This window comes from Helianthus annuus, chromosome 4 (assembly GCF_002127325.2).
Source record: "Helianthus annuus cultivar XRQ/B chromosome 4, HanXRQr2.0-SUNRISE, whole genome shotgun sequence".
NCBI lineage: Eukaryota > Viridiplantae > Streptophyta > Magnoliopsida > Asterales > Asteraceae > Helianthus > Helianthus annuus.
The window spans coordinates 184,202,205-184,263,811 of record NC_035436.2 but is presented as its reverse complement, the minus strand read 5'-3'; the positions used below and the strand labels follow the sequence as shown (position 1 = coordinate 184,263,811).

The window sequence follows — 61,607 nt, the reverse complement described above, 5'->3', positions numbered from 1 at the left end:
TATGTATGATTTTTGTTACATATATAACACTGGAGTTAAGCTAAACATCTATTTTATTTATGGAATATTAAAACTTGTACATTTTTAGTCTTACAGATTTCATCAAATATGCATACTCAGGGTTCTTTTCTTTCTTAAATATATCACATCATGTAGATGGAGGTGAGTGTTGGTTTTGGTTTTTTGGTATTCATGGACGAGAGAGAGAAAGCAGATGGTTGAGTTAATGGTGGATTTTGGTTTTTTGGGTTTTGGTGTGATGAGAGATAGGTGGTGTACGGTGGGTGGTGGTGGTGGTGATGGCAGCAGGTGATGTGAGGTGGATGGTAGTGGTGATGGTAGATGGTGGATGTTTGTGGTAAATTGGAGAGAGAGGTGAGAGATATATCTAAATTTTTATTTTTAATTTTTTAATGGTTAGGTATTTAATTTATTTACATAACTAGTCCCTAAAAAGTGAAATGACAATAATACCCTCATGTGCAAGTCAAATGACCAGATTTAACTAAAAAAATCTAACTGGGTTAGGGATAAAGGACATAATGTGCAAGATTTTAAAACATTAAGTACAAGACTTGTCAATTTGAAAAATAAAGGACACCGCCTAAAATTCACTATAAAGATAAAGGACAAAACTTGAAAATTCACTCCAAACTAAATAAACATTATCCTAAAATCGCATAAAACGTTTAATCCATACAATAACATCCTAAAATTGCATAATACTTAATATATCGATAATAACATCCTAAAATAACATCCGAAAACTACAAGATAGTTGTCATACATCGATAATACTTAATAGTCATCGTCATCCTCATCGTCCTTGTCAAAAATGTCATCATCGTCGTTTGCGGCTTGCTTTCCCTTCGAAGTAAGATAGGAATCGAGTTGATTTAAAAATGTCGGGGTTTGGAACAAACTCGAAACATATTCTTACATTAATACATATCAAAACCTATATTAGCATATTAACATACTACCAACATATATTTACCAAAGTAACATGCGTTTGCCAAAGTAACATGCGCTCATTGATACTTGTATAACTTTTTAAAGTAAAATTGTATAGTTTACCTCAGAAAAGAGTTGTGAAGTTTGAGGTTACGCACCCAACACATTCGAGGCATATTGGTAGAAGGTTTAAGCCCAATCCCCCCATATCCATTGTAAGACCCTTACAAAAAGTGGATATTTTATATCATATATTATGCATTTTAAATTAAAAATGCTGATTTTTAAAACTTTGATGCAACGCGTTAATATAAAGTTCAAACCATTCAAAATCTTTCACTTGTTAAAATATATCGTTATAACGACACACACTTAACTTACAAAACATTCACACAATATTTACAAAAGTTTGATAAAAAACCATAAAGTGTTTAATAACAAAAGTCATAGTTTTGTTGCAGAAGCTTCTTTTGTGTGCGTGTTCGGTTCTCTCAATAGCTTGATCTTCATCCGCATTTTTCTTTAGTTACCTATAGTTCAAAAATACTCCAAATTTGTTAGTTATGCATGTTTATGTAACACCTCGAAATTTTGTGTCCAATAATGTATTGACACGTGTCTTGAGTTTACACGTGGCATTTAATATTAAATAAAGGACTAAAGTTGACAAACCTTGAAAGTATGAAAATTCGAGGGTTATAAATGTCAAACAAGGGTAAGTATACTGTATAGTAACCCTAAACGATGCTCGTACCTTCAAACGAATAAATCATGGATCGTACGGAAACGAAACGCGGAAGAAAGTGAGAGATTACAAGTTGCGGGGGTTAACTGTGTCAACATGTTTTATTATACCTCTGAGTGACCCTTTGACGTACCCGAGGCTTTGTAACAGTAAAATACCCTCACTAGAATATACTGTATAAATTCCGCGAAGTTCCGTTTTAAAACGAGAAAGTTATGATCAAATTCGTACGAGAAGGGTTAAAAGCGTCAACAATAAAAGTTAAGGCTTTCCGAATAATTAACAAGATAACCGGGGACTTAACAGTGCGGGTAAATAACACGAGGCCCTTAGTTGTAACTAATCGAGGGCCAAATCGCAAAGTTACCCCTTCAAACCCGAAAGGTCAGGTTATTAATTACCAAAGATTTCGTTACTAATTACCAGATTTTGTTAATCATTACAAAAAGATTGAAAAAGATTTAAAAACAACCTTTACGGACCGCAAGGGTCCTGCCTTACGGACCGTAAAGGGGTGAATGATTAAGCTTGTCTCCGCCACAGGCTTACAGACCGCAAGGCCCAAGCCATACGGTCCGTAAGCGATGCCCAGCGACAGAAAGTTGGCTGTTGGCTGTTTAAAGCGGTAAAACATTTAAGAATGGGTTTCCCAGAGGTATGGGCGTCCCCTACTCGACCCATAGCACCTTAGGACACCTGCCATTCATCCATACTCATTTGTAGTATGTGTCGTAATGATCTAGAGGCAAGTTGTGTACTATAAATAGGCATTCATAGTTCACTATTAGAACACACCTCAAAACTCAACTTCTGATCATTCTTGGAGCTCTCAAGCTTTACTCTATCATTCTAAGTCGTGCACTAACCCTCTGTAAGTTGTCTAATCTTTTGTGGTTTAGTTTTTGCTTAGTATATAGCTAAAAATCAAACCGTCGTAATTACGGATTGACTTCGAGATTAGTCTACAATGGCTCAGTCATATCTCGAATCAAAAGTAGTTATGTGTTGGTATTTATGTGGGTAATAAACCTCTAAAAGGGTTCCCCCTGATCACCACTCTAACTAGTTCAGATATCGAGTCAAACGTACGCTTAAAAAGTCAACAGAAAGCCGTTTTGCGATTTTGTACATAATCTGTAATGTATATGCTATGAAACCTGTTTTGATGGTCATAAAACATGATAATAAGTATATAAACTCATTTAAGCAGGTTTGATTCGGCCATTTGCCATATTGACCCGGTTCGGAGCCGAATGTCGCAAAAGTTTGACTTTTGCTTTGACTTCAGTTCTGACCCGTTTTAGTGCAATGTAGATATGCCTTAGGACTCTCTTAGGACCAGGTCACGTGATGGTATCACCCTCTGTGACCGGTTCGTTGTTTGTCCGAGTCTTTTACGCATTTCCGTTAATTACTTAAAAGTTGACCGTAACGCCCTTTTTAAAATAAAACGAGTATTTCGGACACGTGAAGGGACCATAACCTTGCTTACTAAATTCTAAGCATGTCCCTAAAGTTTCACGCCAATCCGAGGTCTAGAATGGGAGTTATGCTAAATAGCGCATTTATAAGAAACTTTTGTAATAAACGGCGCAATTAGCATAACGCCTACCTAAACCAAGATTTCGTCACCAAAACTTTTACCCACTGTAGTAAAATAATATTTTGGGATTCTTAAAGATTTTTAATTAATTTTAACCTGCTCATAACCTGCGGTTATGGCTACGGTTCGGTAAATACCGAATATGCCCTTTTCGGCCAAAACTTGAGTTCTACAAGGTCTTTTGACCCGATTCCAGTTGCTACTGATTTTAAATAATAAATAAGATATTTTAGGCTTATTAAACTGATCGGGAAACTCAGGTTTCCTGTAGAACTCAGAAATCCCTTTAAAAGTCTTTAAAATGACCGGAAAACCCCTACGGGGCGTATAATGAACTAAAACTCGTTACGGGCATTATGGAAGGTATCCTACTGATACCACAACCTCTTTAAAGTATATTGACTTAGGAAAACAGTGTAGGACTCCTACGGTTACCCGTTGCGCCTATGGCGCGCACGGTTCGGCTTATGTAACCAGTTTACATAAATTAGCCGATACGGGTCAAACCACATCATTTTGACCCCAAGATTCAGAGTGTGAATACTAAACCGGTATAAAACAAGTCTCCGAACTTGTTGGGTCAGAATCACATTCCATTCTCGGTTTTCGCCTTTCACGCGATTAAACCGTATCTATCCCTCGAAACTAACCGGTCTAGGCTACGGCTAATATAAAGACCCGTTAGGATTCTAATAGGTTATTTTAAAACCTTCGTTCCAGAATAGGAGCCCCAGTAAAAGATATCGGTGATTTAACCGATTAAGGACAATACTTGCAAAGGTAAATACTTTTAACTTATTTTCCCTTATACGGGCTTGGGTTACGGTATATAAAATACCGCTTGATTGAGCATCAAATCTTCCATCGCTTAGGTGGTTAATTGAATAATTTGATCGGCTCATTTAAACAGTCTTGTTACTTAAAAGCCTTTGGGGGGTTAATGGCCATGTCCCGGATTTCCTTGGCATCATTTTACGAAATGGCCACGACCTCGACACCCGGGTGTAGGCGTACACCCGGTATGATGTCTATACTATTAAAAGACGTAGCCGATGGTTTACCCACCTCGGTTTTACGCAATGTGGTGTGTCTATTGATCTTTAACCCGGGATAGATCCGGGCTACTGAACGCAAAGAAGGAACATGTAAATCGTTCACAAGATTATAATTTTAAATAATTCTCCCAAGTTATAAAAGAATTTGTGCCTTGTGCATTCAAATCAATTTTATTAAACATTTTACAAAAGTGTCGGTTGAATGTATTTACCAGTGTAAACTGACATATTTTCCCAAAAGATTAAGTGTAGGTACTACACGTAATCGGCTGGCAATAGCTCCTTAGCATCTTAAGAGGTCTCGCAAGCTTGATGTCTTATCTGTTGAACAACATTTTTATTTATTTTGATCCCTCCTGTGGATACTATTCAACTATATGTGATACACTCGATATTACAATAAATGGTTGGATAATATTTATGTTTATGCTTCCGCTGTGCATTTATATATTGTGGTTTGACTATATTGTTGTCAACTACGTCACGGTAATCCCCCACCGGGCCCACCGGTGATACACGTGAAAATCGGGGTGTGACAGGTTGGTATCAGAGCCAACATTGAGTGAATTAAACACTATCCTAATGTGTTTAATCTCAGTGACACAATTGCACATACTTGAGTCTAGACAAGAACATAGGACAAATTCGAATTGTTATTCCAAGTTGTCTTTTTCTTTTATTATTGTTATTTAAAGTTTTGAAAGCAGGAAATATGCCGCCAGTGATTTTCCGAGGAAGAGGAAGGGGAAGAAGAGGCAGAGGAGAGATCGTTACTCATCACGATCACGAAGCTGGACCTTCAAATACGCGAGCTCCTTCGACCACGAGGAGTGAAGAACCGCAACGGCGAAGAGACCTTTATGAACCTGCGAGGCATTCCACCTCGCACAGCTCGACGCCATCATACCGGCACTCATTCGGGCCAAATTCCGAGAATGATCCCAACAACCCGCAACCCTCCTACATACCTCTACAGCGTGCGGTATCACACCGAAATTTTGACGACCCTACTCCATACTTCAGAGGTCAGTTTAATCCAGCTGACTACATCCAGGAACCTTCAGGCTTTGTTCCGTTAGGACCACAAGATCACTTCTCCGAAGATCATATGGACAAGGATACTGATCCGACAGAACCTGCTCGTGGTACGCCCACGCATCCAATAGAAATCTCTGATGGGTCATCCTTTCATGGTACACCCTATCAGGGACCAGATAGCTTCATGGCATTGTTTAATCAACACGAGTGGTACCACACGCCACAGACATCACAACAGCCGCAACATCCGCGAGATCCCTCCGAGGATCCACGTTTCGTGGCAGTTACGCCACCACCTCCGCCACCGGTACAGCCAGTGATGCCTGATCCGCCAAGGCGTAGGAGGACAAATGCCCGTATGTCCACACGAGGAGGAGGGGATTTCCACTTCAGCACCCCTCGACGCTCTAGTAGTAGCCACTACCCGCCACTACAAGAAGAAGGACCTTCAAGTCCTGTACAGGAGGCGAACTCCGCACCAGCTGCACCAACTTCGCCACCATTTGGGTATGACCACCCAATACCTGCGTACATGGGTCCGACGGCTTATAACCCGTTCGAACCGTCATCACAAGCACATTACAACTACAACTATGAGCGCGACCCATATGTGGTAGCGGCTAGGTATAATGCCCGCTATCCCGACGGAGCTCATGGAAACATGGGAGTACCGGACTACTCAGCTCATGGGTATCCAGCACCTCCCAGACCTCCAGTTCCGCAACAGGCGCCACAACCACGTTTCTCTCCTCCCGAACAAGAAGAAATACTCCACCGTTTGAGCCGTGTGGAAAGAGACTTTGAGGAAGAACGTAAGAGCCACCGAGGATTCCTCAAGGGCTTAGCAAACCTACTGAAGGGCAAGAAGAAGAAACGTGACCATTAGTCCTTATGTATGTTCTAATGTAATGTTTATTTTAAATAAGTCCCTGCGTGGACGTTTATCGTATTACAGTCCCTACGTGGACTTATCTTTTAGTCCCTGCGTGGACACCTATCTTGTATTAGTCCCTGCGTGGACTTGTCTCTTATTTTAACCTCTATGTAGGTATCTACTGTTTAAAAGACCCGTTTAGGGCGGTGTGTAATCGTATTAAAATTTTTGGAATGTTATATTATGAATTTCATGTTGTTATTACTATATATGAAATAAATCAAACCATTCCTTTTAAATTTGATCTGCCTAAATAAAGAATCTTCGGAGTGAAACCTAGCCAGGTGTCTTTTAAGATCCGGCCAAGATGGTAAGACCTAATTAAAAGATTCAGATCCCCTGTTAACCTCTGTAAGCATGTTAACAATCATGGCAGATGTGATTCGTTAAAATTACACACGCCATTCTTATGCAAGAGTCCTCTAAAAGGATTCTAAAGCCCAAATTAATGATATAGTAAATCATGGGTTAAATCATCAATGAAGATAATCACTTGTTAAACATCCATAAGCGATGTAGCGCCTACGGGCCGAACTATCAAACATCCGTTAGTGATGTAATGCCTACGGGCCATACATATTGTCATAATAAGGCAAAAGACAGTGGTGGTTTAGGACTCCCTGTCAAAAGAAGGTAAAAGGACTACGGTTCAAACCTTCATACCTTGATTCTCCGTAATCTCGGTTAAATATTATAATAACGTCCTCGTGACTAGGCTTTTATGCCACTAGCAATATTAATTGTGAGTAGGATAAGTATGTTCAAATCCTAAATAAAAAAAGTGAGTAACAGATTAACCGGATATGGTCTTCGTTACCATGGTTAATGGATTGCCATTAAAGACAATTCAATAATAAACTCCTAAATAGAATTTTCATTATCTTCTGCAGCAGATACAAGCTACTATGGCGAATCCTAGTGGAGGAAGTAGTCATACAAATGAAGATGATTATGATAATGCCCAAATAAATCTAACGGGCGCACAACTCAAGGCTCTTGTCGACAACGCTGTGCAAGCAGCTCTGGATCGACAATATACAGAATCTCGAAGCAGAACAGTTTCCAAACCACCATCAAAGCCAAAGACACAATCAAAATCCCACAGCAAACCACCATCCAAACCCAAGAAGGACGACGATAACCACTCGTCCAAGCCCAAGAAGGACGACGACAATCACTCGTCAAAAGGAAATAGTGTTCGTCGCGAGAGGGAGTATACTGATGCTTCCCGTGCCAGGGGCTGCACATACAAGTACTTTGTGTCTTGTAAACCCCGAGACTTTACGGGGGAGAAGGGTGCCGTCGAATGTATGACATGGTTGGATGAGATGGACACAGTGGTGGACATCAGTGGCTGCGCGGAAAGGGATGTAGTGAAGTTTGTGTCGCAGTCGTTTAAGGGCGAGGCCCTAGCTTGGTGGAGGGCGCTGGTTCAGGCCTCGGGAAAAGCTATGCTTTACAGCATGACGTGGGAGGAATTCGTTTCTCTCATCAAAGAAAATTACTGCCCTCAGCATGAGGTGAAGAAGATAGAGTCCGATTTTGTGTCATTGGTGATGACAAATCTGGACTGCCAGGCCTACTCGACGAGCTTCAATACGATGTCTTGCTTGGTTCCTTATCTAGTCACCCCGGAACCAAGGAGGATTGCTCGTTTTATCGGGGGGTTAGAACCCGTGATAAAGGCTATTGTGAAAGCCTCTCGGCCAACGACCTTCAGGTCTGTGACTGACCTCTCTTTGTCCCTCACAATGGACGCGGTCCAACTGAGATCGCAGAGGAACAAAGAGGCCAAAAAGAGGAAGCGTGAGGATGATACCTCGCGAAGGTCGGGAAAGAAGCACCGTGGGAACGGTGATGGCAAGAGAGGAACAGAATCGAGAAAAGATGGGCAACCAACCGGAGAGAAGCCCAAATGTAAAAACTGCCAAAAATTCCACTTTGGGAAATGCAGGTTTGGGCCGAACTCACAGTCCCAGTCAAAGACGCATACTTGTGGACTGTGCAAGTCCAAAGACCACAAGACTGTGGACTGTAAGAAGATTAAAGACGCGACCTGCTACAACTGTAGTGAGAAGGGGCACATCAGGAGCAACTGCCCCAAGCTCGCCAAGAAGACCGAGGAAACCAAAAAGAATAACGCTAGAGTCTTCAAAATGGATGTGAAGGAAGCCTTGCAGGACGACAACGTAATCACAGGTACTTTTCTCGTGAATAATATATTTGCAAGAGTACTTTTCGATTCAGGCGCTGATAAATCCTTCGTAGACCAAAAATTTTGCAAACTGTTGAACATGCCTATCAAAACCCTAAATGTGAAATACGAAGTAGAGCTAGCAGACGGCACTGTAGAAACCGTCTCCACTATATTAGAGGGATGTATGATATCCATTAAGAACCATTCTTTTCCTCTATCTCTACTTCCCTTTAATCTGGCTGGTTTTGACATCGTTCTGGGTATGGACTGGTTGTCCCACAACCAGGCCCAGATCATTTGCAATAGAAAACAAATTGTGCTAAAGACCCCGAATGGTGAATCGCTCACCCTTCAAGGGGATACACAATATGGGTTGCCCGAGAACGTAGCTATGCTCAAAGCTTCAAGATGCTTAAAAAGAGGCTGTGTCATCTACATGGCACAAGTGATTATCGAAGAGCCCAAACCAAGGATAGAGGACATTCCTGTCATTTCGGAGTATCCAGAAGTTTTCCCCGAAAATCTACCTGGGTTGCCACCAGATAGGCAAGTGGAATTCAGAATAGATATCATCCCTGGAGCAGCTCCTATTGCTAGAGCACCCTACCGGCTAGCACCGACTGAAATGAAGGAACTGAGGACCCAGCTAGATGAACTGTTAGCAAAAGGTTTCATTAAACCGAGTTCATCTCCTTGGGGAGCACCTGTCCTGTTTGTTAAAAAGAAGGACGGATCGATGCGTCTGTGCATCGATTATCGTGAACTTAATAAAGTCACGATAAAGAATAGATACCCATTGCCAAGGATCGACGATTTGTTTGATCAATTGCAAGGGGCTAGCTATTTCTCGAAGATCGACTTAAGGTCGGGCTACCATCAGCTGAAGGTCCGAGAAGACGTACACAAAACAGCATTTAGGACTCGCTACGGTCACTACGAGTTCCTAGTGATGCCTTTTGGGCTCACAAATGCACCGGCTGCGTTCATGGATCTCATGAATCGCGTCTGTAAGCCGTACTTGGACAAATTTGTCATCGTATTCATCGACGACATTCTTATCTATTCAAGGAACAAAGCTGACCATGAGAAACATCTACGATGTATTCTTAAATTGCTGCATCATGAGAAACTCTATGCCAAATTCTCTAAATGTGAATTCTGGCTACGAGAAGTCCAGTTTCTTGGACATGTCGTAAGTAAGCGTGGCATCCAGGTGGATCCCGCTAAGGTAGAGGCGGTCATGAACTGGCAAGAGCCAAAGACGCCCACGGAGATCCGTAGTTTCCTGGGGTTGGCAGGATACTACCGAAGATTCATTGAGAATTTCTCAAGGATTGCTGCGCCCTTAACTTCTCTAACCAAGAAGAAGGAAAAGTTTATTTGGGGCCCTAAGCAACAAGAATCCTTTGATATTTTAAAACAAAGGCTGAGCAACGCTCCTGTGTTGACGCTACCGGAAGGTACAGAAGAGTTCGTAGTTTACTGCGACGCGTCACACACTGGCATGGGGTGTGTGCTCATGCAGAAAGGCAAGGTGATTGCCTATGCTTCACGACAGTTAAAGGTGCACGAAAAGAATTACACCACCCATGACTTGGAGTTGGGTACCGTTGTATTCGCACTAAAACTGTGGAGGCATTATCTATACGGAATCAAGTTTGTGATCTATTCAGATCACAAAAGCCTTCAACATTTGTTCAATCAGAAGGAGCTAAACATGAGGCAACGCCGTTGGATGGAGACCTTGAACGATTATGATTGTGAGATCAAGTACCATCCCGGCAAGGCGAATGTAGTCGCAGATGCCCTGAGCCGGAAAGAAAGGATGAAACCCATCCGCATCAATGCCAAGAGCATTGAAGTCAAGAATAACTTGATTGAAAAGATATTAGCTGCACAACGAGAGGCTGTGTTGGAAGCTAATTATCCTAAGGAGAAGCTGGGAGTAACTGAGGAGCAGTTAACTCTTCACAAGGATGGACTTTTGAGATTGAATGGACGGATATGGGTTCCTATTTATGGAGGACTACGAGATGTTATCCTCCAGGAAGCCCATAGTTCCAAATATTCTGTCCATCCTGGAGCAGACAAAATGTATCAGGATTTAAAGGCAAATTATTGGTGGATAGGCTTGAAAAAGTCTGTAGCCGCCTATGTAGCCAAATGCTTAACTTGTGCGCAAGTCAAGGCTGAGCATCAAAAGCCATCTGGCTTGTTACAACAGCCTGAACTTCCTGAATGGAAATGGGAGTGTGTAACTATGGATTTTATCACCAAGTTACCAAAAACGAGCAAAGGAAACGACACAATATGGGTTATAGTCGATCGACTGACTAAGTCAGCTCATTTCTTACCCATCAAGGAGACTTATAGCTCCGATACATTGGCCCAGTTATATGTTGATAAGATTGTCACCTTACATGGCATACCTGTGTCTATTATCTCTGATCGAGATACTAGATACACGTCTCATTTCTGGAAGAGTTTCCAACAATCTTTGGGCACACGTTTGAACTTTAGTACGGCTTACCATCCTCAGACAGACGGTCAGAGTGAGCGTACTATTCAAACGTTAGAAGACATGCTGCGAGCATGTGCTATCGATTTAGGTGGTAGTTGGGATAAGAACCTACCCCTAATCGAATTCTCCTACAACAATAGCTACCATACCAGCATAAAGGTTGCGCCTTTCGAGGCATTATACGGTAGGAAGTGTAGATCGCCTGTTTGTTGGGCGGAAGTAGGAGAGGTCCAATTATCAGGACCAGAGATAGTTTTCGAAACAACGGACAAGATTGTCCAGATTCGGGAACGTCTCAAGGCTGCCCGTGATAGGCAGAAAAGCTACGCTGATCCAAAGCGCAAGGATTTTCACTTCGAGGTAGGTGAAAAAGTGCTACTAAAAGTATCACCCTGGAAGGGGGTGATGCGTTTCGGTAAGAAGGGTAAACTGAGCCCGACGTACATAGGACCTTTTGAGGTTATCGAACGTGTCGGTTCAGTTGCCTATAAGTTGAACTTACCAGAAGAGCTCAATGGAATTCATAATGTGTTCCACATCTGCAATCTAAAGAAGTGCTTCGCTGATGAATCATTAGTGATCCCACACACAGATGTGCATATAGATGAGAGCTTGAAGTTTATGGAGAAGCCTTTGTCGATTGAAGACCGACAGGTGAAAAAGCTCCGAAGAAAACATGTGCCGATAGTTAAGGTTAAATGGGATGCCCGGAGAGGTCCCGAATTCACATGGGAAGTGGAATCCACGATGAAAGAGAAATATCCCTATTTGTTTGAGTAAATCTCGGGTCGAGATTTATTTTAAGGGGGTGAGGATGTAACACCTCGAAATTTTGTGTCCAATAATGTATTGACACGTGTCTTGAGTTTACACGTGGCATTTAATATTAAATAAAGGACTAAAGTTGACAAACCTTGAAAGTATGAAAATTCGAGGGTTATAAATGTCAAACAAGGGTAAGTATACTGTATAGTAACCCTAAACGATGCTCGTACCTTCAAACGAATAAATCATGGATCGTACGGAAACGAAACGCGGAAGAAAGTGAGAGATTACAAGTTGCGGGGGTTAACTGTGTCAACATGTTTTATTATACCTCTGAGTGACCCTTTGACGTACCCGAGGCTTTGTAACAGTAAAATACCCTCACTAGAATATACTGTATAAATTCCGCGAAGTTCCGTTTTAAAACGAGAAAGTTATGATCAAATTCGTACGAGAAGGGTTAAAAGCGTCAACAATAAAAGTTAAGGCTTTCCGAATAATTAACAAGATAACCGGGGACTTAACAGTGCGGGTAAATAACACGAGGCCCTTAGTTGTAACTAATCGAGGGCCAAATCGCAAAGTTACCCCTTCAAACCCGAAAGGTCAGGTTATTAATTACCAAAGATTTCGTTACTAATTACCAGATTTTGTTAATCATTACAAAAAGATTGAAAAAGATTTAAAAACAACCTTTACGGACCGCAAGGGTCCTGCCTTACGGACCGTAAAGGGGTGAATGATTAAGCTTGTCTCCGCCACAGGCTTACGGACCGCAAGGCCCAAGCCATACGGTCCGTAAGCGCTGCCCAGCGACAGAAAGTTGGCTGTTGGCTGTTTAAAGCGGTAAAACATTTAAGAATGGGTTTCCCAGAGGTATGGGCGTCCCCTACTCGACCCATAGCACCTTAGGACACCTGCCATTCATCCATTCTCATTTGTAGTATGTGTCGTAATGATCTAGAGGCAAGTTGTGTACTATAAATAGGCATTCATAGTTCACTATTAGAACACACCTCAAAACTCAACTTCTGATCATTCTTGGAGCTCTCAAGCTTTACTCTATCATTCTAAGTCGTGCACTAACCCTCTGTAAGTTGTCTAATCTTTTGTGGTTTAGTTTTTGCTTAGTAAATAGCTAAAAATCAAATCGTCGTAATTACGGTTTGACTTCGAGATTAGTCTACAATGGCTCAGTCATATCTCGAATCAAAAGTATTAATGTGTTGGTATTTATGTAGGTAATAAACCTCTAAAAGGGTTCCCCCTGATCACCACTCTAACTAGTTCAGATATCGAGTCAAACGTACGCTTAAAAAGTCAACAGAAAGCCGTTTTGCGATTTTGTACATAATCTGTAATGTATATGCTATGAAACCTGTTTTGATGGTCATAAAGCATGATAATAAGTATATAAACTCGTTTAAGCAGGTTTGATTCGGCCATTTGCCATATTGACCCGGTTCGGAGCCGAATGTCGCAAAAGTTTGACTTTTGCTTTGACTTCAGTTCTGACCCGTTTTAGTGCAATGTAGATATGCCTTAGGACTCTCTTAGGACCAGGTCACGTGATGGTATCACCCTCTGTGACCGGTTCGTTGTTTGTCCGAGTCTTTTACGCATTTCCGTTAATTACTTAAAAGTTGACCGTAACGCCCTTTTTAAAATAAAACGAGTATTTCGGACACGTGAAGGGACCATAACCTTGCTTTCTAAATTCTAAGCATGTCCCTAAAGTTTCACGCCAATCCGAGGCCTAGAATGGGAGTTATGCTAAATAGCGCATTTATAAGAAACTTTTGTAATAAACGGCGCAATTAGCATAACGCCTACCTAAACCAAGATTTCGTCACCAAAACTTTTACCCATTGTAGTAAAATAATATTTTGGGATTTTTAAATATTTTTAATTAATTTTAACCTGCTCATAACCTGCGGTTATGGCTACGGTTCGGTAAATACCGAATACGCCCTTTTCGGCCAAAACTTGAGTTCTACAAGGTCTTTTGACCCGATTCCAGTTGCTACTGATTTTAAATAATAAATAAGATATTTTAGACTTATTAAACTGATCGGGAAACTCAGGTTTCCTGTAGAACTCAGAAATCCCTTTAAAAGTCTTTAAAATGACCGGAAAACCCCTACGGGGCGTATAATGAACTAAAACTCGTTACGGGCATTATGGAAGGTATCCTAATGATACCACAACCTCTTTAAAGTATATTGACTTAGGAAAACAGTGTAGGACTCCTACGGTTACCCGTTGCGCCTATTGCGCGCACGGTTCGGCTTATGTAACTAGTTTACATAAATTAGCCGATACGGGTCAAACCACATCATTTTGACCCCAAGATTCAGAGTGTGAATACTAAACTCGTATAAAACAAGTCTCCGAACTTGTTGGGTCAGAATCACATTCCATTCTCGGTTTTCGCCTTTCACGCGATTAAACCGTATATATCCCTCGAAACTAACCGGTCTAGGCTACGGCTAATATAAAGACCCGTTAGGATTCTAATAGGTTATTTTAAAACCTTCGTTCCAGAATAGGAGCCCCAGTAAAAGTTATCTGTGATTTAACCGATTAAGGACAATACTTGCAAAGGTAAATACTTTTAACTTATTTTCCCTTATACGGGGCTTGGGTTACGGTATATAAAATACCGCTTGATTGAGCATCAAATCTTCCATCGCTTAGGTGGTTAATTGAATAATTTGATCGGCTCATTTAAACAGTCTTGTTACTTAAAAGCCTTTGGGGGGTTAATGACCATGTCCCGGATATCCTTGGCATCATTTTACGAAATGGCCACGACCTCGACACCCGGGTGTAGGCGTACACCCGGTATGATGTCTATACTATTAAAAGACGTAGCCGATGGTTTACCCACCTCGGTTTTACGCATTGTGGTGTGTCTATTGATCTTTAACCCGGGATAGATCCGGGCTACTGAACGCAAAGAAGGAACATGTAAATCGTTCACAAGATTATAATTTTAAATAATTCTCCCATGTCACACCCCCAAAATCCACCATGCGGAGTACCACCGCTTGGAGGCGTGACATGACCAGGATCGAGCCACCAATCATATCGAACAACATAATTAAGTAATTAAAACCAAACACAATACGATTGGTGACCAAAAGGAAGTAAACCGATTTTAGTTAAACAGCGGAAGCATAAAACGTAAGTTCAAAACATAGTCCATAGTTCATACGTTTAAAGTCCAAAACGTAGGTTTAATAAGTTCATAAAGTTTATTTATTAAATACGGGACATATCAGTTCGCATCCCACAACGACCACCTCCATATGCAAGCTCCAAGCATTTAACGACCTGTAAGGCATGTAACAACGAGTCAACAACAAAGTTGAGTGAATTCACAGTTGGTTGTTTAGTTATAGCATTTGTTTCGTAAATTATCTGTTCGTTTTGAAAACCATGTATCGTATGAGTTTGTGATGTGGGGTAAAATACACATATTTGTCCCGTGTAAATTGTATAATTATTGTATAGTTATTTATTCTTTTTAGTTAGTTTTTATTATTATATTATATTCTTTTGTGTTTTGGCAGGTCCTGGTGCGAATGGAGCAAAAACGAGTAATATGAAAATGACCAGCCAGTTGGGCAGAGTAGGATGCCAGAGACTGAATTAAAATTGCCGCCATTTTTCGTGATTGGGTCGAGGCCACTTATCTCTATTTTATAAACTCAAGGGACTAAAGTGCAAAATGTTGAAAGCTATTTAAAAATAGGTTACCAAAGATGAGGGGCTATTCTTGCAATATGCTGAAAAGATGAAATTAATTCCAATCATAAAAGAATCCTTGTTGACCGAATCTGAAGAGTTTGACTGCCATCTATTTTATTTCTTTGAATTGGATTTCTACAATAACATGATGCCTGGCCCAACATCAATTTTGTGATCGCAAAAAGAAGCCCAACTTCGTGAAGATGGTCCATTGCGAGACATGAATGGCCCAGCAGAAAAGAATATTTGGGGGACTTTGGTGGACGAATAAAAAGAAGCACAAGACATTAACTGTTGACGACAACTGGAGACGGCAGAAGGAGGGAGAGCCGCACGAGGATCGACTGGACGTTTGTGAGAGTACCTTTTGCAAGAGAACACGGCTGGGGAATAATTCGATCGAAGTGGAAGCATAGAGATCAAGGATTAACGGGTTCTGACTTCCTGGTTTTTCTTGTTATCTATTTTTATTGTTTGACATCGATGAATTCTTGTTCTAGACTTTGTGTAATTGTTTTTAAGACCATGTTTTCTGGCTAAAACTCATAAACTACCTAGGCGATGATTATGGCATGACAAAGATTGGGTTTTTATATGATTATTGATGTGGTTGTGATTTTTCTTGCATTGTAAACACTATGTTAGTTTATCTTGGTGCGTTTGTGTGCTTGTGATTTCTTACTTATTGTTTATTTGTTCCATTCAATTCTTGGTGACGGTCTTTATCACGTAATAGAGTTGAATTAGGGTTTTTGACTTAGGTGAGTGTCTATATCACATAATAGGTCATTAATTCTTTAGGGTGAAAATCTAGTAAGTAACCTTAGGAACAATATTCGGTCATTAATTAAAATCAAGTGTGCTGCTAGACTCGTCGCGGAAAGGCTCGAGGATATTGGTAGGTCTAGGAGTAGTTAAAAGGAATTAACTGCCCATTGTCTATCAAACCAAGATTAAACCCATAGTTGCTTTAGACGTTCGCGCGGCAAAGTAGAGCGTCTTACATAAGCACTTTCAAGAAACTAGAGGACGGACAAGAAATCTAGAAAACCGGTAGTTTAACAACCTCTAGGGAATCTTAGTGTGCTCTTGAGAGGGATTAGGGGTCCTTAGATTTCCCTAGAGGTGAGAATTTCAAGATCCCGGTTTCACACCACATCATTATCATTTAGGAATCCATTCCGAGTTTAGCCTGCGTCTAGCCTAGGTAGTCTTCACTCTCACTGATCAGACCCTTTGCTTGTGTTCGTGTCTAGCTTGCTAGTATTATTTTATTATTTTATTTAGGATTTTTAGAAACCCCCCCCCCCCCAAATTAATAAACAAATTAGTATGTCGTGTCAGTCCGAGTCTAGATAGAGTCGTAGCGTAGTCAATAGAGTCTCGTGGGTTCGATACTCGGACTTACTTTAGCTTTACTACATTCGATCGGTACACTTGCCGATTGTGTGTTTAGGGTTTAGGTCGAGTCTTAGTTTATAAATTTAAAGCTTAGAGAGTCTAGAATTAGGGTATTTTAGTTAGTTTATTTTGACCCACTTTCAGCACATCAAGTTTTTGGCGCCGCTGCCGGGGACTCTTGGCGATTGCGCTGATTACTTTGTTTGGACTTGCTTGACATATCACGTGCTATTTGTTTTCTTTGTTTGAGTCGTAGGTGTCTAAGTGTTTTAGTGTCTTTTTATAGTTAGTCGAGTCGGTTTATAGAGTCTTCTTACTTGTTTGTTTTCGGTTTTTGCAGTGGATGCCCCATACGCGCTCGCAGGGACCGCCGCCGTTGCCGTTTGCACTCAGGTCTTCCTTCTCGTCATCTACGTTTGAGGTACGTGCTTCTAGCTCTACTTCATTTTCTGTGTCCACCCCCGTTTTCGGTTTCACACCCAAGCCATCCCCATCACCATCCCGTTCCCGTTCGCCTAGTCCTCCCGCTATGGCGAATCGTACCGTTTACCAGCAGGCCACCACCGGCTTCGCCGGTGGTAATTCCCCCATCACCCTTCCGGATATCCCGAACGATCGGTCCTGGCAGATTCCATCATACATTATGACCGCCATTGCTAATTCATGCCAGTTCCACGGTCGGGATGACGAGGATGCCCCCGCGCATATCAATCGCATCACTCGTCTCTGCAGCACCTTCTCCATTGAGGGTGTTAGTCTTGATGCTAGATACCTCCAGGTTTTCCCATTCTCACTCGCTGGACGCGCGGCTGCGTGGTTCGATTCCCAGCTGGCTGGCACTTTTACTACTTGGGCACGTCTCCGCGATGCATTCTTAGCCAAGTATTTTCCGCCAGCAAAGGCGTCTCGCCTTCGTGACCAGATTCATTCTTTTCGCATGGAGCCAGATGAGCCATATCATCTAGCTTGGGAGCGTTTTCAGACCCTGCTATCCCGTTGCTCTCAGCACGGGTTATCTGATTGGGCTTTAGTAGAAAAATTTTATAATGGTCTTACTCCTGAGATTAGGGCTCGTTTCGATACCTCGGCAGGAGGTCAGCTTATGGGTAAGAAAACAGTAGCAGAGTGTAACGATTTATTTGAGAGTTTTGCCCACTCCGAGATGGACTACAGCGCTACCAGCAGGACTTCCATTCCTGTTCATACCACCTCGGCCGATCGAGGGGTAAACCAAGTTAGCTTGGATTCATCGGTAGCTGCTGCAGTCGAGAGAGTGAAAGAGAGTTTGAGGCAGGAGTGGAGGCATGAGTTGAGTGAAATACAGAAAAAGGTTAATAGGTGTGAGGTTTGTCGTGGAGGGCATGATACTATAGAGTGTCCCACTCTCACTCTTGAGCAGGTGGAGTACATAGCTGACCAGTCTAGGGGTCCCTTCAATAATTCTAGTGGTTATCGTTCGGCTGGGAATCCTCCTGGATTTCCATCTGGTCAGTATCAGAGTAGAGGGCCGGGTATTTATACTAGTTCTAATTCGGGGCAGTTTAGTGGGTCAGGATCGGGTGGTCAGCCTGCGAGTGGGGGAGCGTCGGAGAGTAGTGTGAGTAGGCTAGAGGAGATGTTCGCCAGGTTTATGACTCAGCAGGAGGCGTTCATGAAAAATCAGGAGCAAATTAACAAAAACAACGAGCTCCAGTTCAAGAATCAGCAAGCCGCCCTCCTCGATCTCCAGAGGTCAGTGGGCGGGCTTGCTAAGCAGTTACAGGAGCACCCACCGGGTCAGTTTTCGGGGAACACTTTCCCGAATCCTGCGAATCATTCGGTAAATGCTGTTACTACCCGTAGTGGGGTGAGTCTAGGAGAGGTTGTGAGAGAGAGTGTTCCTGTTGAGAGTGATGAGGAGGTCGATGAGGAGATTGAGTTGGAGGCCCCAGGCAAGGTGCAACATAGGCTAGACCCAGCAAGTACCGCACACGCCGAGGAGCCTCCCGTAGAGAAGAGAGTAGGAAAGCAGCCGGTTAGGGTTAGGTCACCGCGAGAGGTTGACATTTCTCGTCTTCCATTTCCCGCCCGAGCTAGGCAGCAGTCGTATGTTAGGGAGTATGAGAAGTTTCTTGAGATGTTCACCCAGCTGAAGGTGAACCTCCCGTTCATAGAGGCATTGAGATCGATGCCGAAATACGCCAAGTTCCTTAAGGATTTCCTTAAGCGTAAGGATAGGATAGGTGAGAGTTCTAGTGGCCCATTGAGAGGAGAGTGCTCTTCAGTGACTTTAAATAAACTCCCCGAAAAACTCACCGATCCGGGCGTATTTACGATCCCTTGTTTGTTTGGTAGTGGCGTGGAAAACCACGCATTGGCAGACTTAGGCGCTAGTATAAATTTAATGCCATACTCATTTTACGAAAAACTAGGCCTTGGTGAGTTGAAGCCATCTCGTATGACCCTGTCGTTAGCGGATAAGTCGGTTAAGTATCCTAGGGGGGTCGTAGAAAATTTGTTGGTGAAAGTGGATAGGTTTGTCTTTCCGGCCGATTTCGTAGTGCTAGATATGGAGGCCGATGAGAAGGTTCCACTTATTTTTGGGCGCCCGTTTTTGAATACCGCCAAAGCGCTTATAGATGTTTTCTTAGGTACAATTACACTTAGAGCGGGCGACGAGTCAGTGGTTTTTGAGGTGAATAAGATGAGAGGGTCGGGAGATCGAGTCAATGCGGTATTGGTAGTGGAAGAGAGTGACACAAGTGGGGGTAGTAAGGTTGAGAGTGGTCCGAATTTAGAAAATGTGCTAAAACCCAAGTGTGGGGACCCACCCGATAGGCGATTAGAGTGGATAGAGGAGAGATTGTTTAGGTTGGAATCAAGGTTCGAACCGCCGAGTGGAGAGTCGAGAGTTTGGGGAAGCTACGTGGAAGCTAAGGATATTACGGGTGCTTTTAACGATAGTAGTGCTACGGCCCGTACGAGTCGATTTGGAGGTGAGCTCCGCCTATTTGATCCTCCGTAATTTTGTGGACAGTTGGGGTTAGTTGTAGAGTTTGTATAGTGAGTCGTTGTCCGTGTCGTGTCGCTAGTTTAGGTGTCTTCGCGTCATGTGTCGTTATTTGTGTTTTTGTGTCTGTTTTGTGTTTTGTCTAGTGTTTTGCAGGTTGCATCACCTTTGCGTGGCCGAGAACGACACCCGAGCAGCATCACAGGTTCATTCATTTTCCGCTTTCACCATCATCCATTCCACCAGTACCATTCGGTTCAGGTCGACGTTCAGGTATGTTCCCTGCATATTGTTGTTGTTGTATTTGAGTCGGTTGTTCCGGGTTAATTTCCATCTTAAGTGTGGGGAAACGGGTTGCATATTTTTAAGGCATTAAAATGTGATTTTTCACTAAAGAGTTGACCCGTTTTCCTTTGCATCCACACTTTGGTTAGGTTTGGCACTTAGTTTGTTCGAGGGCGAGCAAAGTGCCAGGGGGAGGTAACATGGAAATTCGGTGGTGTAATTGTGAGTCTTTTATTTTGTACCATGCGTCTAAGTTAGTAGTTTTTGAGTCTTTTTATGTTTCGAGTCGGTATTGCTTTGGTATTTTGCTTGTTTTTGTTGATGCAGATTCGAATACGTACCACCCGTACTCAATCTCCATTCGGGTGAGTTTGGAGCTGTCTATTCAAATTTCGGGCATTTATCGGGCATGCTAGTTAGAGTCGAGCCGATCGCGAACGAAATGCTATACGATCGAGCTGGATTGGACAAGAGTTTTGGAGCTTAGGCGATAATTTACCAGCTAAGTCCTTTCCATTTGTACACTTGTTTATTTATATATATTTTTTTTTTTTTAGGAGTCCGGTTTCCATCCTTGCATTAGGGACAATGCAACATTCAAGTGTGGGGATGGGAACTTATAGTTAGTGAGTCATAAATGGAGAAAAACACAAAAAAATTAAAAAATTGAAAAATCCAAAAAAAAAAAATTGAAAAAAATCAAAAAACGTCTTTTGAAAATAGATGTTTGCAACTAAAAGCGGAAAATGATAGAAAAGTTGAGGTTTTGTTCGGGTTCAAATAATAATAATATGAGATTAAATAATTGAGCTTGTGTCTAGTTTGGGATGTGCGGGTAGGCTTGATTCGGTTTCGGGTTCCTTTGATATTAATTATACCTAATTGTCGGTCTACTAGTGGGTTCTCATCTAGGGAAAGTGGGGAAATTGAAACCGCCAATAATAGTATAAGGGATGCCGTTATAAGCTAAGATCGTTAGAGTTTTTGGTCATTATCTCGTTGAAAAAAAAAATAATAAATAAATAATAAATAAATAAGCGAGCTAGAAACTAAATGAAAGTAGCCATTCTATGTAATCTGTGGTTGGGGATAGCGACTCTACAGCCGGAATACCGCTAGAATGTGTGAAATCGACCTTGCAAAATAAAAAGTACCGAGGCCTATGTAATCTGTGGTTGGGGATAGCGACTCTACAGCCGGAATACCTCTAGGATTAGGGAAAGCAACGTCTACGCTCGTAAATGAAAAAAAAAAGAAAAAAAAAATGAAAAAAAAAATGGAAAAATAGATTTGATTTTAAACTCTCTTGATCTTGGTATAAGGCGGTTAGGAAATAACCCAGTGGTGGTTCCTTTTGTCCTATAAGCTTGAGGGGGGAGTAGGTGGACTTGCAATTCGTAGCGTGAGACCCTAGGTGGATTGACCGAACTTGAACCTAAATTGCATGATAAGGGCTTGAAACCGGGTTGGGTTTAAGAGGATCATTATACTTGCAATCGCGGCTAACACGAGTATCGATTTAATAAAATAATCTAAGCTTTTGTCCCGATCGACTATCTTGACTATGATTCCGTTTGCATTATTCTTTTTCGAGGACGAAAAAAGGTTAAGTGTGGGGATATTTGATGTGGGGTAAAATACACATATTTGTCCCGTGTAAATTGTATAATTATTGTATAGTTATTTATTCTTTTTAGTTAGTTTTTATTATTATATTATATTCTTTTGTGTTTTGGCAGGTCCTGGTGCGAATGGAGCAAAAACGAGTAATATGAAAATGACCAGCCAGTTGGGCAGAGTAGGATGCCAGAGACTGAATTAAAATTGCCGCCATTTTTCGTGATTGGGTCGAGGCCACTTATCTCTATTTTATAAACTCAAGGGACTAAAGTGCAAAATGTTGAAAGCTATTTAAAAATAGGTTACCAAAGATGAGGGGCTATTCTTGCAATATGCTGAAAAGATGAAATTAATTCCAATCATAAAAGAATCCTTGTTGACCGAATCTGAAGAGTTTGACTGCCATCTATTTTATTTCTTTGAATTGGATTTCTACAATAACATGATGCCTGGCCCAACATCAATTTTGTGATCGCAAAAAGAAGCCCAACTTCGTGAAGATGGTCCATTGCGAGACATGAATGGCCCAGCAGAAAAGAATATTTGGGGGACTTTGGTGGACGAATAAAAAGAAGCACAAGACATTAACTGTTGACGACAACTGGAGACGGCAGAAGGAGGGAGAGCCGCACGAGGATCGACTGGACGTTTGTGAGAGTACCTTTTGCAAGAGAACACGGCTGGGGAATAATTCGATCGAAGTGGAAGCATAGAGATCAAGGATTAACGGGTTCTGACTTCCTGGTTTTTCTTGTTATCTATTTTTATTGTTTGACATCGATGAATTCTTGTTCTAGACTTTGTGTAATTGTTTTTAAGACCATGTTTTCTGGCTAAAACTCATAAACTACCTAGGCGATGATTATGGCATGACAAAGATTGGGTTTTTATATGATTATTGATGTGGTTGTGATTTTTCTTGCATTGTAAACACTATGTTAGTTTATCTTGGTGCGTTTGTGTGCTTGTGATTTCTTACTTATTGTTTATTTGTTCCATTCAATTCTTGGTGACGGTCTTTATCACGTAATAGAGTTGAATTAGGGTTTTTGACTTAGGTGAGTGTCTATATCACATAATAGGTCATTAATTCTTTAGGGTGAAAATCTAGTAAGTAACCTTAGGAACAATATTCGGTCATTAATTAAAATCAAGTGTGCTGCTAGACTCGTCGCGGAAAGGCTCGAGGATATTGGTAGGTCTAGGAGTAGTTAAAAGGAATTAACTGCCCATTGTCTATCAAACCAAGATTAAACCCATAGTTGCTTTAGACGTTCGCGCGGCAAAGTAGAGCGTCTTACATAAGCACTTTCAAGAAACTAGAGGACGGACAAGAAATCTAGAAAACCGGTAGTTTAACAACCTCTAGGGAATCTTAGTGTGCTCTTGAGAGGGATTAGGGGTCCTTAGATTTCCCTAGAGGTGAGAATTTCAAGATCCCGGTTTCACACCACATCATTATCATTTAGGAATCCATTCCGAGTTTAGCCTGCGTCTAGCCTAGGTAGTCTTCACTCTCACTGATCAGACCCTTTGCTTGTGTTCGTGTCTAGCTTGCTAGTATTATTTTATTATTTTATTTAGGATTTTTAGAAACCCCCCCCCCCCCCCAAATTAATAAACAAATTAGTATGTCGTGTCAGTCCGAGTCTAGATAGAGTCGTAGCGTAGTCAATAGAGTCTCGTGGGTTCGATACTCGGACTTACTTTAGCTTTACTACATTCGATCGGTACACTTGCCGATTGTGTGTTTAGGGTTTAGGTCGAGTCTTAGTTTATAAATTTAAAGCTTAGAGAGTCTAGAATTAGGGTATTTTAGTTAGTTTATTTTGACCCACTTTCAGCACATCAGTTTGCATCGCGGTCTTTCTGACATGTTTGCGAAGATTAGTGGGGGTTTCCCATGTGTTACTAGACCACGCGTATCGACTGCTACGAAAATATAAGAGGTGCCCTAAGTCAATGTCTATCAGCACTGACCCTTTGCCCATAGTCCATTAGTACACGCCCGTCCGACTGGCACGGTGTGAGGTTTGTTAAACCTAATAGCGCTATTAACTAATGACCCGCTCGCCATAGGCCTCGGCGATTAAGTCGATAAATGAGGGACTTAAAGTGATAGAGTTGATGGTCTTATGATCGTGTACGTAGGTTTTATGTACGTGCCCTTCAATCCGAGGACAGTAAAAAGTTGTTTAACAGTAATGATAGTACAAGTAGTTAATCAATCCCATTCCCAAACCCCTGGGAATCCCATGCCTTAGAAAGAGTGTGAACTCACCTCGGTTTGCTCGGTTAGATTCTCAATATAGCTAACGGTCAAGGTCGGTCAATCACGTCCTAATATAATTTACCAGTTAGTCATTTAGTGGCTCTCAAATAGAACACAAAGTTCCTACACGTATCTATCACACAACATGCATCGTTTTAACGGTTTATGCCCCTCTAAGTTTCCCATCCATTCCCCACTCAAAATCAAACATACGATAATGCACATAACATATATACCATGTTAGATCATTCACGGATAGCATACTCGACATTTAGACACGCAAGTCACAACTTACATCAATTCAGCATTTATATTCAAAACCGGCTGTTTTCGGACATCTTAATAAAATATTTATATTATTCCAAAAATTCCCAAATTTCTACAAGATGTCTTAAATGTTCCATATTTTATTGTGTAAAAATATCTGAGTCCGGTTCACTATCAATATTTTATAAAAAATCATATTCCGGACTGAACTCAGATTTATGTATTTCTGACCACAGTCCACGGAACAATTTATTAAAAATTCATCGAGTGTCCGATTTACGAAATTCCAGTGGGGTAATTACACATGCATCGGTTGTCATCTACTGTATAAATTTCATGGTCCGATTCCTCACAAAACTCAGGTTACGACTGAAAGTATGACAACCATGTATTGCTGGTCAAAATTCAGCTTAAGTTGCTGTTACAAATTAACACTTTAAAAATAGTAAACGGAGTCCAAAAATTACGATTCCGGTGCCATTAGACCGTATTTCCTAATATCACATTTTAGACTCAAAATATCGGTTTTTCGTTAAGTTTATGACCTGTTTACAGCCAACTGAAGTTGGCTGTAAAACTTGGACAGATTCTGATTTTCAGTGTTTAACCTTCTAAATCGTGATCGATCGATACCGTTAACAAGTTTAGTGATCACGACAACATCAAACATTAATATTAACCAGCAATACTTCAGATAATCAACCAATAATCATAATCACACAAGATCTACATGCCTTACACTAATATTCATCCATTAACCACCTTGTTCATCATTTTAGTAGACTTTTAGATTTTGATCTTGTATGTTCATAATTTTTAACCGACAAATCTCTTATTAACCACATCAAACATGAACAAGAAGTTGATTAGGAGCACTTACAACTAGCTCAAGGCTAGGGAAGAAACTAGACGAAAAACGAGTGGTTAAAAGCAACGAGATGAGGTCCTTCGCTTTCCGAATGCACCAAGCCTTCTTATACGGGATCCTTAACACTTGTGTATGCTTGGAAATGGGATGATCAATCTCGAAAATGGATGGATGGGGAGAGGGGGGTTCGGCCGAGAGGTGAAGAGAGGGAAAGAGAGAGTTTAGTGTGGGTGTTGATGTGTGAAAGTTCTATTGTGCCTTATCTTGTTCTTATAGACAAAATGGAACTTATGGACCAAAAGATCTTGTGTCACCTTGATATGGGACACCAAGAAATATAATAATAAGAAATGGTACATGTTCTAGTTACATGGGGACCGAAATCGGTCATGGGGGGGGGGGGGTTTAGTTCATTTCCAAGTGTTAGTTAGGTTATTAGTTAAGTTAACTAAGTTAGTTAAGTAGTTAACTCGGTTAGTTGTGTGTTGAGCTTTATGGCGGGTGTTAGGGTATTCAGGGACCCTAATTGGCTCAGGAAAGAATAAGCAATGTTATTGGCAATATTTTCATGTTCCGGGTAAAGTCCGGTTGTTCGGTTTGATACTGTTTCGTTAAAGTGCTTAATTAATCCGTAAAGTGTCTTTTATGTATATTTTTGTAACACTTTTAATTTCTAACACTTAGGAAGTCATAACAGACTATTTAATGACTTTTATGTACACTATTAGTGTGTCAACATGCACATCTAAATATAACACAGATATCAGAAAGCAGTTACGTAATTCCACACAGTCGTCAAGCACATTAATTATTATTAATAAATTGTACGGAATACATGGGATTTTGAGGGTTGTCACATTCTCCCCCTGTTAAGAGAATTTCGTCCCGAAATTTAGCGCGTGGTTACTGAGGAAGCTAGTTAAGTTGCGTTGGTTTCCTGGTTTTCCTGGGGTGTCACATCATCCCCCCGTTGATTTGGAATTTCGTCCCGAAATTCTGCGGTAGCTTCAGCCTCAGTAGTGGTTGCATTTTTCTTAAACAGCTGGGGATACTTGAGTTTCATTTGGTCTTCTCGTGCCCAGGTATAATCTGGGCCACGACGGGTATTCCAACGAACTCGGACCAGAGGTATTCTGGTGTGCTTGAGAATCTTGACATCTTGATCCGTAATCTCTACTGGTTCCTCAACGAATCGCAGCTTGTCGTCGATTGTGAGCTCTTTGAGAGGAACTATGAGGGTCTCATCTGACAGACACTTCTTCAGATTCGACACATGGAATACGTTGTGAACTCCACTGAGTTCTTCAGGTAGGTTCAGCCTGTAAGCGACTTTGCCAATTCTCTCAATGATCTCGAACGGTCCGACATAACGCGGGTTGAGCTTGCCCCGTTTGCCGAATCGGACTACACCTTTCCAAGGTGAGACTTTGAGTAGCACTCGATCCCCAACCTGGAACTCGAGTGGCTTTCTTCGCTTATCGGCATAGCTTTTCTGACGGTCACGAGCTGCCGCCATTCGCTGTCGTATCTGGGCAATCTTCTCGGTTGTATCTACTACAAGTTCTGGACCAGTGATTTGACTGTCACCAACTTCTGCCCAACAGAGAGGTGATCGGCACTTGCGTCCATACAATGCCTCGAACGGAGCGGCCTGGATGCTGGTGTGGTAGCTGTTGTTATATGAAAACTCTACTAACGGGAGATGCTTTTCCCAGCCGTTACCAAAATCGATTACACATGCCCTAAGCATGTCTTCAAGGGTTTGGATGGTGCGTTCTGATTGCCCATCCGTCTGTGGATGATAAGCGGTGCTCATATCTAATCGTGAGCCAAAAGACTTGTGCATAGCTTGCCATAGTTCAGAGGTGAAACGCGCGTCACGATCAGAAATGATGGAGGTTGGCACTCCGTGCCTTGATACCACTTCTTTTAGGTAGATGTCTGCTAGAGTAGAAAACTTATCCGTTTCTTTGATAGGCAGAAAATGTGCAGACTTGGTCAGTCGATCCACGATCACCCAAATGGTATCATTTCCGCGTTGAGATCTGGGCAGACCAGTAACGAAATCCATGGAAATTTGCTCCCATTTCCATTTAGGTATCTCTGGTTGTTGGAGTGGGCCTGATGGTTTCTGGTATTCGACCTTGACTCTAGCACAAGTCAAGCATTTACTGATGTAGGTTGCTATGCTGGCTTTCATACCAGGCCACCAGTATGTTGTCTTTAGATCGTGGTACATCTTATCCGAACCGGGATGTACTGAATAACGAGACTTATGTGCTTCATCCATCACAAGCTCGCGTAAGTCTCCATACAGCGGAACCCAGATGCGTCCGTTATCATAGTAGGCGTCGTTTCCCTTTTGTTCTAGTCGTTGCCTCGATCCTCGTAGGGACTCAGCCCTGATGTTCTCTGCCCTCAATGCTTCAACCTGAGCATCACGAATCTGAGCTGGAAGGTTGGATTGGATGGTAAGCTGTAACGCACGTACACACCTAGGTATAGTATCCTTTCGACTGAGGGCGTCGGCCACAACATTGGCTTTGCCCGGATGATACTTGATAGCGCATTCGTAATCATTCAAGAGCTCTACCCATCGGCGTTGTCGCATATTCAATTCCTTTTGCTTGAAGATATGCTCAAGACTCCTGTGATCGGTGTAAATGGTGCACTTGGTACCGTACAGGTAATGTCTCCATATCTTAAGCGCGAAAACAACTGCTCCCAATTCCAAGTCGTGCGTAGTGTAGTTCCTTTCGTGAACCTTAAGTTGGCGCGATGCGTAGGCAATGACCTTGTCCCGTTGCATCAACACACAACTAAGTCCTTGGATGGAAGCGTCGCAATAAACCACAAAATCATCTGTGCCTTCAGGCAATCAGAGGATAGGCGCGCTACAAAGTCTATCCTTCAAGTGCTGAAATGCGGACTCCTGTGCATCACCCCAACGATAGGTGACACCCTTCCGAGTCAGTGAAGTGAGAGGTTGCGCAATCTTGGAGAAATCTTTGATAAACCTTCTGTAATATCCTGCCAAACCTAAGAATTGGCGGATCTCTGTTGGTGTGCGGGGTGCAGGCCAATTCTTGATCGATTCAACCTTAGATGGATCCACATGAATTCCATCCTTATTTACCACATGGCCTAGAAAGTGGACTTCGCGAAGCCAGAAGTCACATTTCGAAAACTTGGCATACAACTGCTCTTTTCGAAGAAGTTCCAGCATAAGTCGTAGATGCTGCTCGTGTTCCTCCTGACTCTTAGAATAGATCAAGATATCGTCGATGAACACAATAACGAACTTATCCAGGTAAGGCTTGCACACTCGGTTCATGAGATCCATGAAGACCGCTGGTGCATTCGTCAGCCCGAATGGCATAACCAGAAACTCGTAATGGCCGTAACGAGTTCTGAATGCTGTTTTGGATACATCCTCATCTCGGACTCTTAGCTGATGGTATCCCGATCTCAAATCAATCTTGGAGTAATAGCTCGACCCTTGCAACTGGTCGAACAAGTCGTCAATACGTGGAAGAGGATAACGATTCTTCACGGTCACCTTGTTGAGCTCGCGGTAGTCAATACACATCCTGAAGGTACCGTCTTTCTTCTTTACGAACAACACTGAAGCTCCCCATGGCGAAGAGCTAGGACGTATAAAACCCTTTTCCAGAAGTTCTTGTAGTTGCGTAGACAGTTCTTCGAGTTCTGATGGAGCAAGTCGATAAGGCGCACGAGCTATTGGTGCTGCTCCAGGAGCTAGCTCGATTTGAAACTCGACTTGTCGATGAGGCGGAAGCCCAGGTAATTCCTCAGGAAATACCTCGGGAAAGTTGCGTACAATAGGAATGACTTCAATCTTCTTTTCTTCCGCGGATGCATCAGTAACGAGGGCTAGGATAGCGGTGTGGCCCTTTCGTAAACACTTCTGGGCTTTAAGGAAAGAGATGATGCCTACAACAGCACCACTCTTGTCGCCACGAATCACGAGCGATTCTTTACCAGAACGAGGGATACGGACGATTTTCTCCTTGCAAATAATCTCCGCTTGGTGTCGAGATAACCAATCCATTCCAATGACAACGTCGAAACTACCCAGAACAATAGGAAAAAGATCGATGGAGAAGGTCTGACCAGCTAGGACGAGGTTACAGCCCTTAACTATGTGTGTGGCTTCAAGACTTTTACCGTTTGCTATTTCTACCGTGTGCTTGGTGTTCAAAAGTGTTGGAGTGCGCTTAAGCATTTGGCTAACTTTTAAGGACACGTAGCTAGTATCGGCACACGAATCAAATAAAACAGTAACAAAGAAATCATCCAGAAGAAACTTACCCATCACAACGTTGGGGTCGTTCCTTGTATCACCCACATGCGAAGGAGGAATAATTCACCTAGATCCACAAGCTTAGATGAGTTTTCAATTTATCAAGTCGGTAAGCAATCAAGTTTGGAGGAGTTTCCTTAGGTCGTGTGAATGAATTTAAAAATACGTTCATGTAATCTTGAGGTTCCAAAGAAAGGACGCGAAAACGCGTTCAAGAGAGTATAAACACACCATCACACTCAAGGTTTCAATAAGTGATCACCAATGATAGAAATTCGAGCCTTCCAAACCCTCTAATCTAGAGTGAGTTCGCATTAGTGTCTAGCGTCACTGTGGTAAAGGAATGATGGTTCTGTGTATGTCAATAGTAGAAATTAGGCATTGCATTAAGCATAGGTCGGTACAAAGGCTAGCAAAAGGATTTCACATAATTATGATAAACCATCGTAGGATCAAAGTGCGACTCTTGTAGTGTAAGGGGGAAAAGGGGTGAGGTAAATGTGTAGCTCGTCGTGTCCGTATGTAAGTTGAGTAATCCGTATCGCCGTCCTCGAATGTCCCAAAGACTATCCCATCATTCGGAGGCATCCGCTTGCTAAGTTGGGTATACGAGGGTGTAGATCAAAATAAGATAATTAACTACCCAACAAGGTAATGAGGGGGTAATCTTGTGATTGGTAGAAATCGCGGTGTGGTTGTTAGCGTTTCGTTATATCGGTTGCTGATCGAAGGAACGGGAGGTTGGGCATGTTGACCTGTGGTGCGATAATAAAGGACAAGGTTAAGCACAAGAGTTGGTTCACGAAGGTGGGATCTAAACGTCCTAAGATGGGTTGATATGGCAGGTTATACCTCCTGCAGGAGCAACTGCGAGTGCCTCAGCAACTCGTTCGTTGATCAAAGCCATCAGCTGGGCTTGAGTTAGGTTGATACGTCCTCCGCATCCGTTCATGATCTTCATAACGAAGCAACGTAAGTGAGGAAAGTGTCGCCAAAGTGCGTAAGTGTAGGACGACAATAGAGAGCAAGCACACAAGGTTCAAATAGCAACTACCACATTATCTAATGCACAGTGAGAACTATCTAACCGACAATATAACATAAATCATACCACTTATGGCGTCGAGTCTTGCACGTGGAGCGTAGCGTCGTTGTGGATCGTTGAGCACTGTACTGGTTATAGTCTGGCTTTTATCAAAAATTTTCCCTTTTAAAAACCAAGTTCACTATAACCAATGGCTCTGATACCAATCTGTCACACCCCCAAAATCCACCATGCGGAGTACCACCGCTTGGAGGCGTGACATGACCAGGATCGAGCCACCAATCATATCGAACAACATAATTAAGTAATTAAAACCAAACACAATACGATTGGTGACCAAAAGGAAGTAAACCGATTTTAGTTAAACAGCGGAAGCATAAAACGTAAGTTCAAAACGTAGGTTTAATAAGTTCATAAAGTTTATTTATTAAATACGAGACATATCAGTTCGCATCCCACAACGACCACCTCCATATGCAAGCTCCAAGCATTTAACGACCTGTAAGGCATGTAACAACGAGTCAACAACAAAGTTGAGTGAATTCACAGTTGGTTGTTTAGTTATAGCATTTGTTTCGTAAATTATCTGTTCGTTTTGAAAACCATGTATCGTATGAGTTTGCATCGCGGTCTTTCTGACATGTTTGCGAAGATTAGTGGGGGTTTCCCATGTGTTACTAGACCACGCGTATCGACTGCTATGAAAATATAAGAGGTGCCCTAAGTCAATGTCTATCAGCATTGACCCTTTGCCCATAGTCCATTAGTACACGCCCGTCCGACTGGCACGGTGTGAGGTTTGTTAAACCTAATAGCGCTATTAACTAATGACCCGCTCGCCATAGGCCTCGGCGATTAAGTCGATAAATGAGGGACTTAAAGTGATAGAGTTGATGGTCTTATGATCGTGTACGTAGGTTTACGTACGTGCCCTTCAATCCGAGGACAGTAAAAAGTTGTTTAACAGTAATGATAGTACAAGTAGTTAATCAATCCCATTCCCAAACCCCTGGGAATCCCATGCCTTAGAAAGAGTGTGAACTCACCTCGGTTTGCTCGGTTAGATTCTCAATATAGCTAACGGTCAAGGTCGGTCAATCACGTCCTAATATAATTTACCAGTTAGTCATTTAGTGGCTCTCAAATAGAACACAAAGTTCCTACACGTATCTATCACACAACATGCATCGTTTTAACGGTTTATGCCCCTCTAAGTTTCCCATCCATTCCCCACTCAAAATCAAACATACGATAATGCACATAACATATATACCATGTTAGATCATTCACGGATAGCATACTCGACATTTAGACACGCAAGTCACAACTTACATCAATTCAGCATTTATATTCAAAACCGGCTGTTTTCGGACATCTTAATAAAATATTTATATTATTCCAAAAATTCCCAAATTTCTACAAGATGTCTTAAATGTTCCATATTTTATTGTGTAAAAATATCTGAGTCCGGTTCACTATCAGTATTTTATAAAAAATCATATTCCGGACTGAACTCAGATTTATGTATTTCTGACCACAGTCCACGGAACAATTTATTAAAAATTCATTGAGTGTCCGATTTACGAAATTCCAGTGGGGTAATTACACATGCATCGGTTGTCATCTACTGTATAAATTTCATGGTCCGATTCCTCACAAAACTCAGGTTACGACTGAAAGTATGACAACCATGTATTGCTGGTCAAAATTCAGCTTAAGTTGCTGTTACAAATTAACACTTTAAAAATAGTAAACGGAGTCCAAAAATTACGATTCCGGTGCCATTAGAACCGTATTTCCTAATATCACATTTTAGACTCAAAATATCGGTTTTTCGTTAAGTTTATGACCTGTTTACAGCCAACTGAAGTTGGCTGTAAAACTTGGACAGATTCTGATTTTCAGTGTTTAACCTTCTAAATCGTGATCGATCGATACCGTTAACAAGTTTAGTGATCACGACAACATCAAACATTAATATTAACCAGCAATACTTCAGATAATCAACCAATAATCATAATCACACAAGATCTACATGCCTTACACTAATATTCATCCATTAACCACCTTGTTCATCATTTTAGTAGACTTTTAGATTTTGATCTTGTATGTTCATAATTTTTAACCGACAAATCTCTTATTAACCACATCAAACATGAACAAGAAGTTGATTAGGAGCACTTACAACTAGCTCAAGGCTAGGGAAGAAACTAGACGAAAAACGAGTGGTTAAAAGCAACGAGATGAGGTCCTTCGCTTTCCGAATGCACCAAGCCTTCTTATACGGGATCCTTAACACTTGTGTATGCTTGGAAATGGGATGATCAATCTCGAAAATGGATGGATGGGGAGAGGGGGGTTCGGCCGAGAGGTGAAGAGAGGGAAAGAGAGAGTTTAGTGTGGGTGTTGATGTGTGAAAGTTCTATTGTGCCTTATCTTGTTCTTATAGACAAAATGGAACTTATGGACCAAAAGATCTTGTGTCACCTTGATATGGGACACCAAGAAATATAATAATAAGAAATGGTACATGTTCTAGTTACATGGGGACCGAAATCGGTCATGGGGGGGGGGTTTAGTTCATTTCCAAGTGTTAGTTAGGTTATTAGTTAAGTTAACTAAGTTAGTTAAGTAGTTAACTCGGTTAGTTGTGTGTTGAGCTTTATGGCGGGTGTTAGGGTATTCAGGGACCCTAATTGGCTCAGGAAAGAATAAGCAATGTTATTGGCAATATTTTCATGTTCCGGGTAAAGTCCGGTTGTTCGGTTTGATACTGTTTCGTTAAAGTGCTTAATTAATCCGTAAAGTGTCTTTTATGTATATTTTTGTAACACTTTTAATTTCTAACACTTAGGAAGTCATAACAGACTATTTAATGACTTTTCTGTACACTATTAGTATGTCAACATGCACATGTAAATATAACACAGATATCAGAAAGCAGTTACGTAATTCTACACAGTCGTCAAGCACATTAATTATTATTAATAAATTGTACGGAATACATGGGATTTTGAGGGTTGTCACATCCCAAGTTATAAAAGAATTTGTGCCTCGTGCATTCAAATCAATTTTATTAAACATTTTACAAAAGTGTCGGTTGAATGTATTTACCAGTGTAAACTGACGTATTTTCCCAAAAGATTAAGTGCAGGTACTACACGTAATCGGCTGGCAATAGCTCCTTAGCATCTTAAGAAGTCTCGCAAGCTTGATGTCTTATCTGTTGAACAACATTTTTATTTATTTTGATCCCTCCTGTGGATACTATTCAACTATATGTGATACACTCGATATTACAATAAATGGTTGGATAATATTTATGTTTATGCTTCCGCTGTGCATTTATATATTGTGGTTTGACTATATTGTTGCCAACTACGTCACGGTAATCCCCCACCGGGCCCACCGGGCCCACCGGTGATACACGTGGAAATCGGGGTGTGACAGTTTAAGACAAGTATACATGACTTTATATGGCTCAAACAACTAACAGCAACAAAAAATAAATCTGATGACTCGCCGCGTGCCGCGACCAAGACCACCAAACATGTCGCATAGCGCGACAGGTATTGTGTGCCGCGACCCTGATTACCTCCTCCGTCGCGTGACGCTAGGAGTGCATTTCGACAGAAAGATTTGTTGCAAAACCTGCATTTTCCAGCCAAACTTGATTTTACTAAAACGGACATAACTCGTTCGTTATTGATCCGATTTACGTCACGTTTCTTCCTACGTGATTGTAATTTGATCATCTATAATATGGAATCAAAATCCAATATCTTGATTTACAAATTTCTTAACTTTAAGCTATCGGCGTTATAATTATTTACAAATTATTTGACCCATTCAGAAATTAAGATCAATCAACTTAGTTTATCACTATCAATCTTCTATGAAAATGATACCTATGAACATTTCTATATTTACGGAGCATTGTATGTAAAATTTAAGCGCCGTTGTCTACATGTATATCATTTATTTGACCCGTTCAAATATAAATAGTTAAACGAACATCACACGAATCCCTTATATGGAATTGTGCATCATTTAGTCATACTCAATCCTGAGTTTTGACTAGTGTTCAGTGTTTCCATTTCTCGGTCAACGCTTATAATCAATTTCAACTTATAATCCGAGTATCATTTCGAAGTCATTAATCGTGCAACCTTCCCGGTATACATCAAGACTTCAAATTAACCTGTATGGCTTTCTTAGCGACATCTATCGCTTTTAGATAACCAATGTTTCATTATGTTGATTACTTTGACCCGTTTTGTTTATTTGCGAAATCCATCGCTTTCACTCTACCAAACATTTATCATCCGAGTCATTTTGACCCGTTTGATAGTATAGTGAAATCCATCACTTTTACCTTAGAAGTACTTTTTAACTCTTAATTAATCCGTTCGGTTTATCTATACGGAATCCACCGTTTTTGTATTAACCGAACTTCATAATATTGCAATTATCATTCAACGTAAATATATTTAAAATACTAACGAAATTCTACGAAGCGTATAGCCACGTACCTTTCAAAGCTTTCCCTTTAGACGATTATCCACTCCGCCTTGATTACCTGAGGGTCCACCCAAATTGCCTTGTGATTCCCTATGTATAGAGATCACTAATTTAACTTGGAATTGATCACAATTCAGCTTCTTTCTTTGATTTTTGAGATGATTGTAGTGAATTAGGGTTTTAAGAGCAAGAGCTCTGTTTCGGCTCTTTGTTGGTCAACCAGGATAAAACACACACAAAGTTTAATAAAAATACCTATCATGTTTTAATAAAAAGACTTCCAAGAATTGTCAATTTTAGTCCCTCAAGATTTTAGGATATGTAAAGTGGCTAGGATATGTAGATGGAATATACTAAAAATGGATGTCTTCTAACACTTATCATTATTAACACAAACATGTTCAAAAGAAATGCCAAAACATGCTTAAAAATTTAGCCTTGATGAAAATGGAAAGCATTATCCACCCAATACAAATTTAGAAAAGACCTTGCTTCTCATGAGATAAGTCAAATACACCTTTCTTGAGTTTCAACAAAAAAAATTGAATCCATGCGATCACTACCATTGTATTAATGAGAAGTTTGCAAGGGGCATCAGTATAGTTGTTAGTGATTTGTGGGAGGAGTGATCAATATCTTTTGAGATAAGTGAAACGTAGAAGGTGATCACTATCTTGATCTAATGAGACGTTTGTATAAGGTGATACGACCTTGATCTAGTGAAATGTTTGGTGTACTAGTGATCTCTTGCGTTTATGATAAACTATTAGTGGAGCAATTCTCGATTCAAGAATCGGGGAGAGGACATAGAGTGAACTAGTTAATATCCACCTAAATCCCTATAAATCGGTTTTGTCATTTCTTCCTCTAAACTCTTTACACACATTGCATTATTACTTGATTGTGTTTCAAACAAGTCATATCCATACAGGTTTTATTCTTCCCCCCCCCCCCCAACCTTATGGGGTTCTCATTGACCATCCCATGACAATTTCGAGAGAGTTTTCACGCTGACTTGGCAATGCGAAGCCCAGCCAAGGGCATTGTTCCTTGAACCCTATTGGGGGGGGGGGGGGGTTCCCGACCCCTTGCTAGAGTGGTGCCCCCTTAGAACCCCAACATGGTCATGGTCTAAGGGATCACACCTTACAACCTTAGACATTTTTTAATACTAAAGTCATAATAATGTTAAACGTGCTTGTACCCCACACCTCTAACTTGTATTAATAGTCCCAAGTAAATCCAATTACCCACAATAACTTAATGACACTAAAATCTCTAGCATATATAAGATATGAGATCAAGATTCAATCCCAATAGCTTTGCTTATTGTTAAATGTTCTTGAGTATACGGTCCAAAAATAATAATGTTAAACGTGTGTTTACCCCCCTTGGAACCCCTAAATGGTCCAAAAACAATATGGTCCTTTACCTATCAATGTCATTTTTCAGAGGTCCTTGTGTGAAAGATTATTATAACATGTACCAACGGCAAGTTTACACATTTAAAATTAAATTGTCATCCTAAGGGTTAATTTCCAAATCTGGTTACTAAGAGTTGATTTGTAAGTACCATATTGCACATTCCCTTGGCTTTACCAATTTGTTCGTCTACATAATTCCGGACTTAGGTTGTAGGGTATGAGGCATGATTGTTTGTCACCTTACCATTTTTTTTCCATCAATAGCGGCTCTCTCACATACCATGCTAGCTATTGAGGGCTAGCCAAAGGAATAGCTAGCATTAGCGGATGACATGTGGGTCCCGCTTCAAGTTTAAACCTTTAAAACCAAAAAAGATAAGTAGAGGGACGCTACTGGGAGGCTTTAACCCATATATTGGTTGTTAAGACTATGGGGTATGGGGGCTTGGGTTGGGGCGTGGGTTGGGGGAAAACGCCCAAGCCACCACCCCGGGTGGGCTTGGGTTGGGGCGTGGCCCTTGGGGCTTGGGTTTGAAGCCGGGTGTGGGGCGGGGGAAGCAAGGTGACATGGCGGGCTGTCAATGGCCAAAGCAAACTAGCCGTTGGCCAACGGCTATCTTAAAAAAAAAATTTATTTTTTCACTATAAATATCACACTTCAATTCCTGTTTTTACCACATTCAACCACAATACACTCCACATCTTCTATAATCATCTTCAATTCTCATTCTACAAAACCGAAAATACATCCTCATAATCGTGTTTACGACCCGAACAACCCGTTTGGGTTCCAAGAAAATAATCCTAGCCCACCACCCAATCGTCCAATGTCTCGTCCATTTTTCATACACTCCCCTATGCCCCTTGAAGCGAGTTATGCATCGTATCTCGGGAATCGTGTGTTTACTAACTTCCCACACACCGACGATTCGATACCTACCCCGTTTACACAAACGCCTATCAACCTTTCACCAACCTCCATCGACCTTACACAAACCGAAACCGTCGCCGAAACTCAACCACCCAACGATGGTCCTTCCGCTTCAATAGTTCCTAAAAAGAGAAGTCATAAGAAAAAAAAACCAAGGCGGAGAAAGCACTTGAAACCGTCAAACGAAAACAACAAAAATGAGTCGTTAATGAAGAACTTGCATTGGCGAGGGCTTGGTGTCAACAATCTAAACATCCAAGTTTAGGTATTCTTAAATATTTTGTATCCCTTATTTTATTTAAAGATGCTAGAGATGCCCTGAAACAAAAACGGGATGATTTGAAATTTCTATCACAACCCATTGATCACCTAGAGGGTGACGAGTTGCAACAAGTCTTGGAGATGAGAGAAGAGATAAAGAATAAATATAAGCGTTAGGAATTTTTTATGTAATTTTCTTTATTTAAAAATATTAAAAAATTAAATTTGTTGTTTTAAAAAATATTCAAATAGCCCACGGTTTGGGTCAGCCCAGCGAAGCCCACCAAACCCACGCCCCAAACCCCCGCCCCACCATACCGTCTACAATGTGGGTCAGCCCAGCGAAGCCCCCTAAGCCACGTGTCAACCCATGCCCCAAACCCCCGCCCCATCATACCCCACGGTCTAAAGGAAGAGGGGTTCCATTACTTACGTGACACTGATGTGCTTACATAGAGCTAAAGTATCGTTAACATGGCACAATGAAGCATCTATGCATATCCTACATCCTTACATTGGTTTAGGTGATGATTAACCCATCACTAGTCTTGACCTAGATGCTATGAACCCATTTAAAATAGGGTTGGGAATGCCTAGCTTATAACTTTAGCTAGAGCACATGATTCACACTCTTCATTAATTGTATTTTAGATTGAAACAAATGATTAGTTTTATTTTCTCACCTAGCTACTCGAGGTTGGGGTAACATCTAATGTGGACGGTAAGTTAAAGATATTTTTCATACTCGTCACTCATCATCTTTATTTATTTTCATCTCGGGTTATATGATTTTGAGGTATTTGACACATGGGCTACAACTAAGCAAGAGAAAAGCCAACCTATGTGGAATCTAATTAATTAAAGTAAAAAAAAAAAGTTCTACACATTATTTTTTACGCTAGCAGTATGTAGACTTAAAAAAACAAAAAAGTGAATCGTAAATTCTAAAAGTTAGAACAGGTTAAAATGTGAAGTCAAAAGATAAGTTTTCAATTATGATATGACTGAATTTGCCATATAAATACTAAATATTATAAAAAATATATATTTTTAAAATAATAAGTATTTTTTTAATAACAAAAACACTTATTTATTAATATTAATTAAATGACACGTTTTATAAGGTCCTGGCCCAAATCACGCAAGACCACACAAATCAAGCCTTAATCAATCTCACATTTCGATATTTATAACATGACGTCTATTATATCAATCAATATCGTCTGTTTTCTGACAATAAGCTCATTGATTTGCTTTTTATTGGCTAACGTTGCTTACAAGTTTAACTATGTGGTTCACCACTTATCCATAAATAATACTCGCAAAACGCGTTGTGGTATTTGAAATTAGGCATTTCCTATGGCTTCAAACCCATGATGGTTGTAAATTGTAATTCTCCTTTGTCCAATGTTCGGTCTTCTCCAGAATTACCACCTTTTATTCTGCCGCTAGCGCGTTTATCAAATGGTTAAAAACGTAATTTGAATTCCATGTCGAGGAAAACGATTCAAAAACCAACAACGATACGACCTAAATACACAAGAAAATGACTGCATTTGAATTTCAAAGCGGGTGTCCATGAATGTACATCACATAGTGTACATGTTCCAATTCGAATTGGGGGTGAGATCAAAACATGTTACAAAACTACAACAAAAGGTGCACTTTGCATTGTAAGTTGTTGAAAATGAAGACGTATACACCTTGATCTATGTATGTATATGTGTGTATGTATGTATGTTTCGTGTCAGTTCAGTTCCAACATGTAACAACCTTTGATGCCGGCGGTTACTGAGGAATCTGAACAATAATAGAAGCAACTAGGTATAAACACACGGAAATTGCTGCTCCAGCAACAAAATTACTGAGAAGTTGGCGATCGTTTTTAGTGGGTATAAAAACCGTCTTCAGTGTGTTGGTTAGTTCAAAGATCCGACAGGATATCTGCATAAGGAAATTACAGATGTAACGAATTAGATTTGTTACCTCGTTTAATCATATAATAAACGGTTAAGAATATGTTGCTCACCAAAACATAAATCGCAGTCGTAAGCATGAAATTCAGCAAAGGGTAATCTGGAATAAAAGACAAAAGCCACTTCGGCTGTCCATTGGGGATATCCGATCTGCAACATTCACGATTGTTAACACGAAATTTACAGGTTTGATTTTAACTATTAATGGGCAAAAGAGAAGAGATATTCACCTTAGCCAGATATGGAACTGTGAAATGTATGTTTCCAAAGTGATTTTACCGAGCCACCTATTAGCATATAAAAACGTACACGTGGTCAAACTTGTAGTCAACTAGTTAAGCAGATCCAATATGCACAGAAATGTATGTTCAATTGTTTATAATTTCACGAAAATGGTGTTAGGTAAAGAGAGCTTACGCAAAGAGGGTTAATGAATAATTCCTAAGTTCTTGAGTGAAATTCCGCAAGCATATATACACGCTGAGCAAAAAATGTTATAACATCAGAATATTTGGGTGTTTATGATAAATAGAGAGTATATGTAAGAATAGAGTAAGAAATAAAATACACACGTTATAGGTATCCATGATGTGTAGGGATGATATTTGTTGTATGTAACCTTGTCCAACTTGTATATGTATTCATACCACATATATCCAGCCTGAAAAGAATCTGATATAATAAGCCCACATGACATTATATAGGAAAAGACGGTCGGCTTGTAAAGACATCTTTAAGTGTGGGTCGGGTCACGTTTTTGTACATTTTTAAACCCTTTTATAGATACTTAATGCACAACCTAGATCACAAAAGTACAAATTATTACGATAATAATCTAAATGTTTAAAATAAAACACTTTAGGAGGTTGTTTGCATTTCAAATATACTTTGGGTGATTTTCTTGCCGTTTAACCCACCGGACCCCTTTTACCCGTTTCAGTTTTAGCCAAGTCTTTTTTACTTGAGCTGTTCAGAGTAAGATAAAACACAAAAATGATGAAAAGATTTATACGAACCAAAAGAGATACTGAAACGATGGATGCTTTAACAGAACGTCTCCGTTTACTGTCTGACTCCTCAAGTTTTTCCATCCATTTTTCAACCTGAGATCAATATAACATTATATAATATTATACAAATAACATTCAACTAGTAAGCAGATCTTGAAAGAGAGAACCGACTTTCAAAAGCTTACATTAGGATGAAGATACGCATATATCATTCCAATAATCCATACATATCGATCAAGCCCAGATCTGAAATGCCACTCGTGCAATCGAGGGAGATCTGGTTTGGCGGGATCCGTATACCCTGTGAAAGCAAGATATACGCTATAACAACCTCTGTGTAAATTAAAATTATATTAAATTAAAAAAGAAGGAATAAAAGAAACTAACCTAATAAGAATGTCAATGGGCTCCAAACGAATTCAAAAACTCCGGGAATCTCCCAAACCAAGATAACCACAAGAAAGCATACGAGAAGCTTTGTAATCATCACCGATCTTATCTCATTATACTTGCTGCCAATAACAAGTGCTCCATACACCATAAGAGTAAAAAGCGTGTGCATTGGACAGATGTAGTAAAGCATATAATCATTGTTAAGGACAACACAACAAAACGCCACAAAAAAGTTTAGCCTCCACATCATCTGCAATAAAATAAAAAATTTAGGTGCGTCTGTAACATAAATCAACAGTAAGAGTAAATAATTTTTAGAAAAAATTAACCTGAGCAAAGCGTGCAACGCTGAAATCCTTGCGGATGTAATAGTATGAGAAGTTTCCGAAACCAGTCATCCAGACATATGCAGCGATAAACACACGGATAGCATTATATATCTCCGTAGCAGCAAAGTAATGATACATCAAAAAGAGAACCTGTCAAAATTACAGCAAAAACAATTTCACGATAACATGTTAGCTGGTATAGGTATTATGCAATGTATTGATAATTAATTAATTAGAATACATTTAATATTAGCAAACATTAGTTCAGAGTAACAATATATAGAATTTCTTGCCTGCATCCATCCTTTCCACTCTTCTGTTTGATGTCGATTGAGGTAGAGTATCGATTTTCCAGAGAATGCTGACTTGTCACTATGTTTTTTAAGAGAAGTCATTGCTGAAACTATTATAAGAAGAGCGTATAGGAACAGGAAAAGATCGCGATTGTAGCTCTGCTCAAGAAAAAGTGTGTCAGCTAAAATGCACCAATTAACATCACACTTCAGGCTTACAAGATAATCATGATACCAATGTTATTATTTGAGCATAGAGAAAGTGCAAAATGGTAAATGAGGTAGAACCTTTGTAGATTCAACAATCAAACTGGTGCGATCACATATGTAGAAATAGAACAAAATTCCACCAAATTCTGACCTGCATAAGGTTGTGAAAATCCAATATTACTAACTTGAAGATAAAATGAAGCTTTAATATAAATCTAGCACCAGCAAAGACTAATGGCTTACATTGCTCTCAAGGTTGCTCGATTCTCGAGCAAAAATGAATCCTCCATAGTCACAAATCTACAGTTAAAGACGTACAAACTGTGATGAGTAATAGGGCAAAGAAATATGGAACAAGAAAATATATCCACCAAATTGATTGACTCACCTAATTAAGTTAGCTTTAATGGAAGCGGCAGGTTGTTTCATCGATGGTGATTTTGTGAGGCCTCCTTCCAGTAAAACAGCTCGGTCATCTTCCTCCTTTTTGGTTTCCAGTTCGACCAAATTATTGTCTGAATGACTACTCTCAGCGAAAAAAACATGTGAGTTTTTAAAGAGATAAAAATAATGTATCTACTCAGTTATTGAAATACGAGAAGGGTAGACATAATCCTCAAATATATACATTCTAGTAGCAATGGGTGAATCCTGGCTACTACAACTGTTGTCACTGAATTTACCATTAATTTCTTTGATTAAGTAGAGAAGGTGTGATTATAAGAGGGAATATGTACTTAGATGGTATGATAACAAGAAGCTGGAACGTATGTCACATATTAAAATCATATATTTATTCCTATGGTGAATTTGATGGTGAAATTTGTAGTAGCTATAAATTGCCCTTTAACAGAGAGAAAAAAAACGGATCTAGCATCCAACGCATCATTAAGAAGTCACATGTTGATGTTTTAATTACTGTAGAGTATAAAAATATAAGATAAGATCAGATACTGTGACAATTGTGCATACTGTAAGCAACATATGGCAGGTAAAATGGTCATGTACTAACAAGGTTAAATACTAAAGTGATTCTAACAAAGATCAAGCTGTTGTCCATGATTAGCCTCACTGTGTAACATTCAAATTTCAACTCTTCTAAATGGTCCTAACACATGACGTTTGTAATTTGTGTTTGCTTATTTGGTATGTCATGAAAACAAAAATTTGTGTTTGCATTTGTGAAGTACACAGTATACACAACTAAAAGGAACCACATTTTAACATGCTTCTATCCATTAGCAAGGCAACTTAACGAGCTTAACGCAGAGATCCAAACACCGTTGCATAAGTACACACACACACACACACACATATATACACAGAGTGTGTGTGAGAGAGAGAGAGATGAAGCTGCATAAAATTAAAGAGCTTACACTTTAGATGCCCATGAGGTTCTTTTGTATTCCAACCATTCAGAATATATCCAAGCAACAAAAATAGGGATGACTGCAAGCAAAAAGGACACCTGCAAGATAGCATTAACAATATAATAAAGACCTTATTAGTTATCAAGTGTAAGTCTTGGTCTCTCGGAGCAGTCTAACTACAGATAGTTAAAGATATAAATCAGTAACACAAATGCAAAACATGGAATATTTTACTGGATTGATATGACAACAAAATTGCGTCTACTACATATACCAATTAAATAAAATTACAAATGACACCAGGTATTAAACTTAACATCTTTCTCTGTTTGTTCTTTACACTTCTATTTGTTAATTGTTACTTTTCTCGTTCCCATCCAACACATATTGATACAAAACGGTTTGAGCTTCGGAGACAAGCCCATTCATTCAAGTTCTCCATCAACTAAAGTTACTTACATTTGAAGTGGCACATAGCATGGACAACAAATCTAATCTATGTGAGAGTATGAATTGAACCAATAAACTTACCTTCTACCCAAATTGATTTCACATCTCCAGATTGAAGACTACGCTAATTATCAAAACAGAGCAAACAATCTTAAAGCTGAAAAGGAAACTCTATAATAAGTTACTGCACCAACTAACTACAATGAGCAATTATGCGATAATTGAATATTACACTTAATGAACTCATCAAAGTTCACACTTCACACAGTAATCAACAAATATCTACAGCTCAAGAACAAAAAACTGGAACCTAACAACTACACACCGACAGATGCCAAATCGAACTAATCAACAATAGATTTTCAACATCAGCATTATCATTAGCATTAGCAATAGCAATAGCAGTTAATATGTATACCTGTCCAGGTGTTAACGGTCCAGAAACCACCATTTTCGTTGCAGAAAACCAGATTAAAATTGAGAAATCGGCAATGGCAGAAGCACAGAGCAGTAACAGAGATTCGAATTCAAATCAAATCAAGTGACGATGCATAAGCGCATCGATGATTGGATCGAGCAAGAGGCAGTGGTATAAATCTGAGTAACTGTATTAAAGGAAGTGTAGAGAGAGAGAGAGAAAGAGGATAATGAAACCCTAACTACTGGTGGTAGTAGAGAAGAAGGAGAGATCTGAAGCAACAATAATAATGATAATTAAATTTAGAAATGGTTGGGATTGGGGTTTTGCTTGAAGAAATGAACACAACAACTACACCGTCGGAGGAGGTGTCTCCTTTCATGTACGGTTTTTCTTTTCTTTTTAACCCGACGATCACGGGGTCAGATCTCCCACTTTTATTATTATTATTTATTTTCTTTTTCTTATCATTTAATTTAATTTAATTTAATTTAATTTATAACCACACTTTTATGCCCTTATTTTTATTGTTTTTTTTGGATAAATGACAAAAGAACATGAATCCCGAAAGCCCGAACGCGTACTTGAGTAGTTGAGTATAAAGCTTAAGATTTTCGATCGAGAGTTCGAAAATGTATATATCTAAAAAAAATATAAAACTGGGGGTCGAAAACGTATATACCTAAAAAATTATATACGAAAACTACATACCGGACACTATTGAGCGAAAAGTTCGAGTGGTCGGGCGCCCCCCCCCCCCAGCCCCTACAAAGTTGCGTCCCTGGTCGAGTATGAGATTGAGTATAAAAGGTTCTATGAGTATGAGACGGATATGATATTGCTGTAGTAGGTGATGCATATTTGATTTCTCAAACTCGTTTACCTGCATTTAAACTGAAAATACTAATATGATATATTATTATATAACATTAATATAATAAACAATATGTTAAAATTTGCAGATACTTGAATAGTTGAATTTGTTAGATTAATATTTTGTTTTTCAAGTCAAGTTAAGTTTAAGATCTGAATTCTGGTATGGTGAATTGTAAACTTTAATTACAAAAGACGATAGACAGATACACCCGTGCCCCCAATGAGTCATGTGTGGTGGGTATTGGATGGTATAGAACATGGTTTTATAATCAGGCTTGACATTGACATTATTGCTATTTGGCACCAAACAAATAGCAATGTCAAGTTTTTTTTTAAAAAAAAAAATAGAAAACTTATTAACATATAAGTAGTGTAGATTTTTATAAATTATCTTTCTATACTAATAAACAAAAATCTTTTTGTACACGTGTCATTTTTTGGTGCCTCCTCCCTTTTAATAATAGTATTACATATTAATTTTTATACACAAAATATAATATAATATACATTAGGGGTAACTTTGTAGAATAGTAACGAAGTTTTAAAAGTGTTCCAATTAGGTCACTCAAGTTTCAAAAGTGTTTTAATCAGGTCACTCAACATTCATTTTTCATTAAAATTAAGGGTTTTTTCATCCATTTCATAAGTAACCATGGTGATGTAGATTTTTGTTTCTTTTTTCCCTTTTATTTGATGCTAACTTTGAGTGATGACGTGAATTATAACTTGTTTTTTTAATTTTTAATGTAATTAAAGTGTTTTTTATTTTTAATAAATATAATTTCATATATTAAAATAATCCGACCCCAACATCTTATTCTTCATTTTTTTCTTGACACATAGAAAAAAGGACATGAATTGATTTGAATTTTAAGTTATCTAATTGGGACAAAAACGATACGAGTAGCCTAATTAGAACACTTTTGAAAATTGGTTACTATTCTGTGACATATTCCCTATAAATTAATATAGTTAGAGATAAACGTATAAATTCAAATTTAATTAATAATTATCTATAACAAATATAAATGTATCAAATAATATAATATGTATAATATTATTTAATATAGTTAGAGATCAAACGTATAATTTCAAATTTAATTAATAGTAAATAAATTACTTTTTGAGTCCCTATGTTTTAGTAGTTTTAACCACTTGAATCCAAAATCAAAAAATTTAACGTCCTAAGTCTCTAACCGCTCATTCACACCCCCTGTAAAAAAATTCAAAAAAACCTTTTGTAAGGCCAAGTTCTCTAAGTTCTCACAACTTGTCGAAATTTTCATTTTACCCTAACCATATATATTTGTTAAGATAAAATATATTATTTGGATATAAACAATAATTACTAATAAAGTATCAAATCACATGTACAAGTACTTATAGTATATAACTTAGAAGACTAAAATCACAAGCGGATTATCTAAATAAAGTACCAAATTATCTTTAAAGCGAACACTAAATGGTTTTTAAAAGACATATTTTTTCCCATTAAGTACATAACATTATATTTACTTAAGCCGTGTAAAACGCGTATTCAATATTTTCTTCCAATTTTAAATTTATGTTACTATCAATATGTTTTCATCTTAAAAAATGTTCCAACTTCCTAATTTAGTGTTACTTCTTTTTAAAACATAATAAAATGGATTGTAGTATCTCTACAGAGGAGTGAAAACTTAGAAAATTATTTTGAATAGCGAAAATATAACTATTCTTTTGTTTTACTATTTTATCTAAATAAGTCATTTCATTAATAAGGATTATATACAACTTTATAATTTACATTTTTCGTCATTTAACCCGTGTAATACACGGGGTTATAAGCTAGTTATTTAATATACCGAAATGAAATTTATATATTTGCCATCATGGTAACAAATTTTTTTGGAAGTGGGGACATTGTCAAACAATAAACAAGGTTAAATAAAAAAGGTTAGTTAGGTGGTTATGATGTGCTATTTTTGTGTTATTTAAAGTTTTAGGTGTTATATTGCTTTCTTATATGCTTAGGGTCTACTATAATTCTCCACCAAGAACATTGATTAATTTGTATTATAATATATGCGAATCTTATTAATTAAATAAATGGTTTAAATGTTTCCATAGATAGGCACAGGTTGGATCTCACAAATGAATATTTCTCAAGCATGAGTCAAGTCAAACTCACTTAAAGGAAGAAATTTTGGTTTTGCTTACATGAAAATGATTTAGTGATTGTAAAAGAGTTACATTACATAAGATCAAACTTCATGTATTAGTTTTTGATTTATTACATATGATCAAACTCCAAGTATTAGTTTCTTGATGGTACTCTGTTTTAACAACAAAAATTTGTTAGATAGATGATAAAAGGATTATAACTTAAATTTTATATGTATATTATGGCTTGTAAGTTGCATAGTACTATTTTATGTAAATATCAAATCATGAGTTATATCATATGGCATTATTTTTCCTTAATATAATAATATTGGTGACACAATCATATTGGTTAACTGAATTCAGTTGCAAATTAACGTACAAAAATATTTTGTTAACTTTGAAGAATTAGTAGATTTTAATTATATTTACGTACACATATAAATAAAAAGCATTTTTATGAGAATTGCATTATTTAGAAAATGGCTTTAGTAGCTTCGAATATAAACATAAAATTGACATATTTATTGGTGTTTAACCTTTCTTATAATTTATTTAAAACCCCATATTAACATTTACATCATTTAGATTCCTTCAAAATTAATTTTAACTAAAATTACCACCCGCCACAATACGGTGGAGAATTTATTAGTTATATATGATATTAGATAAAATGCAAATGTTTCTTACATGACCGTGACCTTGTGTGTAAAACATAGAAAAGAATAACTAAGTCGATCTCTGACCCGCGCGTTGCGACAAACCTATCAAACAGGAAAAAACATACGTGTTGCGATGAGCCTGTCAAACGGGAAAAGTAGATGAAAAAAAACATTGAACCCCACAAGCACATTGTGACGTGTTAACTCGGGAAATTTAGAACGAAACGTTAAACGGAAAATATGTGAAAGATGAAAAGTATAAGTGATCAAAATTGAAAGTAAAAAAGTGATGGGGTTAACTTGCAAAAGATGAAAAGCTCTGGGTTAAAAGCAAAATAATCAAAGGGGTTAAATTGCAAAAGAAGAAAACTTTTGAATTATAAGTGAAAAATTAAATTAATCAAACGAGTTAAATTACTAAAGACTGAAACTTTATACTTAAATTGCCAAAGATTGAAACTTTAGTATTAGAAATGAAAATTCCAATTTTTTTTGGAAAACTCCCAAAGCTAAGAATACAACAACCCCATAAACATAAACATGTTGTTATTATAATTTATAGTTTTATAATTTATAATACTACACTAGTCACTAGTAAGTAGCAACTAATAGCAAGCAGCATTAGGATTCAGTGATCACTCCAAGTCAACAAACACCAACCCATTGGATGTTCAGCAATAACTATAACTACCTAAACCACCATTTGACACCCAAATCTTTCAAATTCTCACTGGACTTCAAAAGGCAGTGGTTAGTTAACACAATTCAAAGTAAAACACCATTAAAATTTCATTCGTCAGTGCTTCTCCAGTCCCATACAACATCATATGGCACAACCGCCAAATCTCCGCCCTCCGTAAGCTCAAAACCCCGCTTAAAAACCGCAATCTGCGACGCAAACCCAGGTTCCACACCTTCAGCCCCACCAACCCCACTAAATCCAACACTGTAATTGTGTTTTCCCGCAAGATCAGATGCCCATACTTGGAACTGCTCTCGGGTCCACTCAAATTTGTGGTCAAAGTTGCGAAACTTGCACGGTTTGGCTGAATTTTTGTCTTCGTCGTCTTCTTGGGTTTGAGTGGTTGATTTCTGAAGTATTACGTTGTACTCGTAGTTTGGAGTTGACACGATAAGAATTTTTGGACAAAAGGAGCTTAATACCACATTGCCGAATTGAGTTGCTTGATCTTCAGGCATGTGCTCAATCACCTACCATGAAGTTTTATTAAAATCAGTCGTATATCTAAATGCTATATTAATCAAGAACACGCGATGCAGCTTTATCGCATATAGAAATGCAGAGAATTAACTACCTCTAAACAGGTTCCAATATCACAATCGTACAATCGAGAATCAAATGTTGTGATCGAACCATCCAAAAGAAGAGCAGATTTAAGACGACTACTCTGCACTGGATTGGTGGAATTGGTGCTTAGCTTGGAATGAAGGGTCTGTACAATAAACCGTAGAATAAGTACTAGTCCTATATGTATGTATGTATATATATATATATATGTGTGTATGTATCACCTACCGTGAATTTTTATTAAAATCAGTTACATACATACATACATACATATATATATATATATATAGAGAGAGAGAGAGAGAAAGTGTGTGGGTGTGTGTCTGTAGAATACAATAGTACCTTATCATGCGAAGATACGCGAGCAAAGATTGAGACGTGTGTCATTCCTTATTTTTTTTATAACGTACGTGATTATGTATATAACATGCGTAATAAGGTTTTGAAACAACCCATGCGTAATTGTGAGTTTAACATGTGTAATTTTCATGTTTGGTGACATACGGGTTTTGATTTTTTTTATAACGTGCGTAATTATGCAATATAAGGTGCGTAATTATGCATTATAACGTGCGTAATTATGCGAATAATGTGCGTAATTAGAGTTTAACCCAACCCATGAGTAATTATGCAATAACGTGCATAATCATGTCAACTTAATTACTATTGTGCCAAAGCGCTCAATTGAAGGCCTAGGGTAGGACAGATGTGCAATTGAGATGCTCGCGTACGCTTCGCACGATATGGTGGTCTTGTACATTAACCGGCCTCTATATATATAAAATGTGTGTGTGTGTCACCTTTGCTGCACGAGCCAGGGCTTTTACTGATATGTCAACACCAATAATACTTTCAAGTGATGTTGGATAATCCAATAACGAGTCCAATAAGCTTCCAGAGCCACAACCGAAGTCAACCTGTCACAAAACCAACACTAACCTCAGATCATATGTTAATTTCAAGAGTAAATTACTGTTTTCGTCCCTGTGGTTTGTCAAAAATCACTATTTCAGTCCATTAGTTTAAAAATTGCGATTTCAGTCCTTGTGGTTTCACTTTCGTAACCATTTCAGTCCACCTCGTAACCATTTCAGTCCCTGTACTTACGGAATAGATGGATTGAAATGGTTACGGAAGTGAAATTACAGGGACTGAAATGGTTATGAAAGTGAAACCACAGGGACTGAAATCGCAATTTTTAAACTAATGGACTGAAATAGTGATTTTTGACAAACCACAGGGACGAAAACAGTAATTAACTCTAATTTCAAAAATTTTAAAAGTTCCAAGATTTCGAAAATACCAAGAAAGTAGCACCGGATTCTTTAATGTGTTGCACTGCATAATTAACACGTTGTTTTGATAATGAAGGACTAAACAGAGCTTTTTCCATTCTATCTTCCAAGGGTTCGGTAACCCGCAGCAAAGTTGTTGAATATTCCAGGCTGCACCCGCCTATTTTACATGAAAGTGATAGAACTTAAATGTAAAAAAATTTAAAAAAGAAGCGATAGCGAAAAGTTGTGAAGTTTCAACCTATTTATGTGAAATGGGTCGATTTTGAATTATATTTTTATTGATAACATATCAAACAAGTATTTTCATATTATAATCAGATTTAACATACTATTTATTAATGAGATTTATAAGAAAAAAAGTACATATAATTTCATTTTCAACCCGTTTGACCTGTTTCATTTGTGGAGTTTTTAAATGACCCGTTGTAGATAAGATCTAACCCATTTTCAAGTAAACAGGTGTAAACCAACTATATAATAAACTAATAATCAGTCTCACGTGATGAAAGTAAAGACGAAACCCGTGCAGGATCACCGTTGGCGGCAAAAATCAACTCTAGAGAAGGCAACTTCGCTTTAAAGCGGGCCGATTGACCCACACCCATCTGGCCCACAACTACTTCTAACTCAGGGATAACCGCTTCAGTTCCCAACTCAAATTCAAACTCATCGTTTTTCTCGAGAAGTTCTTTCTCTCCTTCGTTGACCAAAAACGCACTGTAGCATACACACACTATACACCCGTTTGATGCAAAAACTTCGGAGTCCGGACCTTGTATATTATACGATGGTATGTCATCCACACCATTTGATTGCTTTGTGTCGTCATCAATTGCTAATAAGTTTTTACACACCAATGAAAAAAGATTCAACTCTTTGGAGATATGTTCAGGATAAAAGTCAAGATCAAGACCATTTCTACATGGAGTCAAAGTCAAACCCTCTCGAGGCATATTTAGTTTCTTGAAGTAATCATTCAACAACGAAAGAATTCTTGAACAAGCGTTCTGGATCGCATCACTTTGTTTCTTGAACGACTCTCGAGGGTAACAATGTAAAATCAAATTCTGACTCTTTGAGAATATTTTCACTTCACATCTAGAAGTTTCTTCGGGCGCATCCTTAGTAACAATCAAAGAGAAAACCGGTTCGGGTAATCGGTGCTGGCGGCAGAACGTACAGAGGATATCCCGTGGAAATAAACCTCGCCAATTACTACGGGTCCCGAACTTTGGCGGCAATTCAGCTGCGAGTACTGCTTCACGTGATAGCTTATATATACCAGTGGGTACCTTATTCATAAGTAACCTATAATATGTGCGGGGATATACGTCTTCAAGGAAAAGATCACAAGACTTCCACAAGTATCCGATAGTAGCCAAAATCGCATCCCCGTAGACATCCTGACCGGATAAATAACTTGCCCTTGCGTTTAAATACGATTTGTCTTCAAAGTCTTCTTTATTCCACTTGTATGAGTTAGGAGCATGTGAATACAACCTTGTTTCTGAAGAAGATTTTCCAATGCACCTGGATATACAAAAGCAAATAATAAAAACCAAAATGAAAATATTTCTTTAAAACTAACCAAAAAAAACAACAAAATCTGCTGATTTCGAAATGTTTCTTACAATAAACCCTAAAATCTGTATGATTATAGGGGTGCTAAACGGGTCGTGTCCGCGAGTTCAACCTGACCCAAACTCATAAAAGGTTAGACGAACCCGAAAATCGTGTCATACATATGAACCACCACGACCCGAATATTCACGGGTTGACCCGAACACGACCCGTTCAACCCGATGTTTTTGTTTTTTAATGGTTTTTTCCGCAAATTAATTAATTAAAATTAAAATTTACTAAAAAAAGCACAAATGTTTATCCTATAATTACATTTAAATTATAAAAATCTTATGTCAATTTCTCTTTTTAAGATATAATTATGGCATAAAACACACACCCAATTTAATTTATGACATAAAACATATTGTAAAAAATATAATATAATATAATATAAATGGGTTAAACAGGATACAGGTCAACCCGCTAACCCAACCGGATTGACCAAAACCCGACCCGTTTAGCTAAACAGGTTCACGGGTTCAACCTGAAACTGACCAGATCCGGTTTAGACTAAACCCAACCCCGCGAATGTCATGTTAGGTTCATGTCGTGTTTTCGGGTCATGCCAGAAATTTACATCCTAGTATGAATTCAGTCATACAGTCTATTATCACCTAATCTGTACATAGAGCTAATTGATTATGGTAATTATACAGCTGTTACTTTTCCCACATATAATTATAATATAGATAATGTGGTGATAAAATAGCACACACGTGCACACCTGGAGAGTGAAATAAAATGCATATAATAGTTGTTTGCCATACCTGGAGAGCGAAACCATAGAAGCGTCTGCAGCTCCAAGTTCTCTAGCGATGGCATCCATGTAATACGTATTTGCAGAAACATCTAGCGTCAAAGGCTCAACAACCTTTTCAACCAAATACGGTATACGAAGAACATTAACATAAGTCTTTTGATCAAAGTCAACTTCTATAGATTCCAAGACTTCAGGAGGGTACGGAGTTGTTCTTTTCAACGACATAAACTCGTTAGAAACAAGTACAGGTTCAGATAACCTTGTGGAAGCATCCCTAATTATTGACATTACTTCCAAAGGTTTTGAGTCAGTTTCAGGCTTTATGCTCTTACACAGATTAGATATCTTTGAATCGAAAATGGGCATCACTGAAATGGGGACGAAACCGTTAAGGGAGCCCGCTCTCTGCAAAGCGGCTCGAATGTGACCACTCAGTGGATGACATATGGAATAGAACTGTTGACCGGATCAAGAACCAAAAAGACAAAAATAAGGTATTAAGAAGTGTAATGCATAGAAGGTGTAGAATGATGTTTCATTACATTAAAAAACCTACCTCGTTTGAGAATAAATAGGACAGCCGGCTAACCAATTGATCTGATGCATCTTCAACAGGAGGATCACTTAACTGCAAAAAAAAGTAAAGGTATAAGACGATCATCGTTGTCAATAGCGAATAGCGGACAATAGTGACAAGCAACCTGTACGCTATGTATCGATAGCGATGGAATAGCGGGCACTATTTTATATTTAGTAATACACTAGAAGAAAATTTGAGAAATATTTTATACGCATATTATAACCAAATACGGTGTTTCTATACGTATATTTATTATTTAACAAAAAAAAAACCTAAAATCCAGCTATTGTATACGTATATTTGATCGCTATTTATAACTAAACAAAAAAAGTCCAAAAGAAAACCTGAAATCCCGCTATTTACTCGCTATCGAGACGCCAAATCAGATAGAAATGAATGAGCGCTTCGCTACGCTATTCACTACAGCGCTATTAACAACTACGAACACGATATCATAACATAATTCCCCTTTGATATTGACTCGATTTAAATAATTGTAATCACGCTAAACACATATCCTACAAAACTTTAAACCATAAAATGCTCTATTCTGCAGCGCGTCCTTTTTCCATCATTTAAGTTTTGACTTCATGAGAAACATGAAACATGTCTTTTGACACTCTAATAACATCGCCTTTTGAACTTAAGTGTGTTTAAACAAGTTAATTCTGCCAAAAGAGCACAATAAACCCAAAAGAACCAAAAAAAGCATCACACCAATTACACAATTTGAATAACTGCCAAGTGTACAATAAGGCGACACATTTCAATATTGGTTCAAAAAACAGGTCACAGTGTGCTGCTAAAATTATTTATTCACATGATGAACCAGCTATCTAAAAGTAAAACTAAATAACAAATAAACAATTAACATAAAACACTTACCTACTTTCACCTGTCGTGCTTTCATGCATATAACACTTGAGATCATACAACATAAACATCGTTGCTTGAACACATAAACTTAAAAACATACTTTTATATAACACATTGATCAAAGAAAGTATCAAACCTTCTCTAGGGCTTTTTCTGCAGCAGATTGCATTGCATCTTTCTTTCTCTTGAAAACATCCGACACAATACTAAATTCAGGAAGTTCCAAGTTGCAACGGTATAAGCACGGACCTTTTTGCGGAATCACCAGTCCAGGACATCCATTTGATGAATTATCTTGAACTTCTTCTATATTGTAACGCGCCTTATCCCCGAATCTTTGGTGTATAATAGCCTTAGGATTGACAGTTTCCTTCTTCGATGAACCTTCTCCTGCCATTTTACACTTTCCTAATATGAAATAACTCTTCCTCTTGTTTTCCGACGAGATTAATTAGTAGCTGCATGTATCAAACATAGATATTCAAGCCGTGTTACTTTTCTCTTGTACTCTTATTTAATACAGTTAATATTAAACCTATAAACCTATGGGTGAGAAATAACCGAACCGCTAACCGAAACCGAAAACTGACAAAACCAAACCAAAATTAACCGAAGCCGAATTAACAAAAAATCGGTTATCGGTTATTTTTTGTACCATCAGTTAACTAGATTTTCATTAAAAACAGAGACGATTACGGACTAATGGCAGGTAGACGGGCAACAATCTGCGCAACTACCCCCTCAGTTCACCGAAACTAACCGAACTGGACCATCTATATTATCTTATGTATTTCTAGTTTTTATACCTCCATTTCATGTTTTATACTTTCATTTCATGTATTTATACCTCCATTTCATTTATTATACCTCTATTTCATGTATTTATACATCCATTTCATTTATTTATACCTCCATTTCATGTATTTATACATCTATTTCATGTATTTATACCTCCATTACATGTATTTCTAAGCAAAAAAATTACCCCTTGTTTGATTTGGTTATTAACCGAAATTAACCGAACCGAACTGAAAACCGACAAATAACCGAACCGGTTAGATGACTTCGGTTACGGTTTCGATTAATGCTAATAACCGAACCAAACCGTGCACACACCTTTATAAACCTACATAAAATGCAAATAGCAACAAAATTAACCCTAGGGCACTAAAATATTGGGGCTAAATAAACATCTATAGTTCATAAACGATCACAAGTTATATAAACTAATCTACGTTCATTGGCACAAGTAATTCTATATTATTGTCAAACTAAACAAAATTTTCACATGAGATATTAAAAGCTACACGCCGCTGAGACGATCTATCAACTAAAAAAATGAGAACAAATGCAAGATTCTGGAAATAAGCAGCAACAATCGACACAAAACGGTAGAGTGAGTTAAAACATTGAAGAAATAGGGAAGATTAAGTGCAAACTAACACTGATTAAGTAATTAATAACCGAGTGATGAACAATTTCGTTGGAAGATATGAGAATAAGTTTACCAATGCAAAGGAAAATGGGGAAAGATGTACGAATGATTCTGTGGATTTTGAAAAGTCGATGCTGTTGCAGAGAGTGGGGTTCGACTTCCAAAAACAAGAAACGTGTTGTTGGGGTTTTAGAGAGGGAAAAAGCGTACTCGACCCGCCCCATACTCATACGGATACTCCATCTCCTGGCCCGCCACTGCCTCGCTTGTCAGGTTCGGGTGCGTTGTACTCTACCTGAGTACAACTAGGGCCGTCCTTAAGAATTCTTGATCCGAGATAAGTAGAAAAAACAAACACTTGGAACAGATTTTTTTAAAAGAGTAGGGATTAAGTTATTCTACAAATACTCCTAATTGTAAGAAATGTAAGAAAGATTATTGGGTGACAAGTGTCCAATAACCTAAAATTAAACTCACTACATCACCATCCAAAACCTAAAACACCCACCCCACCACCACCCAAAAACGTAAACTCCTCCCCCCCCACCCCACCCCCAAAAACCTAAAAAAACCTAACCCCCCCCAAACCCCAAAAAACCTAAAAAAAAAATCCAAAAGAAACTAAACACCCACCCCCACCCAAAAACCTAAACCCCCACCTCTCAGAAAAAAAAAAAAAATAGGGAGGGGGGGGGGGGGGTTGGGTGATGGGGGAGGGGGTGGGTGTGGGTGAAGGTTTAGGTTTTTGGTGGTGGTGAATGTTTAAGTTTTTTTTTGTGTAGTGAGTTTTTCTAGGAGTCTTTGTACCCTTCTTACAATTAGGATACTTTGTATTTGATCCTAATCCAAAAGAGTATATTAAAAAAAAAAAGTTTATGTTATAGAGCATTTCTTAAAACCGGTGGAATCACACGTGTGTTGTGCCAGCTTTAAACTAATATTTATACGGAAACATAGATGTCAAAACATGTCACGTGAGCGTTTGCATATTAAGACGTAGAAAAAAAACACTTTGTAACAGTGTATCCGAAAAGTTATGAAAAAGTTATGTTGTAATTTTAGAAAATATAAATTTAAGGTCATGTAAAAATAAAACCATCGTAACCTATCTAAAGCTATTATAAAAAAATTTGTTGAAAGAAAAACAAAACAATAATCTTTTTCATAAAATATATTGTAAAACTATTTTTTCTCAAATATTTTATTGAATTAAAGATGTGAGATGTCATTTGCATTTAATAAATACTAGTATTAAGACCCGTGTGCAAATACAGGTCGTTTTTCAAAAACCATGCATAATATATATTTTTTTGAAGGGAATTACTTTCCCGAATGTTCATATTTGTTGGAAATGTGCTTATTAAACTTCGATACAGAAGCTGTAAAACTTTAAATGAATATACTAACAAACTTAAAATCTTTACTTTGAAAAAAATCAATACATAAAATACAACTTGACTTTCAACAAACATTAACAACGATCAAACAGCCTAATAAACTCCTAACATCTGCTATTAGCCTAAGCATTGTTACATTGTAAACCTCTTTTGAGCAGCATCTGTTGAATATCATCTTTTAGTCTTTAACATCTATTGAGCAATAGCAGACCTTTGCTTCTTCAGATTTTGTCTTCATCAGCAGAGTTTCATTTTGGCAGACATTTGGATCAGCAGACTTTAACTTCAAGCAGATGTTCTCTTTTGGCAGACTTTAGCTTTGGCAGACCTTTGGAGTAGCAGATGTTGAGTCTTTGTCATTGGGAGGAGCAGATTCTTCAAAGCACGGTTATACATTAGAAGGTAAAAAAATTAGTTTACATGGCTGCTTCAACTTATGTATCAAACAGACCAAGAGCAGGCAAATCGAAATAAGAATCACCTTTGAAGAAATAGCCGTGTAATCTCTTGTTACTACAACCTTAAATATATATGGTCCAGTGTGGTAAAACACTCATGTCTTATACCAATCCACTGTTTTGGGTTAAAACAGTGTTTGAAACCACTTTTAGGTTAAAACAATGTTTGAAACCACTGTTGGGTTAAAACAATGGTTTCAAACACTGTCTTAACCCAACAGTGGATTCAAACACTGTTTTAACCTAAAAGTGGTTTGAAACACTGTTTTAATTCCAACAGTGGTTTCAAACACTGTTTTAATATTGCGCAAGGGCGTCCTTCTGTGACATTCTTGGATGCTATAATACGTGTGAAACGAAGTAAGATTAAAAAGTATAAATTCCCATAAAGATTAACATGAAAAATTGTTTTAGATAAATGCTAACCAGTTTCTCATCCAAATTAAACTTCTTCAAGAGTTTTTCTTTTTCTTTATCTTCCTTTATAATAATTAATAACTCTTAAGTTGCAAACGGGCCAGTTTGAAAAAGCCCGTAACACTCAAACCAGTTCTTATGTTCATTTCGACCATATGTAACAAAAAGTTTCTAACTTCACCTTAATAAGTAAGAACAGATCTTCCTTTTAGAACAACTAATTCTTAAGTTGAAAATGGGCCAGCTTGAAAAGCCTGTAGCTTTCAATTAGTGAGGAGTTACAGGCTCGCCAGCACTCAAACCTCCGGGTTAAGTTACTCCATTAGGGCTCCAAATTCAGTATATTTATAGAAATTTCTAAAACTTTCGGTTTTATTTTCTTTTTGGTAAATAATCATACTTCAACTGGAATTTAGATTTTAGAAATGGTTAGACAACTTTACAATAATTCTCCAAATCTAATACAATCGAGATCGATACCAAACACAATCCGTGATCATTGTAAACAATATGAAATGTCCGAAAAAATTAACCAAAAAGTTTGAAATTATCAAAGCTTTAACCAAAGATCACCATCTCAATTCGAAATTGTCACACCCCGATTTCCACGTGTATCACCGGTGGGCCCGGTGGGGGATTACCGTGACGTAGTTGGCAACAATGTAGTCAAACCGCAATATATAAATGCACAGCGGAAGCATAAACGTAAATATAATTCAACCTTTTACTGTAATATCAAATGTATCACAAGTAGTTGAATAGTATCCACAGAAGGGATCAAAGTAAATAAAAATGTTGTTCAACAGATAAGACATCAAGCTTGCGAGACTTCTTAAGATGCTAAGGAGCTATTGCCAGCCGATTGCGTGTAGTACCTGCACTTAATCTTTTTGGGAAAATACGTCAGTTTACACTGGTAAATACATTCAACCGACACTTTTGAAAAATGTTTAATAAAATTGATTTGAATGCACGAGGCACAAATTCTTTTATAACTTGGGAGAATTATTTAAAATTATAATCTTGTGAACGAATTACATGTTCCTTCTATGCGTTCAGTAGCCCGGATCCTGTCCGGGTTAAAGATCAATAGACACACCACATTTGCGTAAAACCGAGGCGGGTAAACCATCGGCTACGTCTTTTAATAGTATAGACATCAACCGGGTGTACGCCTACACCCGGGTGTCGAGGTCGTGGCCATTTCGTAAAATGATGCCAAGGATATCCGGGACATGGTCATTAACCCCCCAAAGGCTTTTAAGCAACAAGACTGTTTAAATGAGCCGATCAAATTATTCAATTAACCACCTAAGCGATGGAAGATTTGATGCTCAATCAAGCGGTATTTTATATACCGTAACCCAAGCCCGTATAAGGGAAAATAAGTCAAAAGTATTTACCTTTGCAAGTATTGTCCTTAATCAGTTAAATCGCAGGTATCTTTTACTGGGGCTCCTATTCTGGAACGAAGGTTTTAAAATAACCTATTAGAATCCTAACGGGTCTTTATATTAGCCGTAGCCTAGACTGGTTAGTTTCGAGGGATAGATACGGTTTAATCGCGTGAAAGGCGAAAACCGAGAATGGAATGTGATTCTGACCCCAACAAGTTCGGAGACTTGTTTTATACGGGTTTAATATTCACATTCTGAATCTTGGGGTCAAAATGATATGGTTTGACCCGTATCGGCTAATTTATGTAAACTAGTTACATAAGCCGGACCGTGCGCGCAATAGGCGCAACGGGTAACCGTAGGAGTCCTACACTGTTTTCCCAAGTCAATATACTTTAAAGAGGTTGTGGTATCAGTAGGATACCTTCCATAATGCCCGTAACGAGTTTTAGTTCATTATACGCCCCGTAGGGGTTTTCCGGTCATTTTAAAGACTTTTAAAGGGATTTCTGAGTTCTACAGGAAACCAGAGGTTCCCGATCAGTTTAATAAGTCTAAAATATCTTATTTATTATTTAAAATCCGTAGCAACTGGAATCGGGTCAAAAGACCTTGTAGAACTCAAGTTTTGGCCGAAAAGGGGCATATTCGGTATTTACCGAACCGTAGCCATAACTGCAGGTTATGAGCAGGTTAAAATTAATTAAAAAACTTTAAAAATCCCAAAATATTATTTAACTACAGTGGGTAAAAGTTTTGGTGACGAAATCTTGGTTTAGGTAGGCGTTATGCTAATTGCGCCGTTTATTACAAAAGTTTCTTACAAATGCGCTATTTAGCATAACTCCCATTCTAGACCTCGGATTGGCGTGAAACTTTAGGGACGTGCTTAGAATTTAGTAAGCAAGGTTATGGTCCCTTCACGTGTCCGAAATACTCGTTTTAATTTTAAAAAGGGCGTTACGGTCAACTTTTAAGTAATTAACGGAAATGCGTAAAAGACTCGGACAAACAACGAACCGGTCACAGAGGGTGATACCATCACGTGACCTGGTCCTAAGAGAGTCCTAAGGCATATCTACATTGCACTAAAACGGGTCAGAACTGAAGTCAAAGCAAAAGTCAAACTTTTGCGACATTCGGTTCCGAACCGGGTCAATATAGCAAATGGCCGAATCAAACGAGCGTAGACAAGTTTATATACTTAATATCATGTTTTATGAGTGTCTAAACAGGTTGCATATCATTTATATTACAGATTATGCAAGAATCGCAAAAATTGCTTTCTGTTGACTTTTTAAGTACGCGTTTGACTCGACATTTGCACTAGTTAGAGTGGTGATCATGGGGAACCCTTTCAGAGGTTTATTACCCACACAAATACCAACACATAGCTATTTTTGATTCGACATAAGACTGAGCCATTAAGGATTTATCTCGAAGTCAAACCGTAGTTACGACGGTTTGATTTTTAGCTATATTACTAAGTAAAACTAAACCACAAAGGATTTAAATGACTTACAGAAGCTTGAACACGAAATAGGATGCTAGAATAAAGCTTGGAAGCTCCAGAGATGATCAAGAGAATGTGTTTGAGGTGTGGTGAAACTTATGCATACAAGGGGTCTATTTATATTACAAGACTTGCCCTTAGATCATCACACATTAGTCTACAAGTGAGCATGGATGATGGGCAGGTGTCCTAAGGTGCTATGGGTCGAGTAGGGGGCGCCCATACCTCTGGGAAACCCATACATAAATGCTTTACCGTTTAAAACAGCCAACAACCATTTTTCTGTCGCTGGGCGTCGCTTACGGACCGTATGGCTTAGGCCTTGCGGTCCGTAAGCCTGTGGCGGAATCTGATTTAATCATTCACCCCCTTACGGTCCGTAAGGCAGACCCTTTGCGGGCCGTAAGGGTTTGTTTTTTTAAATCTTTTTGAAATGATTACTAAATCTTAATAATTAATAACGAATCTTTGGTAATTAATAACCTGACCTTTCGGGTTTGAAGGGGTAACTTTGCGATATGGCCCTCTGTTAATTACAATTAAGGCCTCGGGTCTTTTATTCGTACAGTTAAGCCCCCGGTTAGTTCGATTATTATCCGAAAAGCTTTAATTTATATTGTTGACGCTTTTAACCCTCCTCGT

General features: G+C 38.7%; 3 protein-coding genes across 4 annotated transcripts; 1 reads left to right on the top strand and 2 right to left on the bottom strand.

Annotated features, from left to right (window-relative positions):
- The first annotated feature begins 15,322 nt into the window (after window positions 1–15,322).
- On the top strand, window positions 15,323–20,949 carry LOC110900529. The gene is made up of 2 exons (XM_035988668.1): window positions 15,323–15,998; window positions 17,307–20,949. The coding sequence occupies exon 2, from the start codon at window positions 17,310–17,312 to the stop codon at window positions 19,968–19,970; it is 2,661 nt and encodes an 886-aa protein (XP_035844561.1). The 5' UTR covers window positions 15,323–15,998; window positions 17,307–17,309; the 3' UTR covers window positions 19,971–20,949.
- Window positions 20,950–39,308: 18,359 nt separating this feature from the next.
- LOC110937277 (protein REDUCED WALL ACETYLATION 3) lies at window positions 39,309–44,632 on the bottom strand. Its single transcript, XM_022179671.2, has 15 exons — window positions 44,223–44,632; window positions 43,361–43,452; window positions 42,373–42,507; window positions 42,228–42,284; window positions 42,063–42,135; window positions 41,775–41,933; window positions 41,482–41,631; window positions 41,147–41,402; window positions 40,945–41,060; window positions 40,766–40,852; window positions 40,322–40,410; window positions 40,167–40,229; window positions 39,980–40,036; window positions 39,803–39,899; window positions 39,309–39,717 (listed from the first exon to the last, which is right to left on the bottom strand). Exons 1-15 carry the CDS (start codon window positions 44,253–44,255, stop codon window positions 39,562–39,564), a joined length of 1,620 nt encoding a protein of 539 aa, XP_022035363.1. The 5' UTR covers window positions 44,256–44,632; the 3' UTR covers window positions 39,309–39,561.
- Window positions 44,633–48,433: 3,801 nt separating this feature from the next.
- LOC110937278 (small RNA 2'-O-methyltransferase) lies at window positions 48,434–56,055 on the bottom strand. 2 transcript variants are annotated; one of them, XM_022179673.2, is made up of 9 exons: window positions 55,792–56,055; window positions 54,485–54,806; window positions 53,449–53,520; window positions 52,900–53,348; window positions 51,009–52,039; window positions 50,515–50,666; window positions 50,012–50,128; window positions 49,219–49,356; window positions 48,434–49,114 (listed from the first exon to the last, which is right to left on the bottom strand). In XM_022179673.2, exons 2-9 carry the CDS (start codon window positions 54,743–54,745, stop codon window positions 48,692–48,694), a joined length of 2,643 nt encoding a protein of 880 aa, XP_022035365.1. In that variant the 5' UTR covers window positions 54,746–54,806; window positions 55,792–56,055; the 3' UTR covers window positions 48,434–48,691. The 2 variants fall into 2 exon arrangements, with proteins under 2 accessions (XP_022035365.1, XP_022035364.1); XM_022179672.2 differs by having other exon boundaries at window positions 55,857–56,055.
- Between the last annotated feature and the right edge of the window lie 5,552 nt (window positions 56,056–61,607).

What these genes read in the sequence shown, in the direction of transcription:
- LOC110900529 (XM_035988668.1), top strand. Translation starts at nt 17,310, where the DNA reads ATGCCCCATACGCGCTCGCAGGGACCGCCGCCGTTGCCGTTTGCACTC.
- LOC110937277 (XM_022179671.2), bottom strand. Translation starts at nt 44,255, where the DNA reads ATGGTGGTTTCTGGACCGTTAACACCTGGACAG. An exon ending in AGTGGAAAGGATGGATGCAG is followed by an intron (nt 41,632 to 41,774) that starts GCAAGAAATTCT and finishes TAATTTTGACAG; the next exon opens with GTTCTCTTTTTGATGTATCA. An exon ending in TCGTTTCAGTATCTCTTTTG is followed by an intron (nt 40,411 to 40,765) that starts GTTCGTATAAAT and finishes GATTCTTTTCAG; the next exon opens with GCTGGATATATGTGGTATGA.
- LOC110937278 (XM_022179673.2), bottom strand. Translation starts at nt 54,745, where the DNA reads ATGGCAGGAGAAGGTTCATCGAAGAAGGAAACTGTCAATCCTAAGGCT. An exon ending in TCTATGGTTTCGCTCTCCAG is followed by an intron (nt 52,040 to 52,899) that starts GTATGGCAAACA and finishes TTGTATATCCAG; the next exon opens with GTGCATTGGAAAATCTTCTT. An exon ending in AATCCGGTGCTACTTTCTTG is followed by an intron (nt 50,129 to 50,514) that starts GTATTTTCGAAA and finishes GTTTTGTGACAG; the next exon opens with GTTGACTTCGGTTGTGGCTC.